This window comes from Eleutherodactylus coqui, chromosome 1 (genome assembly GCF_035609145.1).
Source record: "Eleutherodactylus coqui strain aEleCoq1 chromosome 1, aEleCoq1.hap1, whole genome shotgun sequence".
Lineage (NCBI taxonomy): Eukaryota > Metazoa > Chordata > Amphibia > Anura > Eleutherodactylidae > Eleutherodactylus > Eleutherodactylus coqui.
This window is the reverse complement of record NC_089837.1, coordinates 335,807,073-335,879,161: the sequence shown is the minus strand read 5'-3', so window position 1 is coordinate 335,879,161 and position 72,089 is coordinate 335,807,073.

Sequence of the window (72,089 nt, the reverse complement as noted above, 5' to 3'; positions counted from 1 at the left end):
AGGTGCCTGATCTTGGATAGTCTCATGGGAGGTCAAGAGTTGCGTCTTATTAACATCTATGGACCCCAGTCAAAGGAGGGGCGCAAAGACCTCTTTATGAGAATTAAGCCTTTCCTTTTTACAAGCCGGCAAGTGGTCTTTGGAGGAGACTTTAATAATGTCACGAGGCTCTGTGATAGAGGAGGTTCCAATAACCAGCTAGGCTATGATAGCGTCGCGTTAAATAGAGTAGTTAGTGAGGCACGCCTTGTGGATGTCCACATTCGGCACACCCCAGGGCGCACGGGATTCACTTGGTTTAGAGGTAGTTATTGCAGGTCTAGGATAGATAGGTTTTATTTAAAGGAGGAAGCCGTCTCCTCACCGTTATCGGTGGTGAAGGTGGAGTTCTCCGACCACTGTATGATTCTTTTTTCTCTGAATGTCACAGAGACCCCTCGGATGGGCAAAGGTTTATGGAAGTTGACTTCGTCACTCCTGGAAGAAGCGGAAATAAGACGGTCCTTTGAGGATTTTCTTCAGAGCCAGGAACCACTACTGGGCCTATGCAGCAGTAAGTCAGAGTGGTGGGAGATGTTCAAACATCGGGTAAGAAGGTTCTTCCGACAGATCTCCAACCTCCGAAGCCTGAACAGAAAGCGTATGTATCAGAGCCTGAGGAGGAAACTCGAGCGTTTGGTCTCGACTGGAGGTAGCCGCGAGGAGATCTCCAGAGAGAAATCCTTGCTCAAGAGATGTCAGTATGATAGGCACGCATCTTTGGTTCTTGAGAGGGACTTTGGGAAGTACCGCTCGCCTGACCCCTACAAGAACTGTAAGATGTCAGTGAGTTGTAAATTGGTTACGGGTCTGCTAGACAGTACAGGCTCCCTGAAAAGGTCCAGATCAGGGATCCTGGAGGTCGTCAGATCCTTCTACTCACATCTCTTGGGCGGGAAAGAACTTAATCGGGACGGAATCTCGACTTTCCTGGCAGAAACCGTTCCCGAACCAGGAGTAGACCCCTCTCTTGGCGTTTTGACAGAAGCAATTACGGAAGATGAAGTCGGACTGGCGATTGATGGGCTCCGGTCCAAAAAGTCGCCAGGCCCAGACGGCTTAACATCTGAGTTTTATAAAGCCTTTAAGGAAATTTTAGTTCCCCTCTTGACCGAGGTTTTTAATGAATGTCTATCCTTGGGCGTTCTGCCGGAGTCAATGAGGAAGTCGGCCCTAATTATTCTGTCAAAGGGTAAAGATCCGCTCCGTATTGAGAATTGGCGTCCCATAGCGCTCCTCAATACGGACAGAAAGATTCTGGCAAAAGTGCTGTTCAGTAGGTTGGTGAAATTTGCACCCCAGCTCCTTTCTGGGGCTCAGCACTGCTCTGTTCCCGGTCGAAGCACGTTTAGCGCCGTGCTGAGTGTCCGGGAGGCTGTGGAACGGGGCAGGGCGGGTCTCTGGAAGGGGTTTTTACTTTCCCTGGATCAGGCTAAAGCTTTTGATCGAGTAAACCACGAGTACCTTTGGTCTGTCCTTTTGAGATACGGTCTGCCGGTGGGGTTCGTAAAATGGTTACAAACATTGTATTCAGGGGCTGAGAGTTTCCCGCTCGTGAACGGTTGGGTTGGCCGTCCTTTTGTAGTCGGGTCTGGAGTTCGTCAGGGATGCCCTCTGAGCCCCTTGCTTTACGCGTTCGCTGTCGATCCCTTCCTCAGAAGGGTAGATGGGGGACCGTTGGCGGGGGTGAGGATGGACCCGGGGGTCCCGGACCTGGCCTTGAGGACAGTGGCGTACGCTGATGACGTTACTATCTTTGTCTCCTCTCAAAGATCAATCGGGAAAAGTGTGAGAGTCTCTGGCTGGGAGGGGGAGATCCTGCTTTTGATCTTCCGGACGCTCTCCCAGAACCCCAAGATTCCGCTAAAATTTTAGGCATCGATTTCGACCAAGGGAATTATCCCGAGAAAAACTGGGAAGGCAGATTGAGGAATGCCGCTCAAAAGGTGGATCAATGGAAAGGGTGGTCTTTAACCCTGAGAGAAAGGGTTTGCTTGATCAAGACTTACCTGCTCCCTTTGTTAATGTACCTGGGAAGTGTTTGCATTTTGCCAGAACCTCTTTGGTTACGGGTCTACAGCCTGTTCTTCCAGCTGTTATGGGGGAATAGGCTGAACCCAGTCAAGAGGGAGGTTACTTACCGTACGAGGAGACTAGGTGGGTTGGGTATGGTCAACCCAGTGGTATTCCTCGTGAATACCTTTTTGAAAGCTAATATCGCAAACCTCTGGAAAGAGAGGGATCCTCCGTGGGTATCCTCCTGTAAGGGATGGTTTCGGCCATTCTTCCAGGAGTGGGAGACAGGAGGGCGTGTGAAGGACTTTCGTACACCGCACGGACATCTTCCGGCTTACGTTGCACCGGTTCTGAAGGTTTTACGCCAATGGGGGCTGACCATGGGGGAAGTCAGGACGCTGGCCAGGCGTGTGCTGGACCAGAGGGTCTTGGCAACCCACTTTCAGAATCCATTGGCCCTCAGAGACTGCCCAGGTGGGGATTTGAGGGTGGGTTTGTCTCTTTTAAATTCGGTAAGAATCCCCTCAAAGTATTGAGACTTGACCTGGCGCTGCTTCCATGGTAAGCTATATGTGGGGGACAACTTGAAGCACAAGAACACCGAGGACAGAGGTTGTCCCCGGGAGGCATGTGGCAACACTCTGGAGAGCATGGACCACTTCCTGCTTCATTGTCCCTTCAATATAGAGGTATACAAGAGGGTAGGGGCTTCCATCGGTTGGCCTCGGCTGGCTGACCTTACCTACGCTGAGTGGTGTTATGGAGCATTAAGAGATCTGGGTGGCAGGGACCGCTGTACTTTATTTTTAGTAAGTCTAGTGGTTAGGTATCACACGTGGAGCGCACGGTGTGTAGTATCGACGCAGCATAAAATCCTCCTCGAGGACGAGGTAAGTAGGAATATTCTCGGTGACCTGGTGAAGGTGCGTTCTCTGGAGTTTGAAAGGTTGGGTAGGCCTCGAGCAGCCTTCCTTTGGAGGGGTTTTTGCTTTGGGGTTCCCTAGCCTGGAGAACTGTTTCCCGGTGGGGGGCTCGATTCTTTCACCCTAGCTTTTTGTTTTGTTTTAAGTTAAAAGTTGAATAAAAATTACGGGACCCGAACCAGGGCTGGAGGTAATGGTTATATTTTTGTTATTTATATATTTTTCTGTATATTTAGGCTGCGGATTATTATGCATTATATGGGTTTGTGGGTGGTATTATGTTTGTTTTTGTTTCATGGGTGGTATTATGTGTTTTCATGGGTGGTATTATGAGTTTTTGTGGGGGGTTAGTATTACGTTCTGTGTATTTACAAAAAATAAATAAATACATTTAAAAAAAAATAAAAAATTAAAAACAAATGTATATATGTTCATAAGCATGATTGGCAGGTATTGGCAGCGGACCAGGGGATGGGTAGAGGGTAATGTGTGTGTAGTTTAGAGGGGAGGGGGGATTTTAAATAATATAAAAAAAAAAAAATGTATAAAAAAAACAAACAAACAAAAAACATTTATATATATTCTTGCTTTACTAATGTGTGTTTTTTCTCTGTTTAGTAGGTTGGAATATGCAGCACCGCGGGATTATGGAATAGGTTGTCTTGTTTTTGTTGTGATATGTTTTCTTATGTCAATTTTGTAGTGTAAATGGGACGCGTGAGATTGGGGATGCGGCCAGACCGGTTTTTCACTCCTGTACAGCTTCTGTAAAATTTTGTAAATATGAATGTTTGGCTATTATTTCTTGCAAATATTTCTGTTATTTTCGCAAATATTTCTGTTTTGTAAATGTGTGTGTATATATATGCTTCTTGCGAATGTATTTGGCAAACTTTTCTGTTTTGTTATTTTTGTTATTACGCCCTGTAATGTTTTTTACTTTTATAATAAAAAGATTATCACTGTGTTATCTGTGCTTTGACATAGGACTGCAGTATTTATTTGCAAACATTTCTTTACTGTACTCATCTGTACAGTACTTACATTTTGCAGTACAGTGGGGATCAGGAGGCAGGCAGCGCTCAGCCGGCACTTTGGGAATTCAGCTGCTGTACTGCGTCAGGATGCAGGCAGACACAGCAACGTTCAGCCGGCACTGTGGAGAGGGGAGGGGGAGGAGTAGGCGCACGCTGATGCAGGAGAAGCAGGAAGTGACTGGCATCAGCTGCGCGCCGGCTCACTGAGCGGCACCCGGGGTCATGGAGAAGTCAGCGCCCTTATCTGAGGAATGCAAGTATATTTGAGGGACCGCAGCTGCCCTGACACATCGACTTTAATTGAAAACAGATTTACTAAAAAGCAACGTTACTCAATGGTTTACTGTAACATTAAAAAAAGGAAAGATGTGGGTACAATAATTATAGTGGATAAAAAGTAAGTAAAAGAACAAAAAGAAAAAGAAAACACAGAGGAAAAATATGTCAGTCATACAATAAAGCATTATGCACTGTTCTAGGACACAGTAATACAATAAATATAAAATAATGTAATATAATAACAACTATGGTGGTGATTTTTTGTATGGCTTCCTGCAGACGGCCGGGTCGAATGCTGCTGCGAGATTCCCTTCAGTGAACCGCCGATCACCTCCTCCCGGTGACTCGCTCTGCTCTGAGCTGGTTGTTGCACAACCGCGCTTGCGTAGACCAGAGCCGGCGCGTCACCGGTGACTGTCCTCGCACAGAAAAAGGACATGCTGTGATTTGCTTACCGTGCGAGTCTTCACGCAGTCAGATCGCAGCTGTCTGCATAGGATTGCATTATCTAATGCAATCCTATGGCAGCGAGCATGGGCGGAAATTCTGCGGGAAATCTCTGTGCGGAATTTCCATCCATGTGTATTTGGCCTATGGTGGAGAAATATATTGCGACACAGAAAAACGGAAACTAACTTTAATAAGCAGCCATTAACCCCTTAGTGACTGAGCTTTTTTCCATTTCCGTTTTTTCCTTCCCCCTTTTCAAAAATTTTAACTCCTTTATTTATCCATCGACGTCGCTGTGTGAGGGCTTGTTTTTTGCGGGATAAGTTGCCTTTTTCAATGGTGCTATTTAATATACCATATAATGTACTGAAAAAATTCAAAATAGAGAGATGGAAAAATATAAAATGCCACCATCTTTCAGTGCGTCTTGTTTCTACGGCGCACAAACTGCAACAAAAATGATATGATATCTTTATTCTATGGGTCAGTACGATTACTACAATACCGAACTTACATAGTTTTTTTTTTGCTGTACTACTTTTTTTTCTTTTTTTTAAAGAAAACTATTTTCTGACACCATCTTCTGCGTGCAACACCTTTTTATTTTTCCGTTGACTTAGTTGTGTGAAGGCTCATTTTTTGCGGAACGTTTTGTAGTTTGCGTAGGTACCATTGTTGAATACATACGACTTTTTAATCACTTTTTATTGCATTTTTTCTTGGAGACAAGGTGACCAAAAAAGCACATTTCTGGCATTCATCGTGCGGGCGGTAATGCATTACTTTAATAGATCAGGCTTTTACGGATGTAGCGATACCAAATATGTATTTTTGTTTTATGATTTAGATTCTTTTATTACAAATATGGTAAAAGTTTTTTTTTTACTTTTATTATTTATTTTAATAATTAGTAAAACTTTATTGTTCTCATTTTTATCTTTTTTAAAGTCCCCGCAGGAGACAACAACTTGCAATACCCTGATCACTCCTGCAGTATGATGTAATGCCATAGCAATACATCATACTGCTATCGCGCAGGCAGTCTATCAAGCCACTCCAGGGGGGTGGCTTAATAGGCATTCTGCCATGATAGCCCAGGGGCCTTTCAGAAGGCCCCCAGCTTCCATGACACTTGCATGGCTCCCTGCGATCTCATCGTGAGGGACCGAACGGGACACCCAAACATTGTTTGGGAGATTTGACAGCGGCATTTAAAAGGTTAACACCTCCAATGAGCCACTTGGCTGAGTGGTGCTGTTGCTGCTGGTTGTCGGCTGTAACAAACAGCCGACATCCAGGATGTACGAAGAGAGATCGTCCTGCGATCTCTCTTCATACATAGACCGACGATACAAGCCGTCAAAAGGCGTATTGGCGGTCACTAAGTGGTTAAAAGACAAAATGTGTGTATGTTAAAATGACTTTTAACCCCTTAGTGACCACACTTCTTTGCTTTTTTCCATTTTTGTTTTTTTCTCCCCCCCTTTTAAAAAATCATAACTGCTTTATTTATCCATCAACGTCGCTGTATGAGGGCTTGTTTTTTGCGGGCAGAGTTGTATTTTTCAATGGTGCTATTTAATGTACCATATAATGTCCTTAAAAAATACTAAGTGGAGAGAAATGGAAAAAAAACGACATTCTGCCATCTTTCAGTGTGTCTTGTTTCTACGGCGCACAAACTGCAACAAAAATGACATAATAACTTTATTCTATGGGTCAGTACGATTACTACGATACTAAGGCTGCATTCACACGAACGTATATCGGCTCGGTTTTCACGCCGAGCCGATATACGTCGTCCTCATCTGCAGGGGGGGGGGGGGGGGGATGGAAGAGCCAGGAGCAGGAACTGAGCTCCCGCCCCCTCTTTATCTCCTCTCTGCCCCTCTGCACTATTTGCGCAAAATAACTCTTATTTTTCCGTCAATATAGTTGTGCGACGGTCATTTTGTTTGGTACGTCCTGCAGTTTCCGTTGGTACCAGTTTGGAATACATAGGACTTTTTGATCGCTTTTTATTAGATTTTTTCTTGGCAACAATGTGACCGAAAAAAGGCATTTTTGGCGGGGGGGTTTTCGGACGACATTTACCGTGCGCCATAAATAATGCATTACTTTGATAGAACGGACTTTTACGAACGCAGCGATACCAAATATGTATTTTTGTTTTATTATTCAGATTTTTTCATTGTAAATACGGCAAAAGGTTTTTGTTTTAAACTGTTATTTTATTTTTTAAATAATTAATACACCTTTATTGTTCTTATTTTTATTTCAGTCCTCCTGGGGGACAACAACTAGTGATGCTTAGATCGCTTATGCAGTATGATGTAATGCCATAGTATTACATCATACTGCATTCTGAAAGGCAGCCTATCAAGCCACCCCACGAGGATTGCTTGATAGGCATTCTGCCATGACAGTCCTGAGGTCTTTCAGAAGGACCCCGGCTGCCATGACACCTGCATGGCTCCCCCAATCTCATCGCAGGGGGCCGTATAGGACGATGTTCGGGGGATTTAAATGCCACTGTCAGATTTGACAGCGGCATTTAAAGGGTTAACAGTCCCTATCGGCCGGGCAGCTGAACGATCTGTTGCCTGCAGGTGTCAGCTGTAATAAATAGCTGACACCTACAATGTATGGAAGGAGATAGCAGCGCTGTCTCCCTCCATACACGTCCTGCAACGGCAGGATATAAAAACACTATAGCGTGGTCACTAAGGGGTTAAAAGTACTGTGATGCGATAAGCAATATTAAAGGTTATGGTAAAATGATTTTCTGAGGGAAACTTCTTTTTTCTGGCCTTTATTACTTTATAAACCAGGGAAGAAGGCGCACACACATCTCTGCCACGTACCAATAGCCAACACAAGGGTAAGTTCTCTACACCTAAAAATTATGCTAGAGTCTATCTATTGGTGTTTCATTTGAAATCCACAACTAGTCTTTTAGTGTAGTATTACTATCTCCCCATTTGTCCCATCATTCTACCATACCTTTTAACCCCTTAGTGACCAGCCCATAGTGTTTTTACGTCCTAGCCAAGAAGGGTTTAATCCCCGAGGACGTAAAAACATGCTTCCTGTGGGAATTGAAGATACGTGGGCTGAGGATGTGACAGCTCCATGCTGTCGGTGCCCAGAGGTAGCCGACAACATGGAGCTGTCATGGGGGCCACGGGGAGCTTTCCCCGGCAATGCGATTGACGCTATCCAATGAATAGCACCGATCGCAATAAAGTGCAAAAAAGTAAAAGAAAAATAAAGATTCAGCTGCCCTGATGGATGGGCTGTCTGGTGGTGATCTAGTCCTCCAGGACCTGATGCCGGCCATCTGCACAAGTGCCCCAGGCATCATTATGTCAGCCCCATGCGCAGAAGACCGGGAGCTCCGGCAATTTGAAATCCACTTGCTCCCGGTTCCTGAAGATAGCTGGGAGGCAGGAGATGTCACGGTGAGCAGTCCCTGGGCCCGTAATTGCTGTTATCCAATGGATAACTTTCATCTCCCCTCATGAATCCATTAGGGGAGGTGAAAATACTCACTCCGGTCTGCCGAGATGTCCCCCGGCTATCGGGACTTGCAGTGGGCTTCTACGCATGCGCCGATCTGGCACGCATGCGCAGAAGTTCGAAGAGCCTGGCAAACTTAAAATGTCAAAGATAGCCGAGTGCAGGGAGATGTCACTGGGGACTGCTGTATGCGGTTCCCGGTTACATGATCACTGTTATCTATAGGATAACAGTGATCATGGAAAGTTAAAAAGTGTAAAAAAAATTTAAAAAAAGTTTAAAAAGTTAAAGTTTCATCTCCCCGTACGGATCGTATCTGTGAGGGGAGATGAAATGACATACCCAAGGTCCCAGATTTGTCCCTAGATGCGATCTTTATCCGTGGACCTTACTGTAGCTTCGGCGCAGGCGCACGTCAGCATAATGGTGGAAGCAGGCGCAAAAGTCAAGGATTGCCAAGGAAATTTAAAATCTCCCTGCTCCTGGCTACCATAGGTAGCCAAGAGCCTGGAGATGTACTGGGGGACTGCGGTGGATAACGGCGATCACGTAAACATTTTTAATAAAAGTTTAAGTTTCATTTCCCCTCACCGATGAGATCAGTTAGAGGAGATTAAACTTCTTACAGGAGGCCTCCACATTTGAACCCCGACGCAATCATCCTACACGGACCTTTCCCCAACTCCTGCGCATGTCCCCGCCAGAAAAATGCTGGACACATGCGCAGGAGCCGGGATGGGCCTGGGAAATTTAAAATCTCCTACCTCCTGGCTACCAAAGGTACCTGAGAGCCTGGAGCAGTGATTGGTGGCCTCGTTGAGCGGTCCCCGGTCACTTGATAAAAAGGTCTACCATTAGGCCGGTCTCACACGACCGAAAAGAAATAGAGGATTCTGCATGTGTTGCGTCCGTGGTAATAAACTGATCAAATGCACAGATTACACAGTTCCGCTCACATTAGCGGATCGGAATTACGTAATCCACTTGCAGAAAACAAAACGCAGCAGGTTCTATTTTACAGCGGATATCAGCAACATAGAGACCATTGCGCTTCATGGTCGTGGATATACCCGCAGCCCAAACATAACTACATTGTGTACGGGCTGCGGGTATCCGTGTCATCGCTGAGCAACGGCGGGTGAAATATGAATAAGAAAAGGTGTACTGCGCATGACCGCCTGTGTGAGAAGGCAGTTATGTGCAGTACATTACGCGGCCGTATGCAGCGCCACGGCCGAGCTTACAGCTAAGATCCGCTGTGGCCTCCACCTGTAATACGTAATTTAAAGGAAGCCCCGAGACCGCTCGCCTTCCTGCAGTTCCAAGAGCAGCTTGTTGAGAGTCTTCTGTGTGAGACCGCCGCACCTCGGCAAGCTTACGAAACCTCACAGAGTGCCACTTTTAACACCCCATCCCTGCTGCTGAAGTCAAGAAATACCCCCCAAAAAGCATGAGAGGAGGGGGGATACCTGATTTTATTGCCCTATGTGCCCATCCCAACCAGACCCCCGTAATTACCCCTGTCTTTGGAAATACCACACAGTTAACATTATTACTTTTATCTAAGATTTGGGGAACGCCAAAAAAGTGTGGAGGGGTTGGGGGGATTATTTTTAGGGAGTCCATTTTTATTCTGTACAAGTAAGCAATGGGGCCTGGAATTTATTCAGTTGTACCCTGAAATCCAGTGGGTGTTCCTTTCATTATAGGCATAGCCATGTGTCCTGTAAGTAGATTGGGGCCACAAGGGGTATGTTTCTGTACACAAGACAAACAGGGGTATCAATTTTGGGGTGAACGTCTTCATTCCTATGTACACTGTACAAAAAACCTGTTTTTAAATTGACACAATTACCAAAAAAATGAAAATCGTAATTTTTTTCTTACTGCTTTGCTTAGATTTATTCAAAAATTGTAGGGTAAAAATACGCAGTGTAACCCTAGATGAATTTGTTAAGGGGTCTAGTTTTCAAAATGAGATCATTTGTGGGGGTTCTTTGTCGTTTTGGCTGCTCAAGGGCTCTACAAGTGGGCAATGGGGCCTGAATCACCTTCATGCAAAATCTCAGCTGCTCCTTTCATTTTGGGCCCCGTTGTGCATACAGACTGAAGATTAGGGACACGATAGTATGTTTCTGAACACAGGACAAAAAGGGGGTATCCATTTTGGGGTGTAAATTCTCATTTTCATGTGCACTACAAAATCTGCCTTCAAAATGAGATATTTGCAAAAATAAGACATTTTATTTTTTCTCTTCTAAATTGCATTAACTCCTGAAAACAAATGATGGTGCAAAATACTCCTGACCCCTCAGTGAATATATCAAAGGGGTTGTCCCGCGCCGAAACGGGTTTTTTTTTTTTCAACCCCCCCCCCCCCCCACCCCCGTTCGGCGCGAGACAACCCCGATGCAGGGACCTAAAGAAAGCTTACCGGAGCGCTTACCTTAATCCCCGCGCTCCGGTGACTTCTATACTTACCGGTGAAGATGGCCGCCGGCATCCTCTTCCTCCGTGGACCGCAGCTCTTCTGTGCGGTCCATTGCCGATTCCAGCCTCCTGATTGGCTGGAATCGGCACGTGACGGGGCGGAGCTACACGGAGCCCCATAGAGAACAGGAGAAGACCCGGACTGCGCAAGCGCGGCTAATTTGGCCATCGGAGGGCGAAAATTAGTCGGCACCATGGAGACGAGGACGCCAGCAACGGAGCAGGTAAGTATAAAACTTTTTATAACTTCTGTATGGCTCATAATTAATGCACAATGTATATTACAAAGTGCATTAATATGGCCATACAGAAGTGTATAGACCCACTTGCTGCCGCGGGACAACCCCTTTAAGGGGTGTAGTTTTTAAAATGTGGTCATTTGTGGGGGCATCTATCATTCTAACACCTATGAGCCTTTGCAATCTTGGCTTGGTGTAGGAAAACAAAGTGTTCCTCAAAATGTTGATAAACAATGTCAAATAGAAATTTGAAAAATGTCTACTAAATGGTTAAAAAAACACGAAAGTTTTTTAAATGTGCGTCCAGATTAAAGTGAACAGATGGAAATATATCAAAAATTTGAACAGTATGATTGCACATATTTGAGATAATGTAATTGAAAATGTGAAAAAAAATGATAATTATTTCCCCCCCCCAATTTTAGCACTTTTAATAAATATTCACAAAATTCTATCGGACTATTTTTACCACCTAAATGAAGTACAACATGTGGCGAAAAATAACAATGTCAGAATCACTTGGATATGAAAACCTTTACAGAGTCATTCTATGTTAAAGTGACACATGTCAGATTACCAACATTTGGCTTGGTCATTAAGGCGCAAACAAAATTTCTGTTCTAAAAACCAGCGACTACTCCTTTCATTTTGGGCCCCGTTGTGCATCCAGACATAAGATTAGGGCCATAATGGGTATATTTCTGAAAACAGGACAAACAGGGGTATCCATTTTGGGGTGCAAGTCTTCATTCATATGTGTGCTATACAAAAAAAGCTGTTTTTAAATTAACAGAATTTTTGCTTTGCTTGAATTCATTCAAAAACAGTGGGGTCAAAATGGGCAGGACCCCCCTCAGTGAATACACAAAGGGGGGTAGTTTTTAAAATGGGGTCATTTGTGGGGGTATCTATCATTCTGACACCCATGAGTCTTTGCCATCTTGGTATAGGAAAACAAAGTGTTCCTCAAAATGCTGAAAAATAATGTTAAATTTGTACAGCTGCTAAATGGTTAAAAAAAGCGAGAGTTTTTCAAATGTGCGCCAGAATAAAGTAAACAGATGGAAATACATATCTTAGCAAAAATTTGTACAGTATGTTTGCCCATATTTGAGATACAACAGTTGAAAATGTGAAAAAAATGACAATTTTTTCAACATTTTCCCAATATTGGCACTTTTAATAAATATACACAAGTTATATCGGTCTATTTTTACAACCTAAATGAAGTACAACTTTGACGAAAAAACAATGTCAGAATCACTTTTTTGTAATTTCCCGATAGTTGGAACTCCAGCAATCATATATTTACTGCCTATCTGGGGGATAGATGATAAAATGATTTTCGTGGAAAAGCCCCATTAAGATGAGCTACAGCCAGCAGCCATGAAGAGAAGTTACAGAACAGGGAAGCCCAAGTTGAACGTCTGCACCAGAGCCCATAAACCTCCAGCTACAGCCCGGGGTATAAAGTATGTATACTGTAGCTACACACGTTTTAATGTGGTTTAGTGATTCACAATTTTAAATTATATGTTCTTGTTCCTCAATTAACCCCTTAAAGACTTGGCCTATTTGGGTGTTGACGAAGTGGAGATTTTTGGGTTGATTTTCATCTACACTTTTCAAAAGCCATAGCTTGTTTTTGCGTGGCAAACTGTAATTTAATGGTGCCATTTTTGGGTGCATATAACGTATTGTAAAACTTTCATTCATTTTTTTGATAGCAGGGAGAGAAAACAGATTAATTCCGCCATTATTTTTTGTGTGTTTTTACAGCGTTTATTATGAAGCAAAAATTACATAATACATTATTTCTGCGGGTCGGTACGATTACAACAATGCAAAAATTTATTTTTTTTATGTTTTTCTACTTTCCAACAATAAAAACCCTTACTTTTTGGAAACGATTTGTTTTTATAATATTTATATTGCAAGTCCAATAACTTTTATTTTTCCATGGATGGAGCTTTGTGAGGGCTTATTTTTTTGTGTAACAAGCTGTAGTTTTTATGGGTACCATTTTGGGGTAGATATGGCTTTTTTGATCACTTTTATAGCTTTTTTGGGGGGAGGGGGCAAAATGAAAGAAAATAAGCATTTTGACTGTTTTTTAGAGGGTTTATTCATGCTTTTTGCCGTGCAGGACAAAACTAGTGTTCAATTTGTTGTGCGAGTTGTTATGGATATGACGATACCAAATATGTCAGATTTTAAATTCTTTTACATTTTTTATACTAATAGAGAAAAAAGCACAAAAAAGGGTTTCTTTAACCTTTTTTTTCACACTATTTGTTTCCCTGTGGGGAACCTGTACCATAGCTGTTATAACCGCTGTGATAAAGCATTGCTGGACTTCTGTCCTACAATGCCTTATCGCTTGTTATAGCGATCACAGGCACTGGCAATGCAGGACAGCTGTATTTGGCGTCTTGTTGCCATGGTAACTTGACGGCCCTCCACAATTACATAGCAGAGGGTCCGATGATGTCACAGAGGAGTGCACTCCCTCTGTGAACCCTTTACATGCCGCGATCTACATAGATCGCGGCAGGGAAGGGGTTACAAGTGGGGGTCGCTGTCCTGATGCATCGGGAGGCCAGCTATCAGTGACAGCCGGAGAGTGTGGGATCTCTCCTGATCTCGCACTATCCCTAGGGCGTAACTGTACATCGTGTTGTGTTAAGTACCACCTTCTTAGCACGTACAGTTACGCCCTGTGGCGTTAAGGGTTTGAAACCACTTTAAATATGGGAAGAAATCAAGATTAGTGATGAGCGAGCATACTCGCTAAGGACAATTGCTCGATCGAGCATTGTCCTTAGCGAGTATCTCCCCACTTGGAAAAAAAGGTTCGGCTGCCGGCGTGGGTAACAGGCGAGTTGCGGTCATGAGCAGAGTGAGCGGGGAAGGGGGGGCGATGGGGGAAGGGAGAGAGAGATCTCCCCTCCGTTCCTCCCCGCTATCCTCCGCCGCTCCCCGCCCGCCGCCGAATCTTTGCTCCCGAGCGGGCAGGTACTCGCTAAGGGCAATGCTTGATCAAGTAATTGCCCTTAGCGAGTATGCTCGCTCATCTCTAATCAAGATCAATACAATTTTGCAAACTCTTAATAGCAAGTAGAAGACAGTAACAGAAGGCTGATAGCAATCAGATGATGGCACAAACTGATGATGAAGATGGTTGTCAGATAACAGAGTAGATAGGTGATGGAACAAATAATAACAAACTGAAAATTACTGAGCCTTAGGATACTATTACATGGCTGATAGTTGCCAGAATGATCACTCAAAAAAGTCATTACAGGCAACTGTAACCGCATGTAAACACGGGACCTAACAAAGCAAGTGAGTGAGATTCCCTCACTTGTCAGGGGTGATTGATCTCTGTCTCACCTAAAAACCAAGCAACTGTTGGCCCGTATAAACAGGCAGTCGGTTATCTATATATTACTGCCTGTTCAAGGTAAATGAAGGCGGGCAGCTGGAACAGATCTCTGACACACTAGGCTTTCATTCAGTGAGCGATTATTGCATTATTAAAGCATAGGGGGCAAATTGTTGGGACGGCTGTCCGATGCTTAGCTGTCCCGTGTAGAAGTACCCTAACGCTAATCTATCCCAGATGTTGACCCTAACCAGACACTACTGTCACTGAATATCCTTATATCTCTAATGGAAACTAACTGAAACACTGACACTGACAAACAATGAGAGAGCACAAAGACCCAGAGATAAGAGAAGCCAACTAAGCAGAGCTGAATATAAGAAGCAAGGCAGATACAAACCGAAAAGAAGGGGCTCTGGTGAGTGCGGCATCTCCATCACTGTTTACAATACACAGCTTTGTACTTTTGGTAGGGGTCGTGACTTCTATTACAGCTCAGTCCCATTAACTTGAATGGGACAAAGCTGCAGTGATCTGTAATAAGGCACAGCCGCTACTAAAGCTACAGCTGGTAAACACTGAAGGGGAAGCAGAACTTGTCAGAGCGCTCAAAGAGCTGATTTAATACTGACATCCTATCCTAAGCATGCAGATTTACTTTACTACTACTACCCCAAAAATAACACACTGTCAGGGGCGTGGCCTGACTTCAGCCGGGAGGGCAGCAAAACTTTAAGCTCCGTCCAGCAACTACCTACAAAGCGACATTAAAGGTGTCCCAGAGGTTAGAAAAAGCACCTACCGCAAGAAGAACCTCCAATGCTGAGAGCAATGTCGAAGAGGAAGCCTCCAAAGCCACAACCGCAGTGGGTGAAGGATTTCTTCTCGGCGCACGGCGCCGACAGAGAGCATGCTGAGATGAGCCGCGGGTCTCCCTCTCCTACAGCCTCGCATGACAAGACTCCGGAGCGTCCCGACTCCCTTCACCTCTCAAAGGGAGCCGCAAACACGGCAGACGGCACAGATGACCTGCACAGCCGAACATCTCTTCAGGAAGGGGTAAGTCACTTCAGTGCAGAAGCGCGCCCCAGCCCCGACACTCCTAACAAAATGGCGCCGACCCCTGATCACCCTCCTTCAGCCACTACAACTCCTTCTGCAAGCCCAGCTAAACAGAAACTAAGGATGTCGCCTAAGTCCCCAACTACTAAGCAAGCACAATTAAAGCTACCCCAACATACATTAACAGAAGAAGACCCCATTTTAAGTGTCCCTACTTCTAAGCAACCTGCTTCAGAAGAATTTATAAAAAACATGATCCTTGCCTTGAGGGGGTCATTACACACTGATATATCTACCATGTCTGCAGCATTCAACTCCTCACTACAAGAACTAGGAGATCGTACTGACCACATGGAAAACAAAATGAAAGAGCTAACCGCATCACATAATTCTCTGATAGATGCACATTACTCACTGACAGAGGAAGTTGTGGCTATAAAAAACAAGATGGCTGACCTAGAAGACAGAAGCAGGCGTAACAACATAAAAATGAGAGGAGTCCCTGAAAGTGTTACCCAGAGCGAATTAAAAGAATTCCTGTCGAAATTTATTTCTGTTCTGCTTCCTAATATTCCTCAGCAGGAACTTATAATTGACAGAATCCATAGACTCCCCAAACCTAGCCACATCTCAGAAAAGTTACCAAGAGACATTATTGCGAGAATTCATTTCTTCCACGTGAAAGAGGCCTTGATGCATGCTTCACGTAAGGCGAACCCGCTACCTTCGCCTTACTCCAACATTCATCTCTTTGCAGACCTATCCCCTGCAACCATGCAGGCAAAAAGAGCCTTACTACCCATTACGCTCTCCCTGCGTGCAGCAAAAATCCTTTATAAGTGGGGATTTCCTACAAAGCTCTTGATACACAGAGACGGCATCTTGCGTGTAATAACCTCACTTGAAGAAGGAAAAAAACTCATAACAAAATGGGGATTACCAATCGTCAACAATCAGAATCTTGCACCTCCGCAGAGGTCAAAGAGGATCATCAACGAGTGGTCTTAATTTAATCCCATGTGAAAGAGATTATATCTAACCTCGCTGATATAAGCCAGACAAATTATCAACCCTAAACAGCTGGGACACATAAAATGAGAACACCTACTTAAAAAGGTGGACGCTGTCAGGTGGACTATTACTATCGCCTTCCACGAAATGCAGGCAATAATTCCTGCTTTAAAGGGGTTGTCCCGCGCTGAAACTGGGTTTTTTTTTTTCAACAGCCCCCCCGTTCGGCACGAGACAACCCCGATGCAGGGGTTAAACAAGAAAACCGGACAGTGCTTACCTGAATCCCCGCGCTCCGGTGACTTCTTACTTACCTGCTGAAGATGGCCGCCGGGATCTTCTCCCTCGGTGGACCGCAGGGCTTCTGTGCGGTCCATTGCCGATTCCAGCCTCCTGATTGGCTGGAATCGGCACGTGACGGGGCGGAGCTACAAGGAGCCGCTCTCCGGCACGAGCGGCCCCATTCAGCAAAGAAGAAGACCCGGACTGCGCAAGCGCGTCTAATCTGGCGATTAGACGCTGAAAATTAGACGGCACCATGGAGACGAGGACGCTAGCAACGGAACAGGTAAGTGAATAACTTCTGATAACTTCTGTATGGCTCATAATTAATGCACAATGTACATTACAAAGTGCATTAATATGGCCATACAGAAGTGTATAGACCCACTTGCTTTCGCGGGACAACCCCTTTAACATTTGTTATGTTGAACTGTTTCTTTTTTCAGCTCGCCGTCCAGAGTCATTGCAGGATGTTGAAGATACTACTCATCGACGGCGGATCTGCTCTTTTTCTTGACAATCTTGTTCCTTTTGTTGATGTTCTTGTCACGACAACTCCTATACCTTATCCAGGCGCAGTAAGTTTTCAATCTTCCACAACTTCACACCTATTTTTTATTCACCATGTCAGTTAAAATACTTTCACAGAACGCTAGAGGGCTAAACTCTCCATTTAAAAGGTCACTTAGATGGAGGGATGCTAACCGCATTAAAGCGGATATATTATGTGTCCAAGAAACACATTTTCTCCACAAAGCGAAAACAAAATTTTCCAACAAACAATACCCCCAGATCTACATGGCCAGCGCCTTGAAAAAACATGCTGGAGTGCTGATAGCATTCAGAGCAAATATAAATTTTGTAGCAACAAAACAAATCGCAGATACAATGGGGAGATTTCTTATTCTGGTGGGCACACTCAACGAAAAAGATATCACCTTGGTAAACATATACGCCCCCAACAACGGTCAGATCTCATTTCTAAACAAAATTATTAGAAAAATTAGAAGAGTACAGAACGGAGATCTGATCTTAATTTCTGACAAAACAATTGACACTACAGCTAAACACAGATCAGCCCCTATACTACTCCCATGGCTACACAAAGAATCGATGTACGACTCCTTCAGATGTTTAAACTCTTCCTCAAGGGAATTTACATTCTTCTCACCAAGACATAACTCATTCTCGCGAATTGATGATATGTTCCTAGTTGATAGGTGGGTGCTTTCTAAAATTATCTCCTCTGAGATAGGATTGACCACTTGGTCGGACCACGCCCCGATAACGTATCTATCAATCTGGGTGAAAGTCAAGGAAATGCTAAAATATGGAGAAATAACGTAGCACTTCTTAAACTCCCCCATAACACATCTGTAATCAACAACCACTTGAAAGAATATTTCGAGCTAAACACTAATTCAGAAGCCAGCGTTTTTTCAATTTGGAACGCACACAAGGCCTTTATTAGAGGAATCTTAATAAAAATAAGCACCCAACATAAAAAATACAAACGGTCACAAATCAATAACCTTCTGACCCAAATACTAAACCAAGAAAAAGTACTACAAAATCAAGCGACAGATGACGGACAGAGAACTCTAATGTCCCTGACTACTGTACTTGCAGAACATAACAAAAATACAGACTTCATGCGGGCAAATTATTATTCCTCATTTGACAAACCCTCTAAACTGATGGCCAATCTAGCAAAGAAGAGACAAATCAAATCCAAAATTCCATTCGTAATAAAAGCTGAAGATCACAAAACAAAACTATCCCACCCACAAGATATTGCAGAAGAATTTGCTAAATTCTACACCAAACTCTACAATTTGAAAGATGACACATCTATATCCCAACCAAACTCGGCGATAATCGATAATTTCCTAAACAAAATGAACCTCCCCAAAATAGACAACCAAACACTAAATGAACCCATCTCCATAGAGGAAATTCAAAAAATCACTAAAACTTTGAAAAATTTCAAATCACCCCGCCCTGACGGCTTCTCTAACAAATACTATAAGTTATTTTTACCCACATTATCCCCACACCTAGCAACGACATTAAACGAAGCCATCTCCAAAAGAGAATTCCCGAAAGAGATGCTACAAGCAACTATAGTTACTATCCTTAAACCAGGAAAATCAACAGACTCTACGGCAAACTTTAGGCCAATTTCGCTATTGAATGCAGACATAAAAATCTACGCCAAAATTCTAGCCACAAGACTTTCTCGTGTCCTGCCTGACATTGTACACAGTGACCAGGTAGGATTTGTTGGAGGTAGACAGGCGGCGGACGGCACTAGAAGAGCGCTGAACTTGATTGCGGAGATGGGGACGAGTCGGACGCCTTCTCTCCTCCTTGCCCTGGATGCAGAGAAGGCGTTCGATAGACTCCATTGGGAGTACGCATTTAGTCCTCTCAGAAAGTTCGGAATTAACAAAGAATTTCTCGGTGCAGTCGAGGCGATGTATTCTGCCCCCTCTGCCAGAGTCTTGATCGACGGTGCCCTGTCGGCTTCCTTCAACATTACAAATGGGACCAGGCAGGGCTGCTCCTTGTCCCCCGTACTATTTATATTAACAATGGAACCCATGGGTGAACTAATTAGAACCTCTCCTGAAATTAGAGGAATTCCCTTGGGAAACAGATCTCATAAAATAGGTCTTTTTTGCAGACAATATCCTTTTAACTTTGTCAAACCCCTTGGGTTCCCTGAGAGAAGTGTCAAGAATCATTGAAACGTTTGGAAATGCTTCACTCTACAGCCCCAACATAAGTAAATCTCAAATATTAGGGATAAATATTAACTCGAACCTAAGAATGGACATACAAAAAGAATTTTCTTATCAGTGGCTCCCTTCGATACCTTACCTAGGCATAAAAATATGCTACCTACTAAAAGATATCCTCCCCTTAAATTTTGATCCTCTCCATGCATCCATTCAAGCAGACCTGGATTTGCTAAAAAAGAAAGATCCATCTTGGTTTGGCAAAATTATATGGTGCAAAATGCTCATATTACCAAAAATACTATACCTGTTCCGAACCCTATCATATCCAATCCCATATAAAACTATAGACAGCTTCCAAAAACAATTATTAAATTTTATTTGGGGAGAGAGACGACCTAGAGTAGCAGCTAATATTTTATACCTCAATCGCAGACAGGGTGGCCTGGGGGTACCCAATTTATGGTCTTACTATCAAGCAATCAGTATAAAACACTCGACCCTATGGCTTGAAGACACCCAGAAGCTGCCTTGGCCTCACATAGAAAAACATATTAACCGACACAGATCTCTGGCAACCCTTCTACAAGCCTCAATTCTTAGGCCTCCTTCCCACGAGCGTGACGGGCTCCGCAGCGTAATATTCCGCTGTGAAGCCCGTCACGGCGCCCCCCAGAGCCCCTATACTTACCTGCGGGAGATAGCGTGAAATCGCTTCCCAGCCCACCGCCGCGCGTCACCGCCCGTCACCGCCCTCGCGTCACCAGCCGTGTCACGTGCACGGCCGGCCGTGTCACGTGACGCGGCCGGACCGCGTCATTTGGCGTCATATGACGCTCGGCGGTGGGCGGGAAAGCGTTTTTTCACGCTATCTCCCGCTGGTTACAGCGGGAGATAGCGTGAATGGACGGCTTCCATTGACTGCAATGGAAGCCGTCAGTGCGTACAGCCCGTCCTCACCCGCAGAAAATAGAGCATGCTGCGGGTGAGGACGGGAGAAATCGCGGTGCGTAATTCCGCGGTGGAATTACGCATCGTGAGCATTGTGCTATTAGGTTCAATAGAACCTAATAGCTGCGGGCAACGCAGCGGATTTTCGCCGCGAATTACGCGGCGGAAATCCGTTCGTGGGAAGGAGGCCTTAGTGTCAGCAACCCAAACCTCCATCTGTCCCTAGACGTGCAGTCCTTTTCTCCTCCTATGCTGATATCTCTACAGGCCTGGAACTTATACACCTACAAACTTATAAAATCTCCGAAAAAGATATTTACCAAAACCCCACTAGAGATACTCACCTACTTTATCCCCGACATCTTCATCAGGGGTTGGTCTGCTAGAGGCATTAAGTTTATTTTGGACCTTATGGAAGATCAAAAGATAATACCATTCCAAACACTTAAAGAAAAATATAACCTTTCAACTAATGACATCTACACGTACTACCAGATACGATCATTTATAGATAAAAACCACTTGGAAAGGTGTATGGTTCCGTCCGAACTATCCTCAATTTTCTCCAACCCGCTACCTACCCGAGAGAAGGCTACGGGGAAATGGTATAACACTTTATCAGGTAATATGGGCGAAACAAAAAAAGGCCATCTGCTCAATTGGGAAATAGACATAAAAGAAAGCCTCACAATACCACAATGGCTGCTTTCCTTCGAGTGGGTAAATAAAGCCACCCTAAACGCAAACGTTATCCAGGTACACTACAAATTACTTACAAGGTGGTATTACACTCCATCTAAACTGGCCAGAAGAATTCCTGGAATAAGCAACCAATGCTGGAGGGACTGTGGTGGAGAGGGAACCGTATTTCACATTTTTTGGGAGTGCCCCCTGGTCCAACCCTACTGGAAAGAGGTTTTCCTAATGATCCAAGTAGTAACTGGTATCAAGATCCCTCACAACCCAGGTTTGGGACTATTACTACTGAATTGTAACCTTATTCCCTACGAACATAGAAAATGGGTATGCCACTGTTTACTCACAGCTAAATTAATATTAACTAGAAAATGGAAGTCCACTAGTCCCCCTAGCTCTACTGAATTAAAGGGGTTGTCCCGCGAAACAAAGTTGGGGTATACACTTCTGTATGGCCATATTAATGCACTTTGTAATGTACATTGTGCATTAATTATGAGCCATACAGAAGTTATTCACTTACCTGTTCCGTTGCTAGCGTCCTCGTCTCCATGGTGCCGTCTAATTTTCAGCGTCTAATCGCCCGATTAGACGCGCTTGCGCAGTCCGGTCTTCTCCGTGTTGAATGGGGCTGCTCGTGCTGGAGAGCTGCTCCTCGTAGCTCCACCCCGTCACGTGTGCCGATTCCAGCCAATCAGGAGGCTGGAATCGGCAATGGACCGCACAGAAGACCTGCGGTCCACCGAGGGTGAAGATCCCGGCGGCCATCTTCGCAAGGTAAGTAAGAAGTCACCAGAGCGCGGGGATTCGGGTAAGTACTATCCGGTTTTTTTTTTTCAACACATGCATCGGGTTTGTCTCGCGCCGAACGGGGGGCTATTGAAAAAAAAACAAACCCGTTTCGGCGCAGGACAACCCCTTTAATTGAAACTATCAATAACCACTATATATATGAGAAAATTTTTGCAAACAACAATGACAGACACAATTTTGACTCTAGATGGAAGTTGTGGATGCGCTTTTTGACAAAACGACAGATGTTGTAGTTTATTAGTTCAAGTGTTTTGATGCTTTAAATATAAAAAAAAAAATTCCATATTTGCAAAGTTTCATGAGATAACCATTAAATCTACAACTTTCATGATAAAGATATTGTAATGTATCATCATATACTGATTGCTTAATGTTATATACTTGTAACTGTGGAATCAAACTAATAAAAATTATTTGGAAAAAAAAAATAGCACACTGTCTTAATTTTTGCCCCAAAAGAGGCACAGTGTCTTATTTTCAGAGGGTGTCTTATGCTCACCTAGCCGCCGACGTCCCGGTGCCTCGCGCTGGTCTCCGGCGCTGCGGCAGGCTGCCGTGTCCTCAGTGCTGACAGCATTCTCTTCCTGGCAACTAACGGGGCTATGAATACCCCGTCTCCAGCAAGAGAGTGCTGTGATTGGATCACGAGTGCCGCTGGCTCAGCCAATCAGAGCCGGGGCCAGGGTAGGGCTTATTATCGGGGGAGGTTTTATTTTGGGGGAAACACGGTAGGTGAATAAGTTTTTACCTAATAAAAATATAAGTTCTGTATATAAAATGCCCTATTTTTTGGTCTGTAAGATGCACTTTTCCCTCCAAAGTGTGTGTTGGGGAAAGTCAGTGTCTTATAGAGTGAACATGCCGAAATTCTTACCTGGCCGGTCCACTCCATAACAGGGGAGGAGAGCCACCCGTATGTACAGCTGATTGGTCAGTGTTGGCAGGAACGACTGCTGCTCCTCCGCCTCCACCAATCAGCTGTAAGTACGGGCAGCTCTCCTCCCCTCCCCTGCTATCGAGCAGACCCTGTGTGATAGCAAACTCTAGTGTTAATATTATTCATAGTACACACGTTGTATGATATACTCTCATTGGTATAAAATGCATATGTACATGAACCTTCATAGCTACAGTTTACTGCAAATCCAACAGCGGAAACATGGATAACTGCAATCTGAAAGTTGGCCCAGACATGTGCAATCATTAAAGGAAAGACATAACTTCTAAAGCCTCCAGCATGACATTGAATGTTAAAGATTAGAGATGAGCGAGCACCAAAATGCTCGGGTGCTCGTTACTCGGAACGAACTTTTCGCGATGCTCGAGGGTTCGTTTCGAATAACGAACCCCATTGAAGTCAATGGGCGACCCGAGCATTTTTGTATTTCGCCGATGCTCGCTAAGGTTTTCATGTGTGAAAATCTGGGCAATTCAAGAAAGTGATGGGAACGACACAGCAACGGATAGGGCAGGCGAGGGGCTACGTGTTGGGCTGCATCTCAAGTTCACAGGTCCCACTATTAAGCCACAATAGCGGCAAGAGTGGGCCCCCCCCCCTCCCAACAACTTTTACTTCTGAAAAGCCCTCATTAGCAATGCATACCTTTGCTAAGCACCACACTACCTCCAACAAAGCACAATCACTGCCTGCATGACACTCCACTGCCACTTCTCCTGGGTTACATGCTGCCCAACCGCCCCCCCCCCCTCCCCCCCACAGCGCACACCAAAGTGTCCCTGCGCAGTCTTCAGCTGCCCTCATGCCACACCACCCTCATGTCTATTTAGAAGTGCGTCTGCCATGAGGAGGAACCGCAGGCACACACTGCAGAGGGGTTGGCACGGCTAGGCAGCGACCCTCTTTAAAAGTGGTGGGGCGATAGCCCACAATGCTGTACAGAAGCAATGAGAAATAGAATCCTGTGCCACCGCCATCAGGAGCTGCACACGTGGGCATAGCAATGGGGAACCTATGTGCCACACACTATTCATTCTGTCAAGGTGTCTCTGCATGCCCCAGTCAGACTGGTAATATGTACCTTAACAGTAACCGCGTTGGTGGTAATGTGGTGGTGACTGCGGACCTAGGAGCGCGGTTTTATTTTGTTGGTTTTCGGAATGTGGCCAGGATTAAGTGGGCCGTGGCGGGGGGATGGTGGGGGGGCTCTCTTGTAGTGTCGGTAAAGGTGAAATTCTTGGACTGCCACCAGACGAACCAATGCAAAGGCATTTGCCAAGAATGTTTGTTTTCCCTGTTGGAGGAGGAGGGGGATGTTTTTGAGGCACTACGTGTCCTCTACACGTGTCCGTGGTTATATGCACCTTAACATTAACCGCGTTGGTGGGAAATGGCCTCGCCGCCATCATGTCTTTGGGAAGCCTCTGTTTCCACACCCCAGAGACATACCATTAGCAGCGGTATAGGCAGAGCCCAGAATTCGTAACATTTCAGCCGTAGCATTAGGACAGGCCCCACTAACATATCACTAGCAGCATTATAGCGGGAGCGCAGTCTTCGTTCCATGTCAGCAATAGTAGCACTCAAGACAGGCCCCAGTAACAATTCCGAAGCAGCATTATAGCGGGAGCGCAGTCTTCGTTCCATGTCAGCAATAGTAGCACTCAAGACAGGCCCCAGTAACAATTCCGAAGCAGCATTATAGCAGTAGCGCAGTCTTCGTTCCATGTCAGCAATAGTAGCACTCAAGACAGGCCCCAGTAACAATTCCGAAGCAGCAGTATAGCGGGAGCGCAGTCTTCGTTCCATGTCAGCAATAGTAGCACTCAAGACAGGCCCCAGTAACAATTCCGAAGCAGCAGTATAGTGGGAGCGCAGTCTTAGTTCCATTTCAGTAGCTGCAGTATAGTCAAGGCCCAAGTTACATTTATGTAGCTAAAGTGTAGGCCAACCCCACACACACTTCTGTACCATGAGTGCAGGTGAAGAACATACAAATTGCTATGATTACACTGTAGGTGAGGGCCCCAAAAAATTGGTGTACCAACAGTACTAATGTACCTCAGTAAAAATTGGCCATGCCCAACCAAGATGGCAGGTGAAACCCATTAATCGCTTTGGTTAATGTGGCTTAAGTGGTAACTAGGCCTGGAGGCAGCCCAGTTTAACGAAAAATTGGTTCAAGTTAAAGTTTCACCGCTTTTAAGAGGATTGAAACATATAAAAATTGTTTCGAAAAATTAGATGAGTGAGCCTGGTGGCCCTAAGAAAAATTGCCCGTTCAGCGTGATTACGTGAGGTTTCAGGAGGAGGAGGAGGAGGAGGAGGAGGAATATTAGACACAGATTGATGAAGCAGAAATGTCCCCGTTTTGGATGGTGAGAGAGAACGTAGCTTCCATCCGCGGGTGCAGCCTACGTATTGCTTAGGTATCGCTGCTGTCCACTGGTGGAGAAGAGAAGTCTGGGGAAATCCAGGCTTTGTTCATCTTGATGAGTGTTAGCCTGTCGGCACTGTCGGTTGACAGGCGGGTACGCTTATCTGTGATGATTCCCCCAGCCGCACTAAACACCCTTTCCGACAAGACGCTAGCCGCAGGACAAGCAAGCACCTCCAGGGCATACAGCGCTAGTTCAGGCCACGTGTCCAGCTTCGACACCCAGTAGTTGTAGGGGGCAGAGGCGTCACCGAGGATGGTCGTGCGATCGGCTAAGTACTCCCTCACCATCCTTTTACAGTGCTCCCGCCGACTCAGCCTTGACTGGGGAGCGGTGACACAGTCTTGCTGGGGAGCCATAAAGCTGGCCAGGCCCTTAAAGACTGTTGCACTGTCTGGGCTGTACATGCTGCTCGATCTACGCACCTCCCCTGCTACCTGGCCCTCGGAACTGCGCCTTCTGCCACTAGCGCTGTCGGATGGGAATTTTACCATCAGCTTGTCCGCCAGGGTCCTGTGGTATAGCAACACTCTCGAACCCCTTTCCTCTTCGGGAATGAGACTGGGAAGGTTCTCCTTATAGCGTGGGTCGAGCAGTGTGTACACCCAGTAATCCGTAGTGGCCAGAATGCGTTGAATGCGAGGGTCACGAGAAAGGCATCCTAACATGAAGTCAGCCATGTGTGCCAGGGTACCTGTACGCAACACATGGCTGTCCGCACTAGGAAGATCACTTTCAGGATCCTCCTCCTCCTCCTCCTCCTCAGGCCATACACGCTGAAATGATGACAGGCAAGCAGCATGGGTACCGTCAGCAGTGGGCCAAGCTGTCTCTTCCCCCTCCTCCTCATCCTCCTCCTCCTCCTCCTGAACGCGCTGAGATATAGACAGGAGGGAGCTCTGACTATCCAGCGACATACTGTCTTCCCCCAGCTCTGTTTCCGAGCGCAAAGCGTCTGCCTTTATGGTTTGCAGGGAACTTCTCAAGATGCATAGCAGAGGAATGGTGACGCTAATGATTGCAGCATCGCCGCTCACCACCTGGGTAGACTGATCAAAGTTTCGGAGGACCTGGCAGACGTCTGCCAACCAGGGCCACTCTTCTGAAAAGAATTGAGGAGGCTGACTCCCACTGCGCCGCCCATGTTGGAGTTGGTATTCCACTATAGCTCTACGCTGCTCATAGAGCCTAGCCAACATGTGGAGCGTAGAGTTCCACCGTGTGGGCACGTCGCACAGCAGTCGGTGCACTGGCAGATTAAAGCGATGTTGCAGGGTGCGCAGGGTGGCAGCGTCCGTGTGTGACTTGCGGAAATGTGCGCAGAGCCGGCGCACCTTTACGAGCAGGTCTGACAAGCGTGGGTAGCTTTTCAGAAAGCGCTGAACCACCAAATTAAAGACGTGGGCCAGGCATGGCACGTGCGTGAGGCTGCCGAGCTGCAGAGCCGCCACCAGGTTACGGCCGTTGTCACACACGACCATGCCCGGTTGGAGGCTCAGCGGCGCAAGCCAACGGTCCGTCTACTCTGTCAGACCCTGCAGCAATTTGTGGGCCGTGTGCCTCCTATCTCCTAAGCTGAGTAGTTTCAGCACGGCCTGCTGACGCTTGCCCACCGCTGTGCTGCCACGCCGCGCGACACCGACTGCTGGCGACGTCCTGCTGCTGCTGACACATCTAGATTGGAGACAGAGGTTGAGGAGGAGGGTGCTTTAGTGGAGGAAGCATACACCGCCGCAGATACCACCACCGAGCTGGGGCCCGCAATTCTGGGGGTGGGTAGGACGTGAGCGGTCCCAGGCTCTGACTCTGTCCCAGCCTCCACTAAATTCACCCAATGTGCCGTCAGGGAGATGTGGTGGCCCTGCCCGCCTGTGCTTGTCCACGTGTCCGTAGTTAAGTGGACCTTGCCACTAACCGCATTGGTGAGGGCGCGTACAATGTTGCGGGAGACGTGGTCGTGCAGGGCTGGGACGGCACATCGGGAAAAGTAGTGGCGACTGGGAACTGAGTAGCGCGGGGCCGCCGCCATCATAGCTTTGAAGGAGTCCGTTTCCACAACCCTATACGGCAGCATCTCAAGGCTGATAAATTTGGCTATGTGGACGGTTAACGATTGAGCGTGCGGGTGCGTGGTGGCGTACTTGCGCTTGCGCTCCAACACTTGCGCTAGCGACGGCTGGACTGTGTGGTGCGTGACATTGCTGGATGGGGCCGAGGACAGCGGAGGTGAGGGTGTGGGTGCAGGCCATGAGACGGTTGTGCCTGTGTCCTGAGAGGGAGGTTGGATCTCAGTGGCAGGTTGGGGCACAGGGGGAAAGGCAGCGGTGCAAACCGGAGGCGGTGAACGGCCTTCGTCCCACCTTGTGGGGTGCTTGGCCATCATATGTCTGCGCATGCTGGTGGTGGTGAGGCTGTTGGTGGTGGCTCCCCGGCTGATCTTGGCGCGACAAAGGTTGCACACCACTGTTCGTCGGTCGTCAGGCGTCTCTGTGAAAAACTGCCAGACCTTAGAGCACCTCGGCCTCTGCAGGGTGGCATGGCGCGAGGGTGTGCTTTGGGAAACACTTGGTGGATTATTCGGTCTGGCCCTGCCTCTACCTCTGGCCACCGCACTGCCTCTTGCAACCTGCCCTGCTAATGCCCTTGCCTCCCCCTCTGAAGACCTGTCCTGAGTAGGCGTTGCACACCAGGTGGGGACAGTCACCTCATCGTCCTGCTGCTCTTCCTCCGAATCCTCTGTGCGCTGCTCCCTTGGACTTACTGCCCTTACTACTACCTCACTGCAAGACAACTGTGTCTCATCGTCATCGTCCTCCTCACCCACAGAAAGTTCTTGAGACAGTTGGCGGAAGTCCCCAGCCTCTTCCCCCGGACCCCGGGAACTTTCGAATGGTTGGGCATCAGTGACGATAAACTCCTCTGGTGGGAGAGGAACCACTGCTGCCCAATCTGAGCAGGGGCCCGAGAACAGTTCCTGGGAGTGTTCCCGCTCCTGAGCAGGTGTCATTGTAGTGGAGTGAGGAGGCTGGGAGGAAGGAGGAGCAGCAGACAGAGGATTCGGATTTGCAGCAGTGGACGGCGCAGAACTGTGGCTGGACGATAGGTTGCTCGAAGCACTTTCTGCCATCCAGGACAGGACCTGCTCACACTGCTCATTTTCTAATAAAGGTCTCCCGCGTGGACCCATTAATTGGGCGATGAATGTGGGGACGCCAGAAACGTGTCTCTCTCCTAATCGCACAGCAGTCGGCTGCGACACACCTGGATCAGGAGCTCGGCCTGTGCCCACACCCTCACTTGGGCCTACGCGTCCTCGGCCACGTCCACGTCCTCTAGGCTTACCCCTACCCCTCAGCATGCTGTATTACCAGTGATTTGATTTCCCAGGCAGGAAATAAATTGGCGCAAGCCTGCAGGCCAAATATAATGTTTTCGCTTTTTTGCAAAGGGAAGGACCCACTGCGTATATTCAATGAACAATAACTTTTAGAACTGTAGGGTGGCCCTGAAAAAGTGACACACAACTTTAGTGTAGCAGAGTTATTAACTCTAGCAGAGCAGGTATTTGCCAGTCAGGAAAGACAATGGCGCAAGCCTGCAGTAAACCGTAGCTGGTTGCGTCTGATTTGTGTACGTTGTCCACGCAGCACACACGTACACGGAGACCTTAGGACTGACACAGGCAGGCCAAATATAATTTCTTTTCCTTTTTTGCAAAGGGAAGGACCCACTGCGTATATTCAATGAACAATAACTCTTAGAACTGTAGTGTGGCCCTGAAAAAGTGACACACTTTAGTGTAGCAGAGTTATTAACTCTAGCAGAGCAGGTATTTGCCAGTCAGGAAAGACAATGGCGCAAGCCTGCAGTAAACCGTAGCTGGTTGCGTCTGATTTTTGTACGTTGTCCACGCAGCACACACGTACACGGAGACCTTAGGACTGACACAGGCAGGCCAAATATAATTTCTTTTCCTTTTTTGCAAAGGGAAGGACCCACTGCGTATATTCAATGAACAATAACTGTGTTGTGGCCCTGCCTACACAATTCTGTCCCTGTAGTATCAATGGAGGGTGCAATGCTCTGCACAGACGATTTTTAGAAAAAAAAAAATGCAACACTGCTAACAGCAGCCAGCACAGTACTGCACACGCTTAAATTTGGCCCTAGAAAGGACCGTTGAGGTTCTTGAAGGCTACACTCACTCCTAACACTCTCCCTGCCTATGCACCACTTCTGTCCCTAATGCCGGGTGCAATGCTCTGCACTGCCGATTTTGAGAAAAAAAAAAACACTGCTAGCAGCAGCCTGCACACAGGTAGATGTGGCCCTAAGAAGGATCTTTGGGGTTCTTGAAGCCTACACTGACTCCTAACGCTCTCCCTACAGCAGCACCAGCACGATAGTACTTTCCCTCAGCTAAGTCACAAGTCATGTGTGGCGAGCCGCGGGAGGGGCCGACTTTTATACTCGGGTGACATCTGATCGCCCCAGCCACTCACAGCAGGGGGGTGGTATAGGGCTTGAACGTCACAGGGGGAAGTTGTAATGCCTTCCCTGTCTTTCAATTGGCCAGAAAAGCGCGCTAATGTCTCAGAGAGGAAACTGAAAGTAACCAGAACACCGCGTGGTGCTCGTTACGAGTAACGAGCATCCCGAACACCCTAATATTCGCACGAATATCAAGCTCGGACGAGTACGTTCGCTCATCTCTATTAAAGATGTATAACGAGATCTCTGCAGGCAGCTCTATTACCACCACTTATGTTTTCCTTTAACGGGTCTTCTCCTACATGGAAATGACATCTAGACAACGAATGCTACTTTTAATAAGAGTCATTATCAGACAACAGTGTACACTACGAGAGTTGGAACAATGTTACGCATACAATGTCTAAGGTCCGATGTCCATGGGCGGATTTTAATTATAAAATCTGAGCGTGTCTCCTGTGCGGGAGATCCGCAACTTTTGCTGCTCATAGGGATGCATTAGCATCCACATGACAGGTAAAAACATGCGGATATGATTTTTCCCGGCGTACGGATCACATGCACAGGAAAAAAAAAAATCGCAACATGCTCCATTTTACTGCGGATCCCGCAGAGACGGCTTCCATTGAAGTCAATGGAAGCCGTCCCCGCCATGGCACACCCGCCGCTGTCACTGTGGCTGTGCCACGGATCCGCGAGAAAGCAAGACATTCAAGAACAAAAAAGAAAACACTGTGCATGCGCATCACCAGACGCTCCCGGACGCATCTGCCGTGCTGAAGAAAGAAGATCAGGCCGTCTCAGAGGAGACCCATGCTGGATCAGGAGAGGTAAGAAACTGTCTTTCCCTCTCCATGTCCGCAGGTACGCACGGATTCTGCTGCGGGATTCAGCAGTGGTATCCGTGTGTGCAAGTGGGCAAAAGGCCTAAGATGCACTAAATATCTGTGTGTGTTATTCCTCCTGTAATACCTCCCTCACGGCCTGGTCTGGGGGAGTTCAAAATATATATTTTTCCTATTTTCCTTCTCTTTAACCTATGTGCATCTTATAGAGCTAAAAATATGGTATATCTTTTCCAATAATCACATTCCTACTATACTGATTTATTGAACAGTTAGAGAGCGACACCCTGTGGATAATTTCAGAACTTCTAGTAGCTTATAAATGTCTCCATATCCTGGCAATAGAAAAGATCTAGGACTAGATGAACTGCTTAATATTAGGAATATAGTTTAAAGGGGTTGTCTGATATAATTTTTTATTTATTTTTTTTAAACGGGTTCCCCGTACTGGAAGATAATATAGAAGTGTATGCTCGCCCCCTGCGTATTCAGCAAAGCAACTCCATCCTCAACACGGGGTCTGCGTTTACAGGCTTCAGTCAGCCTGTGTATGGGACATCACAGACTACTGCAGCCAATCGCAGAGCTCATCACTTGAGTGCTTAGGTCTGTGATCAACTGCAGCTGCTGTCTGTGACATCCCATACACGGGCTGCTGCAGCCTGTAAACATTATGTCACAAGCGTGACCAGAGCTGTTAGGGCGGGAGATGCTGGGAGCCAGGAGAAGCGAGTATATACTTCATTATTTTCCAGGACAGAAAACCATATTTTTTTGTCAGACAACCCCTTAAAAAAATTTACATGCCTGGAAAAGCATTATATGAGATGTCATGTAAGTTCCAGGGAGTATTAGCATGGCCCACAGTGTCCTATATTAGACATTCTAGAATAGGAGGAATGAGTCCGTGAAACATTGGGGCATTGTTGAAATGAGGAAATAAACATCTTGCCGATGCAGAGTACAGATTTAGCAGATATAACAAGATTTTATAGAGTAGCACAATGGTTAGCACTGTTGTCTTACAGACCTGGCGTCCTGGGTTCAAATCCAACTAAGACAATATCTGTATGGAGTTTGTATGTTCCCCCTGTGTTTGTATGAGTTTCCTCCCACACTCCAAAACATACACATAGGTGAATGTAGATTGTGAGCCCCAGTGTGGACAGAACCCAAAATCAAGTGATGTGCTATGCATAGGCAATACAAATAAAGGTGATTAGGAGTACTTATGATTACCCGTGTTTTATCTATATGGTCTTGGTATACAAGTATTGCAGTTGCTTTAAATTTCTGCCGCATTTATATTGGAAAATATAAAGCAAAAACTTACACGAAGAAGGATGCAGCATTTCTCCTTCCAATATCTTTGATGGCCCATCTGGTGCAAAACTTGAACTTGGATATCTGTCCAATAAGAATAATACATCTTAATATATGTTGATGGTTTTGCCATTGTGGTAAAGTGACCCTCTAGGCCTGTAGAAACAAAGATGGCCGCACCAGCTATTCTGACTACCTGAGGCACACTGTGTATTAGTATGCATCATTAGTATAAGACACTGCACCTGCTTTGATTAACTTCTTAGTGACCACTGATCCTTCACAGATAGATATTAAAATTACTGACTTTTATTGGATAATTCTAAAAACATGGGCTCACAAGTGACACTTACAAACATAGATCAAACAATAAAAAGAAGAAAGAGGCAAGGAAGTTGACCCTGGTTCAAGATTGAATGGGGGAACTCAACTCCTATAAAGTTCGCGGAGTTGGTTATAATTTTGATAGTCACTCGCGATATATCTGAAGACGTCGCATATGGATGAGTGTGAGTCTTCAGAGCACTCCTGGTGGAGATGGAAATTGAGAAGCAGGTTTGCTATATAGCTAAATCCCGCCTTTTCCCGCTAATCGGGGTATATATCCACCTCTAGGTGATTGGTGAAAAATCACTTAGATATATATGCGGTCTTAGGGTGAGTCCCCAGTTATGCCACGATAGTAATTTGCATATAAGTGATAAAGAGCAAAACAGGATTCAGTTTTGGTACCTTGTTGTTGTGCGTTTAAGTATCTAGGTCCCTAACATAAGGGCTCTTGCACATCCGTGGTGCTAGATAGAGGTGTAGATAGAGCAGCTCAAGAAAAAGCTTGCAATAGCACTCAGCAGAAGGGAGTCCGTGGGCTCCTATCTTACGGTATATCGCGAGTGACTATCAAAATTATAACCAACTCCGCGAACTTTATAGCAGTTGAGTTCCCCCATTCAATCTTGAACCAGGGTCAACTTCCTTGCCTCTTTCTTCTTTTTATTGTTTCATCTATGTTTGTAAGTGTCACTTGTGAGCCCATGTTTTTAGAATTATCCAATAAAAGTCAGTAATTTTAATATCTATATCTGTGAAGGGTCTCGAATATAAAACATATAGATTTCTATACCACTGTGATTTCTTAGTGACCACTGATACGCCTTTTGACGGCCTGTATCGGCGGTCTGTGCATGAAGAGAGATCGTGCAGTGATCTCTCTTCATACATCCCAGGTGCCGGCTGTTTCTTACAGCAGACACCCGGCGGCAACAGCTCCGATGAGCCGCGCAGCTGATAGGAACTGTTAACCTTTTAAATGCCCAGAACAATGTTCAGGGGGCCCGTACAGCTCCCCTTGTGATGAGATTGCAGGGAGCCATGAGGCCCCAGGGCTGTCATGGCAGAATGCCAATCAAGCCATGCCGTGGGGTGGCTTGATAGACTACCTGCCTGATAGCAGTATGATGTAATGATGTATGATGTAATACATCATACTGCAGGAGCAATCAAAGCATTGCAAGTTGCTGTCCCCTTTGGGGACTTAAAAAAAGTAAAAATACGAATAAAGTTTTACTAATTATTAAAAAAAAAAAAGTAATAAAAAAGTTTAAAAAAACTTTTGGTATTTGGTATTGCTGCTTCTGTAAAAGTCTGATCTATCAAAGTAACGCATTATTTACCCTGTACGATGAACCTCATCAGGAAAAAACATAAAGAACACCAGAAATGCGCTTTTTTGGTCACCCAATAAAAAGCAATCAAAAAGTCGTATGTATTCCAAAATGGTACCAACGCAAACTACAGGATATCCCGCAAAAAAATGAGCCATTGCACAACTATGTCAACGGAAAAATTAAAAAATAATTGTGCGCAGAAGGTGGTGTTAGAAAAAAAGAAATATATATCTATATATATATATATATATAGATATATCTTTGAAAAAAAACTCAAGTAGTACAGCAAAAAAAAGCTATATGTTTGGTATCGTAGTAATCATCCTGACCCATAGAATAAAGTTATCATGTTATTTTTTCTGTAGTTTGTGCGCCGTAGAAACGAGACGCACCGAAAGAAATTTTTACATTTTTAAAAAGTTTTTCAGTACATTATACGGTACATTAAATAGTACCAGTGAAAAATACAACTCGTCCCGCAAAAGGCAAAACTCATACAGCTACGTGGAAGGGTAAATAAGGGGAGTTACGATTTTTTAAAAGGGGGGGAGGAAAAAACGAAAATGGGAAAACTGAAAAAAGCTTGGTTACGAAGGGGTTAACCAGTGCTGCCCATGTGAGCAGTGCGGGTCAGTCACCATGTAGTGTCTTGGACTACTGATGCATACTAATACACATTGTGCATCAGGTAGTAAGAGAAGCATTCGGTCATCTTTGCTGAAAAGCAAGAAAATCTATATGTATAAACAGCTGATTTGCACAATTGTGTAACATTGACCACAAAGAACATATGTACTGGGCAACTGGCTTGTCTATCAACGTTCTGATTGGCTACACTTTTCTCAGTCTTCCTTAAAGTGAATAATTGGAACAGATCATTTGACTGAATGTGGGTCATGCTTCAGTCCTGAAATATGGACTGCACTTTAATTCCCTAACACTGATCACAGGTAAGTAGCAGCAGGAAAGCTTCATGTTCACAGACCGTGCTGTAGACAAGACTGTGCATATTCCACGTGCCGTCTACTAATCCTCACTAATGAATGTGTCTAGGATAAACAGAAGATGATAAATGTGCCAATGCTTATTGAGCTTTTTAGTGAAGAATGACTTGTTCTGCTTATGAAACACTGTTTGTGTGGAACTCACTGATGTCTCATCATATCATCAGAATCTGCTTGACTATTCTTGGAGCTTCTCTTGGTTATCTGCAAGACATTCTGTGGGGATGAGAAGAAACATTTTATTGGTAGTGGTTTTGTTATTACACTACATTACATACCTTTCATGTATTCACAATATTCCACGTAACAATCAAATAACACACATTATTATTAATGCTTTAATAATCTATGTGCAAATAAGAAAGATGGAACCACCTATTAGATGGCAGCATTCCTTCAAATCAATGCTTGACCCTTTATAGAGGTCTGTAGAGCAATGATTAGAAATTAAAAGCCAATCCAGAATCCATACACAGACAGCTGTTTCGGGGTGATTGCCCCTCATTAGTGTGCAGTAGGATCCTAGCTTGGCTAGTGAGAGGCCTATGACATGAGTCGGGAGGAGTAACATCTTTGGCAGAGCACAAAGAAAGTGAGTGAGGAGACATATAAGGCCATGTATGCTACCATTGATTTCCGCTCGTGGACATAAGGAAGTGTTTTTGCATAGCATGTCTATGGGCAGTATTTGCTGTGGAATCCAGAGGCGGACGCCCGCTCTGGATTAAGCAATGCAAATACACCTGTGTGCACTGGGCCTTAAAAAGCAACATATCTTTGAAGCAGAATTACCTGCAGAAAATCCACATTGTTTTACAGAGTAACAAAAAATCCACAGCGTACATTGACTGGAGGTGTGGATTTTACATCTGCGTGTCTCTTTATCCTGCAGATTTTTAACACTGATTTCATCCTTTGCAAATGCAAAAAGTGCAACATGCAAAAAACACATAATTTATTGTGGTTTTTGCGGTTGTGGATTTTCTGCGGATTTGCTGCACATTTTTTGATTTACAACGTGTGGCTTTTCCCTAAATGTTATTCAGAGTTTGACAAATGGGTTGATTTTAATTAAAACTGAATTTTGCAAGTTAATTTGGAGGCCTGGGGTCAAAGAGAAGAACCTGTTAGTGTAGGGTCCTATTTGAAGAAATCCCCTTGCCAGGGCAGATGGGCTCTCACAATTTGATCAACATTTCTATCTCCAATGTTTATACAGTTGCTCAGGAAAGTCTCCAGATCCTTTCAATTTTTTTAAACTTTCTTATGCTTTTCCCTATCATTCTGCTCTCAATACCCCATAATGACAAAGTAACAACAGAATATTAAAAATCTTTGTAATTTTTTAAAAAATGAAAAACTAACCTTTTGCATTAATATAAGTATTCAGATCCTGTACTCAGTTGAATCACCTTTGGTAGTGATTCCCGCCTCTAGTCTTCTTGATGCCACAAGGTTTTCACACCTGGATTTGGGGATTTTCACCTCTCTCAAGCACTGTCAGATTGGATGGGGACTATTTGTGGACAGCTATTTGCAGGTCTCTCCAGAGATGTTCAATTGAGTTCAGGTCAGGGCTCGGGCTGGGCCACTCAAGGATATTCAGTGTTGTCCCTAAGCCATTCCTGTGTTTTGGCTGTGTTTAGGGCCATTGTCTGCCCTGTCTGAGGTCCCTTGTGCTCTGGATCAGATTTTTATTAGGAATATCTCTGTACTTTGCCCCAATCAGCTTTCCATCAACCTTAACTAGTCTTCCTGTTCCAGCCACTAAAAAACACCCCCCACAACATGATGTTGCCACCAACATGCTTCACTGTGGTATTGGGCAGGTGGTGAGCAGAGCCTGGTTTCCTTCAGGCATAACGCATGAAAATGAGGCTGAAAAGTTCAATCTTGGTTTCATCAGAACAGAGAATGTTTTTCCTCACAATCTTAGAATTTTTAGGTGCTTTTTGGCCAACTACAGGCAGCCTATCCAGTGTATTTTACTGAGGAGAGGCTTCTTTCTGGCCACTCAGCTGTAAAGCCCACATTGGTGGAGTGCTGCAGTGATGGTTGACCTTCTGGAAGTTTCTCCCATCTGCACCCAGGATCTTTAGAAATCAAGCAGAGTGACAATTAGGTTCTTGGTCACCTCTCTTATTAAGGCCCTTCTCCCCCTGATTACTTAGCTTGGTGTGTTGGCCAATTGTAGAAAGAGTCCTGGTTGTTTCAAACTTCTTCTATTTATGGAGGCCATTGTGCTCTTGAGAACCTTTAGTGCAAACATAATATTTGTTGCCTTCTTGATCTTTGCCTCCACACTATCCTGTCTTGTGAGCTCTATTTCCCCCACATGGTTTAGTATTCTGATATGTATTGTGAGCTATGAAACCATATATAGACAGGGGTGTTTTTTTTTTAATTAACTGAATTTACCACACGTGACTCCAATCAAGGTGTAGAAACCTCTCAAAGATGATCAAGAGAAGTTGGAGGCCCCCAGAGCAAAATTTCAAGTGTCATACCAAAAAGCAGCTGAATACTTGTGTCAATACAAAATGTTACAAATCTTTTTGTAAAAATTAAAAACTAACATCATGTTTCCACTTTGCCATTATGGTGTATTGTGTGCAGAATTTATTTATTTATTTTTTGTAGTTTGCTCAAGGATACAGCATAACAAAATGTAAAAAATGTAAAGGGTCTGAGCCCTTTCCAAACCCACTGTTCAAGTAAATATAGCAACAATTGCCAAAATTAAAAGTACGAATTCATTTTTCTTGGTACTTCCAGAATGCTCTTGCATATTCTGTAAATCCCAGGATCCTCTCCCCCCCCTCCCCCCTCCCCTGACGTCTCTTCTTAGGTTCCGCAAAACCAGGGGAGGAGGCGTCCGGCAGCATACTGACATCACAGTGTGCACCTGGGATCAGCACCAGCAGTAGCGACAAGCAGAAGAGCAGCGGCGCTTTGGCGAGGAGGAAGGGGTAACTATATGGGCCTCAATGGGGTGCTATTACTACTGGTGCCACTGTGGGATGTCACTATTACTACTGGGGCCGCTGTGGGATGTCACTATTACTACTGGGACCACTGTGGGATGTCACTATTACTACTGGGACCACTGTGGGATGTCACTATTACTACTGGGGGCCAAAGTAGGATGTCATTATTATTACTGGGGGCCGCTGTGGGATGTCACTATTACTACTGGGGCCACTGTGAGAGTCACTATTACTACTGGGGCCATTGTGGGATGTCACTATTACTACCGGGGGCCGCTGTGGGATGCCACTATTACTAATGGGGCCACTGTGGGATGTCACTATTAGTACTGGGGCCACTGTGGGATTTTACTATTACTACTGGAGGCCGCTGTGGGATGTCACTATTACTACTGGGGGCCGCTGTGGGATGTCACTATTACCGCTGGGGCCACTGTGAGATGTCCCTATTACTGCTGGGGGCCACTATGGGATGTAACGATTATTACTGGGGGCCACTGTGGGATGTCACTATTACCGCTGGGGGCCACTGTGGGCATGTCACTATTACCGCTGGGGCAGTTGTGGGATGTCACTATTACTGCTGAGGCCGCTGTGGGATGTCACTATTACTACTGGGACCACTATAGGATGTCACTAGTACTACTGGGACCACTATGGGATGTCACTATTACTACTAGGGGCCATTGTGGGATGTCACTATTACTACTAGGGGCCTCTGTGGGATGTCACTATTACTACTGGGGGCCACTGTGGGATGTCACTTTTACCGCTGGGGCCGCTGTGAGATGTCCCTATTACCGCCAGGGCCGCTGTGGGATGTCACTATTACCTCTGGGGGCCACTGTAGGATGTCAGTATTACCGCTTGGGCCACTGTGGGATGTCACTATTACCTCTGGGGCCACTGTAGGATGTCACAATTACTGCTGGGGCCGCTGTGGAATGTCAATATTACTGCAGGGACCGCTGCGGAATATCACTATTACTACTGAGGGCCACTGTAGGATGTCACTATTACCGCTGGGGGCCACTGTGGGGATGTCACTATTACCACTGGGGCCACTGTGGGATGTCACTTTTACCGCTGGGGCCGCTGTGAGATGTCCCTATTACCGCCAGGGCCGCTGTGGAATGTCACTATTACCGCTAGGGCCGCTGTGGGATGTCACTATTACTGCTGGGGGCCACTATGGGATGTAATTATTACTGGGGGACCACTGTGGGATGTCACTATTACCGCTGGGGGCCACTGTGGGTATGTCACTATTATCGCTGGGGCAGCTGTGGGATGTCACTATTACTGCTGGGGCCACTGTGGGATGTAACTATTACTACTGTGGGCCACTGTGGGATGTCACTATTACTACTGGGACCACTGTGGGATATCACTATTACTACTGGGGGCCGAAGTAGGATGTCATTATTACTACTGGGAGCCGCTGTGGGATGTCACTATTTCTACTGGGGCCACTGTGAGAGTCACTATTACTACTGGGGCCATTGTGGGATGTCACTATTACTACCGGGGGCCGCTGTGGGATGTCACTATTTGTACTGGAACCACTGTGGGATGTTACTATTACTACTGGGGGCCGCTGTGGGATGTCACTATTACTACTGGGGGCCGCTGTGGGATGTCACTATTACTACTGGGGGTCAATGTGGGATGTCACTAATATTAATTGGGCTGCTGTGGGATGTCACTAGTACTACTGGGACCACAATGGGATGTCACTATTACTACGGGGGGTCACTGTGGGTTGTCACTATTACTACTGGGGGCCTCTGTGGGATATCACTATTACTACTACTAGGGGCTGCTGTGGGATGTCACTATTACCTCTGGGGGCCACTGTAGGATGTCACTATTACCGCTGAGGCCACTGTGGGATGTCACTATTGCCTCTGGGGCCAATGTAGGATGTCACAATTACTGCTGGAGCCGCTGTGGAATGTCAATATTACTGCTGGGACCGCTGTGGAATGTCACTATTACTACTGAGGGCCACTGTAGGATGTGACTATTACCGCTGGGGGCCACTGTGGGGATGTCACTATTACCACTGGGGCCATTGTGGGATGTCACTATTACCGCTGGGGCCGCTGTAAGTTGTCCCTATTACCGCCAGAGCCGCTGTGGGATGTCACTATTACCGCCAGGGCCGCTGTGGGATGTCACAAATACTGCTGGGGGCCACTATGGGATTTAACTATTATTACTAGGGGCCACTGTGGGATGTCACTATTACCACTTGGGGCCACTTTGGGTATGTCACTATTACCACTCGGGCAGCTGTAGGATGTCACTATTACTGCATGGGGCCACTGTGGGATGTCACTATTACTACTGTGGGCCACTCTGGGATGTCACTAGTACCGCTGGGGCCACTGTGGGGATGTCACTATTACCGCTGGGGCAGCTGTGGGAAGTCACTATTACCTCTGGGGCCGCTGTGGGGATGTCACCATTAACGCTAGGGCCGCTGTGGGATCTCACTATTACTGCTGGGGGCCACTATGGGATGTAACTATTATTACTGGGGGCCACTGTGGGATGTCACTATTACCGCTGGGGGCCACTGTGGGTATGTCACTATTACCGCTGGGGCAGCTGTGGGATGTCACTATTACCGCTGGGGCAGCTGTGGGATGTCACTATTACCGCTGGGGCAGCTGTGGGAAGTCACTATTACCTCTGGGGCCGCTGTGGGGATGTCACCATTAACGCTAGGGCCGCTGTGGGATCTCACTATTACTGCTGGGGGCCACTATGGGATGTAACTATTATTACTGGGGGCCACTGTGGGATGTCACTATTACCGCTGGGGGCCACTGTGGGTATGTCACTATTACCGCTGGGGCAGCTGTGGGATGTCACTATTACCGCTGGGGCAGCTGTGGGATGTCACTATTACCGCTGGGGCAGCTGTGGGATGTCACTATTACTACTGGGACCGCTGTGGGATGTCACTATTACTACTGGGACCACTGTGGGATGTCACTATTACTACTGGGGGCCGAAGTAGGATGTCATTATTACTACTGGGGGCCGCTGTGGGATGTCACTATTACTACTGGGGCCACTGTGAGAGTCACTATTACTACTGGGGCCATTGTGGGATGTCACTATTACTACCGGGGGCCGCTGTCGGATGCCACTAATACTAATGGGGCCACTGTGGGATGTTACTATTTGTACTGGGGCCACTGTGGGATGTCACTATTACTACTGGGGGTCACTGTGGGATGTCACTAATATTAATTGGGCTGCTGTGGGATGTCACTAGTACTACTGGGACCACTATGGGATGTCACTATTACTACGGGGGGCCATTGTGGGTTGTCACTATTACTACTAGGGGCCTCTGCGGGATGTCACTACTACTAGGGGCTGCTGTGGGATGTCACTATTACCTCTGGGGGCCACTGTAGGATGTCACTATTACCGCTGGGGCCACTGTGGGATGTCACTATTGCCTCTGGGGCCACTGTGGGATGTCACAATTACTGCTGGGGCCGCTGCGGAATGTCAATATTACTGCTGGGACCGCTGTGGAATGTCACTATTACTACTGAGGGCCACTGTAGGATGTGACTATTACCGCTGGGGGCCACTGTGGGGATGTCACTATTACCACTGGGGCCACTGTGGGATGTCACTATTACCGCCAGAGCCGCTGTGGGATGTCACTATTACTGCCAGGGCCGCTGTGGGATGTCACTATTACTGCTGGGGGCCGCTATGGGATGTAACTATTATTACGGGGGGCCACTGTGGGATGTCACTATTACCGCTGGGGGCCACTGTGGGTATGTCACTATTACCGCTGGGGCAGCTGTGGGATGTCACTATTACTGCATGGAGCCACTGTGGGATGTCACTATTACTACTGTGGGCCACTGTGGGATGTCACTAGTACCGCTGGGGCCACTGTGGGGATGTCACTATTAACGCTGGGGCAGCTATGGGAAGTCACTATTACCTCTGGGGCCGCTGTGGGATGTCACTATTACCGCTGACGCCCCTGTTGTATGTCACTATTACCGCTAGGGCCATTGTGGGATGTCACTATTACCACTGGAGAAGCTGTGGGATGTCACTATTACCGCTGGGGCCGCCGTGGGAGTCACTATTACCGCTACGGTATGTTTACATGTGGCGGAAATGGGCAGAGCTGTTTCAGCCGGCTTCTGCCGGCTTTGCCATCCTCTGTGGATGAGATTTCTGAGAAATCTCGTCCACATGGCTGGCCAACTACGGGATTAGCGTCCGCAGGCGGATTTGCTGGGCGGAATTTCCGCGGCAAATCCGCCCTGTGTGAACCCAGACAAAGGAGAAAAGATAGCGTTTCTGACCCCACATCATAGGCCTCTCTCTAGCAAAGCCAGAATCCTAGTGCACACTGATGAGGGGCAAACACTCCTGTCTGTGCATGGAGTCCGGCTTTGCTTTCAATTCCAGGTCATTGTTAAAAGGCTTATATAAAGAGTCTAACATTGACTTAAAGGAATGCTGCCATCCAATAGGTGGCACTGTGGAGGTACTGTTCCATCTCCCTTATTAATAGAATTTATAAATGCCTTATTTTAGGTAGTTTAACAAGTAAATTTAAAAAGCTTGTGTCAAGTTTTAAACTGGTACCCAATTGATAAGATAGGGAATAAGTGTCTGATCAGTGGGGGTCCCAGCTATACTCATCTATCAGGCAGTTTCGTACAGATTAATGGAGCGGCAGTGTCACTCATATGAGGGGTGCAGGGCCTGCATTCTTGTTATTAATGGGAGTCGCCAGTGGTCAGACCCCTACCAACCAGACACTTATCACCCATCTTGCGGATAGAGGATAAGCGTAAAGCTTGGCACAACCCCTTTAGTGGTAAACTAATATGGTAACAGGCATAATGTAGGTAGAGTTGTTATAATTTAATAATAAATGCATTAAACGAGATTGTTTATCTTTAGCGAATAGTGAGGAAATAAATTAGAAAAATAAACTTTAATTCCTCATTGGTTTATATATACTTATATATAATATTATGCAAGTATTACCTGACCAGTAGACAATGTTTCAAGAGTCTTCCCTTTAAATGAGCCAAGGCTGGTGCACAAGTCCCCCTTCTTTGAGCCCTTTTGCACTATGTCTACAGCACTCTCACGCTCTATTCTCTTTGTAGGTGATGTGTTGTTGGTTCCGGAGTAGGACACACATTCAGGAGGTACATAGCAAGGTGGGGGGCCTACAGCAGACCATCCAGCATAAGTTTTACTCTTGAATAGTGGAAGCTCCTGATCAACCTCATCATCATTGTGAGGTTTGTTTTCGGCCTGCTTTTGTTCCTCTTCGCCATCAAGTATAGTGTAGTGCTCCTGAAAATACTGCTGTATGTAGAGAAGATTATCAAGCGTGGATTTGTGATGCATCTGGATTGAATTTAATCTATTAGTTAGTATTTGCAATTCATCTTGCCAGTTTCCATTTGTTTCTACGCTTCTGCAATCAATATCTTCTTCCTCTGAATTAGAACTTGTATCTGTCTCACAATTACTGACTGATGATAATGAAATGGATGGGCTGCTAATACTTTGTGGACAGAAGTCCCCCGCCTTGTTTTGACCCTCTTTCTCTAGTGAGTGTAGGTGGGCAATCATTTCATCAGTGTGTTCTACCGAGTCACACAGGGTTTCAGACTGACTCAGTGGAGGAAACAACTTTGCTTGAACAGTAACTAGAAATACTTGTTCCTTTATAAAATAGGTCTGTAACAAAGCAAAACATAGTAGTTGACATGTTTAGTGCCATTGGGGGAGTTCACCATTCATGTTATTCAATAATCCTATTTCAAAACCACCTCTACTCGGTTGGTTAGTAAATCGGATAAGTCATTCTATCTAGGTAAGCATCAATAAGCCTAATCAATCAAAACTTTCCTATAAAAAGTACGTACCTGGTGGAATTTCCTCTTCTATATGCTGCATTTTCATATCCCTTCCTGCCTCTTCAACCATAGGTGCATCTTCTGTACATGGAACATTGTCCATGAAGTGCTGTACGTAAATCAAACATAAAGTTGTTACAGGGCGATAGAAAACACAAGTGCATGCTGAAGGAAATACCGCCAACGTATTGTATGATAAGTGAGAACAGGATATAATAAATGAAGGCTTTATTAGGGCTATGGCCCCTTTTTTCTTCGTAGGTAAACCTTGAGAGCGCTCACAAGTAATAGCACAATTTCACCCCGACTCATAGGTGACAGTGACAGGTTCTCTGGAGTCCTAGTTTAAGCTGTATGTTAGTGGGGATCAGCAGTTAAAGGGGTTGGCCAATTTACAATTATAGTAAAAATGCTTTGGAAATGTGGTTATTAACTTTCTAGTGTAATTTTTCTCCATACGGACGTCCATTGTGCTGAATTCATGAACCCCCGCTCTCCTTTGCCGACTGTTCTCTCTTCCATATGATAGCTGGATGCTAATTGCAGAGACGCATGTGACCAACGACATCACTCATCTTTCTTCCATGCGTCTCTGCGCCATGTTTTACAATAGAGGTGGCTGAATGAGGTCGATGTTTCATCATATTCAGCCATCTAATGGACGGAGGAGCAGTTAGGAAGTGACAAAGGGAAGTGACATAGGAAACTGGTACAAAGGACCTCTGTATAAATAAAAAGTATATCAGTGAAATAATAAGCATATTTCCAAATAATTTTTAATATTAATTGTAAACTGGCCAACCCTTTTTGTATCTGCTACTTGGCTAACTTCCTGCTGGGATCTACCTACTATCAGGGTAACCTTAATATAGAATAACAGGAAACAATGAATGGATCATCACTATCACTATGCATTATAGCCAATAACCAGACACTATATGGCAGTACTGCATCGTGTCAAAAAGCATATCATGCAGAGGCGTGGCTAGCAGATGAGCGAGTGAGACGTGCGCTCGCCTCGCTCCTGGCCCCGACAGCAATCCCAGACCTAAAAAGAACCCCAGGACATCACTCACCGGCCCGATGGTGAAGGGAAAATCAAAGGAGCACTCCAGGAAGACGCCGACCCGGCAGGGGAGCGGACTGTCGGCTTTCCTCAGAGCCGCGGGGAGCGCGATGCGTCGGGCAAGATGGCGCCGCCGGCAATGAAGAGGGCAGCGCACGTGGAGGAAGTGCCGGCGGGTGCCGGCTCTGCTGGAAGCACAGAGCCGGAGAAACAAGTCTCAGCAGCTCAGCACACAGGAGCAGCCGAGAGGAAGATGCAGGCGGACCGGGCGGCAGCAGGGGCAGAGAAGCCGGCAGCAGACTGGGGTAAGGACAACTCTCCCACACCACACAGCCCCAAGACCCAAAGGGGACAGTCCCACACCCCAGTCCAGGGCACAAGAGACAGGGAGACAGAAGAGACCCTGCTAGCTGACCACAGGGGAGAGAGAGCCGCACAAAACATGGCAGCAGGAGGCAGTGGCCCCCATGTCCAGCAGCCCCCCAGCCTCAGAGACCCACACAGAGAAGGGGCGAAGTAAGCGGCCCTGGGAGAAGAGAGCCCGCAAGCGCGACCAGCGCGTCAGAAGGGTCGAGCGCAGAAGACTCCGCACCCCCCTCTCTGTTGCCCGCCACAAGCACCACACCACACACGAGCACGAAGCAGAAGAGTGCGAGCAGAGTAATGTGCCTAGTGCCCCCGAGACATGACCCCCCGGGGGAATGGGACTGGAAGGAACACCTGCGAGCCCTCCCCACTAAAAGCGAAATCAACGGCCTCTTCCAGAAGATGGAAACATCCCACAAGAACGACATCGCTGCCTTACAACAAGATATACGGCATCTAGGTCAGAGATTAGAAGAGATTGAGGGGGAGCAAGAGATAGTTACTAATACCATGAACGACCACGCCCAAGAGCTCACCCAGCACTCCTACCAGATATCCGAACTATACAACATGATTGACGACTTAGAAAACTGTCACCGGAGGAATACCCTAAGAATCAGAGGCCTCCCAGAGGAAATTGAAAACGCCCAGTTAGACAAATCGGCAAGAGAATTCTTTAACAACCTGCTACAGAGACCACCGGACACAGAAATAGAGATAGACAGAATTCACCGCTCGCTGGGACCCAAACCCACTGATCCGACCAGACCAAGAGACGTCCTTTGCAGGGTGCATTTCTACAAGCTGAAGGAACAAATCCTCCACCAAGCTAGAAAAAAGAGCAACCTGTCCTACAAAGGAACTCCACTAATGATCCTGACAGATCTATCACGGCGGACCCTCCAGCTAAGAAAAGCATTGAAGCCCCTACTCACTTTATTGCGGGATAAAGAAATCATTTATCACTGGGGATTCCCATTCCAGCTGCACGCCAGCAAGGGAGGTAAAACAGCCACATTCCGAAGCCTGGGAGACCTACCCAATTTCCTGGGGACCTTCGAGCTGCCACTTGTGTCCCTACCGGACTGGCCCAAATCAGCCTCCCTGCCGACACCACCTCCAAGAACTGAATGGCAGACGGAGGAACGCAGATCGCGCTGACGAAGAGAGAGACCCCAGGAGACTGGGGAACCTCAGAAATCCAAGTCGGGAAAACCAACCTGAAAAGAACACTTAACCACCACTTCGCTTGTTTGGCAGAGCGAGGCAAAGTTGCAAAGGGGAAGGCGAGTTTCTTGGGGTCCAAGGGGTTCTGGGAATCAGACTCACTACAACAAGGTAAAAAAGTCATAGGGGTAGGGAGCGAAAGCTCGTAAATTTGTTAGTTTCTGCTACTATAGCACAAGCGATGGCAAAGTTAGCCCTCGCAAACTATCGGAATATGATAGAACACCAGTTTACCACCAGCTATTTGTTTTTATTGCTGTTTTTGTTTTTTCTTGATTTACCCCATGTGTCTCCCCCCCCCCCTCTTTTCCCAACTCCCTCCCCCCCCCCCTCTTTTCCCAACTCCCTCCCCAAACCTGGGGGCGGTGGGGGCTCTACGAGAAGGCGGTTCTCCACTGAAGACAACCATGGCTGAGCTGACATGTAGCACATACAACGCCAGGGGCCTAAACTCCCCCCAGAAAAGAGGTCAGATAATCTACCATCTCCACAAGAAAAAAATTCAGGTAGCTATGTTCCAGGAAACCCACTTTAGAGCAGACAATGTTCCAGCATGCAACTCCAAACTATATCCCATCTGGTACCACAGCCCACATCCCACAAAGAAAGCGGGAAGGGTGTCTATAGCCTTACACAGAAACCTTAGATACAATGTAATGGACACCGCAACAGACCAAGAGGGCCGATTTGTCTTCCTAAAAATAGAAATGTCTGATATGTTGTATACTTTGGCTAATATTTATCTTCCCAACCAGGAACAAGTACCAACGGCTACCAAGATCCTAAAGCACTTGGCCGAATTCGCCAGCGGATCCAAAATTATCCTTGGAGGGGACTGGAACCTGGTACTGAACCCAGAAATAGACTCTTCATCAGGTAGGACCTCTGTACCCCGATCAGCACTACAGCGACTCAAAAAAACACTACACGCCCTACACTTGGTGGATCTGTGGAGGATCCTTCACCCGGGGAACAGGGACTACACATTCCACTCGGCAGTACACAACACGTACTCACGGATAGACATGCTCCTAGTCTCACAGAGTCTGTTGGATTGCTCCCCGAGGTGCTCCCTGGGCGACTTCATCTGGTCAGACCACACCCCAGTGTACGGTGGGTTCTCAGTACGCCCAGGCCGCGCGGGAATCACCTCGTGGAGACTCAACGACAACCTGCTCCGTGATTCCCTCTGTGTCTCAGACATTAAGGATGCAATCACTGGATTCATAACGAACCACCAGAACGGCCAAACACCAGCCCCAGTCCAGTGGGAAGCATTAAAGTGCGTTGTCCGGGGAATCCAAATATTGCACGGTTCCAGACTTAAAAAAGAAAACTCAGCGAAACTACGCACACTTATTTTAAATTTACAAACCAAAGAAGAAGACAACAAAAAATCCCAAAGCGACGTACTTAAAGCCGAAATCTCCTCTATACGGCAGCAAATACTTAAAATCCTCGACCAACGTTCATGAGCTCAGAGAGACAAACTACGTAGAGGGACATTCGGATATGCAGATAAATGTGGAAGCTGGTTAGCCAGAGCCCTCCACCCTAGATCGTCCCCCACCCATGTCACCAAAATAAGGATAGAGGGCGGAAGACACGTGCACGCCACAACAGACATATTGGAAGAATTTAAAAAATACTATTCTAAACTATACAACATCAGAGACCAAACACAGACTGACACCCAGGGACTAGATGGCGAAATTGAGGCCTACTTGACCCAAAACGCCTCCAAAAGAGTGACAACTGAGGAGGCAGCGAGTCTAGACAAAGACTTCAGTGAAGAGGAGCTCACTACAATCATTAAAGATCTAAAAGTGGGCAAATGCCCCGGCCCAGATGGCTTTACAGCCAGATTTTACAAAACCTTCAGAGGAGAAATCCTCCCCTAATTCTCAGAGCCTTTAATGCGGTAGAACGAGGGTGCCCATTCCCGACACAATCCTTAATGGCCCACATTTCAGTTATTCCAAAGCCAGGGAAGGATGCTTCGGTCTGCGGCAACTACAGACCCATATCACTTCTCAATATAGATATAAAACTATTCGCTAAACTGATAGCCACACGATTACAATACTCCATACCACGGTTGATACATGGAGAACAAGTAGGATTTGTCCCCGGCAGAGAAGCCAGGGACAACACGGTTAGATCCCTATCGTTGATGGCCAGAGCAGGGGTCATGGGCGACCCGTTATGTCTCCTGGCGGTCGACGCTGAGAAGGCGTTCGACAGGGTTGGCTGGCCCTTCCTCTCGGCCACATTGGACAAAATAGTGGTGGGACCGAAAACAAAAGACCGAATCATGTCCCTATATCGAAATCCCTCAGCTAGAATTAGGGTAAACGGCTCCCTGTCGGACGACTTCCAAATAACAAACGGGACGAGACAGGGTTGCCCACTCTCCCCGTTTCTTTATGTGTTAACCATGGAAACGCTAGCTAACGCAATCCGTCAAAATGATTCAATTAGAGGGATCTTGACCGGGAACATTGAACACAAGATGGCTCTGTTCGTGGACGACCTGCTAATTTATCTGTCCAATCCACAAGTGGGACTCCCCGTAATCCTACAAGAGTTTAAACGCTTCGGCGGAGTTAGCAACTACAAAGTAAACACCCAAAAATCAGAGATCCTGAACGTAACGTTGCCGCAGACCGAAGTATCACAACTAGAGGCACAATTCCCATTCAAATGGAAACGGTCCTCGATAAAATACCTGGGCATTCAACTCCCGGCAGACACCACACAGATCTTTAAACTCAACTTCCTCCCATTTCTGTTAGAACTTGAAAAGGACCTTAACAAATGGAACTCATTGTTCTTGTCCTGGAATGGCAGGGTCAACGTAATTAAAATGGACTAGCTACCGAAATTCCTCTACATATGTCAGGCGGTCCCGGTGAAACTTCTAAACTACTACCTAAAACGGCTTTGAACCCTCATTACAGCGTTCGTTTGGAGAGGAAGGAAGCCACGAATGCGCTTCTCGCTCCTCACCAGACAAAAGGAAAAAGGGGGCCTGAGCTTGCCTAATTTCAGCCTCTATCATAAAGCCTGTCTCTCAAACTGTGTGCTAGACCTAATTAAAGACAACAGTCATAAGCTCTGGGTTGCTGCGGAACATGCACTGGTCCCGGGAACCCTACGAGGAGCAGCATAGATCCCACCTAAACTCATAAAAGAGATCCCCAACATCTCCCCGTTTGTAGGTCAGTTACTCAAGACATGGACAGAGTTCGGGCAAAAAAAAGGCATGGTTTCAGTCCCTGGCCCCCTAACCCCTCTCATAACAACCCCACAATTCAAGACAACGCTAGAGGGCACGTCCATACTAGGCTTACACACGTCGCCACAACCAAGAATTAGAGACGTAATGTCCAACACGAATTTAAAACCGTTTACTGAGCTCATAGATGAGAGAGGATCCCGTCCCGGCTATTGGCTACAATATTTTCAGCTGAGGGGGTTTGTGGGGTCCCTGGCTCCCCGGGCGAACCTAACGGGCGCGCTAACGCCCTTTGAGCAAATGGCCATGTCGTCAAACACACAGAGGCACATGATTTCATCCATATATAGGCTGATGCTGAATCGAGAGACAGAGGACCAAAACCCTGCATACATAGAGGCCTGGGAAAAGGAACTAGGTCACAGCCTACCAAGAGAGGACTGGGAGAGAGCCTGGACACTATGTCACAAAATGTCCTCTGCTGGTAAAGCACAAGAGTTAAATTTCAAAATTTTGTCTAGATGGTACAAAACTCCCGACCACCTACATAAAATTTTCCCCCAGACACCACCAACTTGTTGGAGATGTAACACTGACATAGGGAGCATGTCCCACATTTGGTGGAGTTGCCCGGGAGTGTCTGATCTGTGGAAGGAAACTATTGACCTATATAATCATATCTGTAAGTCACATCTCAGACTCACGCAGGAGATGGCCCTCCTCTCAATCATCCCAGGAACTATCAAAAGTATTAAACACAATGTCCTTAGATTCTTCATACTCGCAACCAGAAGGGTCATCCCCAGACTCTGGAAATCCACGACCCCCCCTCAAGAGGGATGTAGGTAGAAGAAATAAACGACCTCATGCGCTTCGACGAGCTGGGGGCGGAGGACGGCGAAACTCAGGAAAGAATCTACCATACCTGGCAGATGTGGACCACATTCAGGTCCACTGAACGATTTAAGGTCTGGGTAGCTACGGGCCGTCCGTAGAAAACATTGGTAGACCCCAGAAAGCTCCCGGAGGTTGAGAGTGGCTCTTCCCGGGGATGGGCTCTACCACCTCAAACCGTGCCCCAGAGATCCACCACCCCCAGCTCCCCATATAAGCCTAACCCCTCCCCTCCCCCCCCCCCCCCACCTATCCCATACCACCCTGTCTGTCAATTATGTTTTCGTTACAGTTTAAGTTTTGATAAGTTAGGGCAGTATTCAACTGCCTGATTAGGAAGGAAGGAAAAGAAAAGACGCATAGCCAAAGTCTTGTAATGTAAAGAATTGATTTACTTTTGTCTGTGATATTGCAAGTCAATACAAATCCATAAGCAAATGACGAATGTATGTTAATTAGAGATGAGCGAACACCAAAATGTTCGGGTGTTCGTTATTCGGAACGAACTTCCCGCGATGCTCAAGGGTTCGTTTCGAACAACGAACCCCATTGAAGTCAATGGGCGACCAGAGCATTTTTGTATTTCGCCGATGCTCTCTAAGGTTTTCATGTGTGAAAATCTGGGCAATTCAAGAAAGTGATGGGAATGACACAGAAACGGATAGGGCAGGCGAGGGGCTACATGTTGGGCTGCATCTCAAGTTCACAGGTCGCACTATTAAGCCACAATACCGGCAAGAGTGGGCCCCCCCCCCCTCCCAACAACTTTTACTTCTGAAAAGCCCTCATTAGCATGGCATACCTTTGCTAAGCACCACACTAGCTACAACAAAGCCCAATCACTGCCTGGATGACACTCCGCTGCCACTTCTCCTGGGTTACATGCTGACCAACCGCCCCCCCCTCCCCCCCACAGCGCACACCAAAGTGTCCCTGCGCAGCCTTCAGCTGCCCTCATGCCACGCCACACTCATGTCTATTTAGAAGTGCGTCTGCCATGAGGAGGAACCGCAGGCACACACTGCAGAGGGTTGGCATGGCTAGGCAGCGGCCCTCTTTAAAAGGGGCGGGGCGATAGCCCACAATGCTGTACAGAAGCAATGAGAAATAGAATCCTGTGCCACCGCCATCAGGAGCTGCACACGTGGGCATAGCAATGGGGAACCTATGTGCCACACACTATTCATTCTGTCAAGGTGTCTCTGCATGCCCCAGTCAGACTGGTAATATGTACCTTAACAGTAACCGCGTTGGTGGTGACTGCGGACCTAGTAGCACGGTTGTATTTTGTTGGTTTTCGGAATGCGGCCAGGATTAAGTGGGCCGTGGCGGGGGGATGGTGTGGGGGCTCTCGTGTCGGTAAAGGTGAAATTCTTGGACTGCCACCAGATGAACCAATGCAAAGACATTTGCCAAGAATGTTTTCCCTGTTGGAGGAGGAGGGGGATGTTTTTGAGGCACTACGTGTCCTCTCCACGTGTCCGTGGTTATATGCACCTTTACAGTAACCGCGTTGGTGGGAAATGGCCTCGCCGCCATCATGTCTTTGGGAAGCCTCTGTTTCCACACCCCAGAGACATACCATTAGCAGCGGTATAGGCAGAGGCCAGAATTCGTAACATTTCAGCCGTAGCATTAGGACAGGCCCCACTAACATATCACTAGCAGCAGTATAGCGGGAGCGCAGTCTTCGTTCCATGTCAGCAATAGTAGCACTCAAGACAGGCCCCAGTAACAATTCCGAAGCAGCAGTATAGCGGGAGCGCAGTCTTCGTTCCATGTCAGCAATAGTAGCACTCAAGACAGGCCCCAGTAACAATTCCGAAGCAGCAGTATAGCGGGAGCGCAGTCTTCGTTCCATGTCAGCAATAGTAGCACTCAAGACAGGCCCCAGTAACAATTCCGAAGCAGCAGTATAGCGGGAGCGCAGTCTTAGTTCCATTTCAGTAGCCTTAGTATAGCCAAGGCCCAAGTTACATTTATGTAGCTAAAGTGTAGGCCAACCCCACACACCTTTCTGTACCATGAGTGCAGGCGAAGAACATACAAATTGCTATGATTACACTGTAGGTGAGGGCCCCAAAAATTTGGTGTACCAACAGTACTAATGTACCTCAGTAAAAATTGGCCATGCCCAACCAAGATGGCAGGTGAATCGCTTTGGTTAATGTGGCTTAAGTGGTAACTAGGCCTGGAGGCAGCCCAGTGTAACGAAAAATTGGTTCAAGTTAAAGTTCCAACGCTTTTAAGCGCATTGAAACTTATAAAAATTGTTCAGAAAAATTATTTGAGTGAGCCTTGTGGCCCTAAGAAAAATTGCCCGTTCAGCGTGATTACGTGAGGTTTCAGGAGGAGGAGCAGGAGGAGGAGGAGGAATATTAGACACAGATTGATGAAGCAGAAATGTCCCCGTTTTGGATGGTGAGAGAGAACGTAGCTTCCATCTGCGGGTGCAGCCTACGTATTGCTTACGTATTGCTGCTGTCCGCTGGTGGAGAACAGAAGTCTGGGGAAATCCAGCCTTTGTTCATCTTGATGAGTGTTAGCCTGTCGGCACTGTCGGTTGACAAGCGGCTACGCTTATCTGTGATGATTCCCCCAGCCGCACTAAACACCCTCTCCGACAAGACGCTAGCCGCAGGACAAGCAAGCACCTCCAGGGCATACAGCGCTAGTTCAGGCCACGTGTCCAGCTTCGACACCCAGTAGTTGTAGGGGGCAGAGGCGTCACCAAGGACGGTCGTGCGATCCGCTACGTACTCCCTCACCATCCTTTTACAGTGCTCCCGCCGACTCAGCCGTGACTGGGGAGCGGTGACACAGTCTTGGTGGGGAGCCATAAAGCTGGCCAGGCCCTTAAAGACTGTTGCACTGCCTGGGATGTACATGCTGCTCGATCTACGCACATCCCCTGCTACCTTGCCCTCGGTACTGCGCCTTCTGCCACTAGCGCTGTCGGCTGGGAATTTTACCATCAGCTTGTCCGCAAGGGTCCTGTGGTATAGCAACACTCTCGAACCCCTTTCCTCTTCGGGAATCAGAGTGGGCAGGTTCTCTTTATACCGTGGATCGAGCAGTGTGTACACCCAGTAATCCGTCGTGGCCAGAATGCGTGCAACGCGAGGGTCACGAGAAAGGCATCCTAACATGAAGTCAGCCATGTGTGCCAGGGTACCTGTACGCAACACATGGCTGTCTTCACTAGGAAGATCACTTTCAGGATCCTCCTCCTCCTCAGGCCATACACGCTGAAAGGATGACAGGCAATCAGCCGGTGTACCGTCAGCAGCGGCCCAAGCTGTCTCTTCCCCCTCCTCCTCATGCTCCTCCTCCTCCTCCTGTACGCGCTGAGAAATAGACAGGAGGGTGCCCTGACTATCCAGCGGCATACTGTCTTCCCCCGCCCCCGTTTCCGAGCGCAAAGCAGCTGCCTTTATGGTTTGCAGGGAATTTCTCAAGATGCATAGCAGAGGAATGGTGACGCTAATGATTGTAGCATCGCCGCTCACCACCTGGGTAGACTCCTCAAAATTACCAAGGACATGGCAGATGTCTGCCAACCAGGCCCACTCTTCTGAAAGGAATTGAGGAGGCTGACTCCCACTGCGCCGCCCATGTTGGAGTTGGTATTCGACTATAGCTCTACGTTGTTCATAGAGCCTGGCCAACATGTGGAGCGTAGAGTTCCACCGTGTGGGCACGTCGCACAGCAGTCGGTGCACTGGCAGCTTAAAGTGATGTTGCAGGGTGCGCAGGGTGGCAGCGTCCGTGTGGGACTTGCGAAAATGTGCGCAGAGGCGGCGCGCCTTTACGAGCAGGTCTGACAAGCGTGGGTAGCTTTTCAGAAAGCGCTGAACCACCAAATTAAAGACATGGGCCAGGCATGGCACGTGCGTGAGGCTGCCGAGCTGCAGAGCCGCCACCAGGTTACGGCCGTTGCCACACACGACCATGCCCGGTTGGAGGCTCAGCGGCGCAAGCCAGCGGTCGGTCTGCTGTGTCAGACCCTGCAGCAGTTCGTGGGCCGTGTGCCTCTTATCGCCTAAGCTGAGTAGTTTCAGCACGGCCTGCTGACGCTTGCCCACCGCTGTGCTGCCACACCGCGCGACACCGACTGCTGGCGACATGCTGCTGCTAACACATCTTGATTGCGAGACAGAGGAGGAAGAGGAGGAGGAGGAGGAGGAGGAGGAGGGTGCTTTAGTGGAGGAAGCATACACCTCCGCAGATACCACCACAGAGCTGGGGCCCGCAATTCTGGGGGTGGGTAGGACGTGAGCGGTCCCGGGCTCTGACTCTGTCCCAGCCTCCACTAAATTCACCCAATGTGCCGTCAGGGAGATGTAGTGGCCCTGCCCGCCTGTGCTTGTCCACGTGTCCGTAGTTAAGTGGACCGTGGCAGTAACCGCATTGGTGAGGGCGCGTACAATGTTGCGGGAGACGTGGTCGTGCAGGGCTGGGACGGCACATCGGGAAAAGTAGTGGCGACTGGGAACTGAGTAGCGCGGGGCCGCCGCCTCCATGATACTTTTGAAGAACTCCGTTTCCACAACCCTATACGGCAGCATCTCAAGGCTGATGAATTTTGCTATGCGGACGGTTAACGTTTGAGCGTGCGGGTGCGTGGCGGCGTACTTGCGCTTGCGCTCCAACAGTTGCGCAAGCGACGGCTGGACGGTGCGCTGAGCTACACTGCTGGATGGGGCCGAAGACAGCGGAGGTGAGGGTGTGAGTGCAGGCCAGGAGACGGTAGTGCCTGTGTCCTGAGAGGGGGGTTGCATCTCAGTGGCAGGTTGGGGCACAGGGGGAGAGGCAGGGGTGCAAACCAAAGGCGCTGAACGGCCTTCGTCCCACCTTGCAGGGTGCTTGGCCATCATATGTCTGCGCATGGTGGTGGTGGTGAGGCTGGTGGTGGTGGCTCCCCGGCTGATCTTGGCGCGACAAAGGTTGCACATCACTGTTCGTCGGTCGTCTGCACTCTCAGTGAAAAACTGCCACACCTTTGAGCACCTCGGCCTCTGCAGGGTGGCATGGCGCAAGGGGGCGCTTTGGGAAACAGTTGGTGGATTATTCGGTCTGGCCCTGCCTCTACCCCTGGCCACCGCACTGCCTCTTGCAACCTGCCCTGCTGATGCCCTTGACTCCCCCTCTGAAGACCTGTCCTCCTGAGTAAGCGTTGCACACCAGGTGGGGTCAGTCACCTCATCGTCCTGCTGCTCTTCCTCCGAATCCTCTGTGCGCTGCTCCCTCGGACTTACTGCCCTTACTACTACCTCACTGCAAGACAACTGTGTCTGATCGTCATCGTCCTCCTCACCCACAGAAAGTTGTTGAGACAGTTGGCGGAAGTCCCCAGCCTCTTCCCCCGGACCCCGGGAACTTTCGAATGGTTGGGCATCAGTGACGATAAACTCCTCTGGTGGGAGAGGAACCGCTGCTGCCCAATCTAAGCAGGGGCCCGAGAACAGTTCCTGGGAGTGCTCCCGCTCCTGAGCAGGTGTTATTGTAGTGGAGTGAGGAGGCTGGGAGGAAGGAGGAGCAGCAGACAGAGGATTCGGATTGGCAGCAGTGGACGGCGCAGAACTGACGATAGGTTGCTCGAAGCACTTTCTGCCATCCAGGACAGGACCTGCTCACACTGCTCATTTTCTAATAACCGTCTCCCGCGTGGACCCATTAATTGGGCGATGAATGTGGGGACGCCAGAAACGTGCCTCTCTCCTAATCGCGCAGCAGTCGGCTGCGACACACCTGGATCAGGAGCTTGGCCTGTGCCCACACCCTGACTTGGCCCTCCGCGTCCTCGGCCGCGTCCACGTCCTCTAGGCCTACCCCTACCCCTCAGCAGGCTGTATTACCAGTGATTTGATTTCACAGGCAGGAAATAAATTGGCGCAAGACTGCAGGCCAAATATAATTTTTTCCCTTTTTTGAAAACGAAAGGCCCCACTGCCTCTAGTGAATGAATAATCTAAGTTTAATAACTGTGCTGTGTCCCTGCTAATGTGTCACAGAACGTGAGGGTAGCAGAGTTATTAACTGTGGCAGAGCAGGTATTTTTTTTTTTTTCCCAATTAAGGAAAGCAAATGGCGAAGCCAGGAGTAAAACGTAGCTGGGTGCGTATGATTTTTAAAGGTGTCACACGCAGCCGACACGTGTCCACCGCCCTTAGGACAGACAGAGGCCGGACAAATAGAATTATTTTCACTTGTTTTACAAGCAAAAGGCAGCACTGCGTATATTCTATGAATAATAACTGTGTTGTGGCCCTGCCTATACAATTCTTTCCCTGCAGTATCAATGGAGGGTGCAATGCTCTGCAGAAGCGATTTTGAGAAGCAAAAAAAAATGCAGCACAGCTAACAGCAGCCTGGACAGTACTGCACACGGATAAATATGGCCCTAGAAAGGACCGTTGAGGTTCTTGAAGGCTACCCTCACTCCTAACACTCTCCCTGCCTATGCAGCACTTCTGTCCCTAATGCCAGGTGCAACGGTCTGCAGAGGCGATTTTGAGAAAAAAAAAATTGCCACTGCTAACAGCAGCCAACACACAGCTATCAGTGGCACTAATAAGGACCTTTGGGGGGTCTTGAAGCCTACACTAACTACCAATTCTTTCCCTACAGCAGCTCCGGTACAAACAGCACTGTCCCTCAGCTAACTCACCAGGCATCTGAGCCGAACCGCGGGAGGGGCCGACTTATGTTCGGGTGACACCCGATCTTCCCAGCCACTCACAGCAGGGGGGTGGTATAGGGCTTGAACGTCACAGGGGGAAGTTGTAATGCCTTCCCTGTCTTTCAATTGGCCAGAAAAGCGCGCTAACGTCTCAGGGAAGGAAGTGAAAATAACCAGAACACCGCATGGTGTTCGTTACGAATAACGAACATCCCGAACACCCTAATATTCGCACGAATATCAAGCTCGGAAGAACACGTTCGCTCATCTTTAATGTTAATGCCAGTAAAAATATGCGCATAAAAATATTTTGAACGGAAAAAGCATATCATGCCATGCAGCGCTGGCCTTAGTGTGGCTGGGAAGATATGGGTTTGGCACTGAGCAAAAAGCATTTCACTTCTAAAATTTTAGTAGTAAACAGAATCATCTTTTACAGCTGTCTTTCAATACAGCGAGTGTAAAATCCCAATATAGGCTACAAATGCAGCCTATCTGCTTAGTGTTAGACTGTATAATAATTATTTACTATCTCCTTAACATTACACCAGATGATTCTACATATATTTTGTCTCCATCCTATTCAGAAAATATTGAAGACAGATTAGCTCAGCCGCAGTGCAAAATAATGAATATTGACATGAGAGATCAACCACGCTTACAGAAGGCAGTGCAGACAGTTGCTAGAGCTAAAATGCTGCAATTTTACTGCTATTGGGATTTTTTTTTTAAATATATCTTGTATTTGATTAAAGCCCTAGAAAGTCCCACAGAGACAGCCTGAGCAGGATTAAAAGGGTTATTGGAGAGATTTAAAAACTAACCCGGCAGCAGGAAATGTAATAAAAAAAACAAAAACATTCTTCACCTGTAAAATGCCCTGCGGCTCCAGCGGTCTGTATTAATTCTCCTGGAGAGATGACAGTGGCCAAGCTCCTCCGATCTAGACTTGAGTCCGTCTACATGAGCGGTCAGCTCTGTATTACACCCTGCAGCTGGATGTAGCCAGAACACCTAGTGGAAGGAGGATCAGGGGACCCTCCATCTGATAAGGTGGTGGTCTGCCTATGAGACATTTACTTCATATCTTGAGAAACTATATCTTGCATTACTATGACTATAGTCCACGGCTCCATTCACAGGCTTCAGAGCACAAAATACCCAGCACTTTTTACATCAGCAATTGTCCAACCCTCTCTGCAAAATACACCGTCAGCTCCCAGACGTGTATCCTAGCAAGTACTGAGGAAGAGGTTCATTAACCTCAAAACTGGTTTTAATACATAGAGAAGTTTGGCAATAACTAATCTCATGTAATTAGATTACACCTGGAGGTTGCATCACATACCCTAAGAATTGTCTTTAATAATAATAATCTTTATTTGTATAGCGCCAACGTATTCCGCAGTGCTTATTAGATGGAAACGTTCACTCAGTTGGGCACAACAGGATTTGGGGTGAGCTGCCCGTTCCATTCATGGAAAATCCCTCCCGGGGTTCTTAAAATATGGAAAACAAATCCCTAACTCATCTTTCTCCAAAAAGAGGACATTGTCTCCTACTTCATACTTGCATAATCTACTTGGGTTGCTCCACCAATTCGTTTCTACTATTCTATACCAGCATTTTCTACAGGCTCGGTATAATAGCAGTTAAAGGGGTTGTCTGGGATTAAGTGCGTTTTCTATTTATTAAAATTGGCCATGCTACTAGAACTCAAATTCAATTTGGCAATTTAATTTTATACAAAAAAAAAATCTTCACCTTTAATTTGTTTTGATGTGGCCGTTCTATCGTTATCCAGTAAATCTGGTGTCGTATTTGTGCAGCACAATTTTTATGACTACTAATGGCCATGTGACCGCTGTCTGGGAGAGTGAAGACTATATGCACAGGTCAAAGATTTTTCAATAAGCGTCAATTGAAAAGTTATTTGATCGCACTACAAAAAAGTTAAGACTGTGCCGTCTTAAGGTCCCTCAATATAAAATATGGGCAACAAGGCTATTGAATATATTCTATAATCCAACTACCTTCACATCATTCTTCAGCATATATGCAATATCCTGAAGCTGTGTTGTCCGTTCCTTAGGTCTAGCCTGAATCCCAGTGCTGACTAAAGAATAATATGGTTCCGAAAGAGCTGGATCAGCAGTCAAGTAATGTCCAGAATCCATGGCATCCCTAACTGCTTCGCCATCTACCCCATTCCATGGCAGAGAGTCTAAAATGTAAAGATAATCCGTAAGTTAGGAACTGCGAGAACAAAAGGTCCAGAAAGAATTTTTTACCATTTGGGTTTATTCATACCAAAATTGTGAGTAAACTGCCCCATTACTGCAATGGGTGAATAAACCCATAATATATATGGCTTGTGTCATGTAGCATTGTATGGGAGATTTCAAGTTAAACATTTTAAATCTTAAATCTTTAAAGAATGCCAGAAGGGTTGGCATCACTGATGGCCGAAGTTCCCATACCCACTGTAGTTATAATACATGGCCAAAAGTTTGAAGACAGAAAAACTTCACTTACATGCATTCCTGTGTAAGGCTCCCTGTCCACGGGCGTTGCAGTATCCCTACTGCCGCCCGGGAGCAGCAGCCGCAGACGAATTTCCGCCAGTCAGCCTAATCTGATAGGCTAACCGCGGAGAATCGGGGCAATTCACAACATGCTGCGAATTGCCGGCCGCGAGCGGAGAATTGCAACGATTCTCCGCTCATGGACATGGGGCCGGCGCTTTCCATAGCAAAGCTATGGAAAGCTTCAGACGGCGTGATTCGCCAGCGATTTACCGTCGGCGAAATTACTGCCGTGGACAGGGGGCCTTACACATCATTCCAAAAATGCAGAAAAATATGTATTTATAGGCAATAATAAGTGTGTTTGCTAAATCTTTTCCTTTGTTTTTAGCTCTAATCTTTTGCTACATCCTGTCACATAAAACTAAAAATGAGGTTTCTTGTAAATGCTCTCAGTATGAAACAAACACAAATCAATGTACCTGTTAAACTTTCTTGCATCACTACACAGAAACTGTAAAGATCAGACTTTACAGTACCAGTTTTTCCCGCAACTATTTCAGGAGATGCCCAGCAATACAACTGTTTAGGTATTGGGAAATGAATGATTCCATCACACGGCACCATAACTTTGCTGGAAGACAAACAAAAATGTTAAAAAATACCTTAAAGCGTACCGGTCATTTCAGTTGACTTTTCAGAATAAACGGTCATGTGTACAGTTTGCAGACATCCTGCTCCTTAAATTAAGCTTCAACACTGCGTGCTGTATGGCATGGTGTCGGTCATGTTGGTAGAGACACGGAGCTGAACCAAGGTATTGACACAGGGTAGGTAATACCACACTGTCACAATACCCTTCGACATTGAGGATGGACTTCACTATAATCAATGGCCCTGGTCCTTCCCAGCAGAAAGTCCTCCACTCTATAACAGAATCCCTGCCAGACTTCACTGTTGTGACGATCCAGTCATGTCGAAATCGCTCTCCAGGCAACCGCCACACTGACAATCTGATCCAGGCAAATGCGATCACCTGGTCAGAAGATAGCGTACTACGATTCAACAGTTCACAACAAGCTCCATTACAGACGCCTCTGTGCATTCATGCTGTGATGTTGGGCTTGTGTGCAGTCGCTCATCCATGGTTACCCTTCACATGCAGTTCCCTACGGATGGTTCTGGTGCTAATGTGTGTGGGACTTCCAATAGTCTGAGACCACCTGAGTGAGTGCTTTGGCAAATGATTTGCATGATGCCTTCCAGCTCGTACAAGGCTTCGTTGTCCACTTTCTATCAGTTTAGAGAGCTCCCCGAATGTTACTGCACCGCAGACACCAGATATATTCTATATCCGAATAACATTGCCAACAGTGGGCTTTGGACGGTACAAAAGCGCTGCGATGTCCCGTACTGATTGGTTGCTCAGGTGACAACATACTTACATACGCTGTTCAAAGTCTTCTTTCCTCCCTGTCTCCCTGCCACATACAGGACCTGTGGTACATCCAAAAACATTGGAAATGTGTCACCCCCAGGCATCCTGTCGTGTTTAATACAGCTGAACTGACGAAGGGTCTCGTCCCCGAAATGCGTTTTCACTTGCTGTTTTTTTATTTTGTTAAATAATAAAAAAGAAGTGCTTTCACTATCGCATATTGGACCTTAATCTTCTACTAGCTTGGAGCGTTGCGCCTTCACACCAGTATTTTCCACACTCTCTTCTCCCCGTTCAAAGTCTGTTAACTCTACACCTTGTGGTATTCTGATGGTTCCTGGGATATGCCTGTGTGATGCTCTCCTTTATACCTTATGCTCGCACAACCAATCTGCATATCCCTTTTGCCTGATAGCACAGAATTAGTGGGTGCCCCAATACTTTTGTCATCATAGTGTAGTAAATGTGGCACAAAGAATGTTTCCCAGTTTTCCGGCATAATTTGCACCAGAAAATTGCTGAATTTCCAATAGTGAATTAGCCTCACTGTCTTGTACAATTCCTATATAGTTTTAGATTTCAATAAAATCTTTCCTGCATTAAATAATTCTACTTAGTATAGTACTCTTACAGGAGTTCTCAGTTTTGGACAGTCCATACTTGTTAGAGCAATTCACATGCGGATTAAGTTCATACCACAATCTGTCTGCAGCTAATCTGCCCCAAAATCCACAACACAGAAATCTCTATAAGAGAAGAAGAATTAGATTTTCTAAACAGGGCAACTACTGGAAATAGGACATCAAAAAGATGTTGTTATAGTCGCCCAGCAACACTGATATTAGACAAACTTCTAGTAAAACTTGTAGGCAATCATGAAATCTGTGTAAAGTAGATGATTGAATATAGGACTGCATTTTGTTGTAAGTGTTCTTCATTGTGACAATCAATATCAAAGAGGCACATGGGAGGTCACACAGCAGATTTGTTATAGAGAGGTCTGTGATTGTTCTTTATTAAGGATGAGCGAGTATACTCGCTAAGGCACTACTCGTCCGAGTAATGTGCCTTAGACGAGTATCTCCCTGCTCGTCCTTAAAGATTCGGGAGCCGCCGCAGAGCGGAGAGCTGCGGGAGAGAGCGGGGAGGAACGGAGGGGAGATCTCTCCCCTGCTCCCCGCCACGACTCACCTGTCAGCCGCAGCGGTCCCGGAATCTTTATGGACGAGCAGGGAGATACTCGGCTAAGGCACATTACTCGAGCGAGTAGTGCTTTAGCGAGTATACTCGCTCATCCTTATTCTTTATTCATACTCTTAGATTTGGTTATTTCTGCAGGTGGTGCATGGATTCCTGGAAGCCTCATTTAGATGAACAGGATAGTCACATACATTTCTGAGCAAACGCGGAAATCTACCCTAAGGCCGGGTAAGTACATTTTCCCTGCATATTTGCACAATGGGTGTTGCATATCTACATGGACATCCGCGTGTTTTAATGTACTTATTGCAGATGCTTTAAAGCACACAACCATGCTCTCATTCACTGAAGTGGCAATTAAGTTAAGGAGTTCAATATGTACTATTTTTGTGAGCCAATGCGCAGGATAATAGAGCATACTGTATATTTGTTGTGAAAACAAAATGCATTGAATGCACCAACAAAACTCAATGGGTTCTATTCACTGCATATTTTGCATGTAAAACGCTGCACAAATACATTTGTGTGACACAGGCCCTAAAAGGGTAGCTCTACAAACACAATTTAGCACCTGTCCATGGGAAAGGGGATAAATCTATGATCAATGGTGCACACATTACCAATGATCCATTCAAAACAGGCACGTAGAAGCCCCCATTCTCATAATTGGATTCCGAGCAGTGAGACCCCAGCGATCATACATTGATCACATATTCTGTAAATGAATATGTATATTAAGAGAAACAAAGAACTCACTTTATGCGCTCCATCGAAAATTGGCAAGGTGTAGAAGTCTTACTTGTTGTGGGGTGCCTGGATTCCTGGCACCCCAAAATCCCCAGAGGCAGAGAAGTTTCAACGATGCAGGAATATTCTTTAAGAGGATTTATTAAATAAAAGAACAAATGAGTGGGCGTTGCAACGCGTTTCGGCTTGTGTCAAGCCTTTATCAAGCATGGGCAACAGTAGGGAGATGGTCTCCATTTATAGCAAAAGCATACACTGAGGGTAAGGGGAAGGGGAGGGACAGGAAAGGGATTTACCACACTGCACATATTCCATATAGTAACCATAGTGTTATAAATGGTTTCCCATCTTCTCATTAAGTGGCACATTATTACAATCATTATTGTTTTATATATATATTAAAATGTATCCTACGTTACTTCCCGATATCGCAATGTGACCCGGTCACATGACCGGGAGTCCAACTAGGAGGGGAAGTACTTGGTTGCTACACCAAGAGGCGGAGCGTCCCCCAAGGGCCAGCCAGACGTGTATCGGGTATCTAAGGACGCAGGGGGGCGGAATCCCACTGTCTCTTCCTGGAACTTCTCCGCCACGTCATCCCAGATCACGTGGTTGTTGATCCAGGAAGCGGAGCGTCTCCAAGGGTGGGCTAGACGCATATCGGGTATCTAGGGACACAGGGGGGCGGTATCCCGCTGTGTCTCTTCATGTGACTCCTCCAACCACGTCATCATAGATCACTCATTCTGTAAATGAGTTATAAATGTTCCTCACGGGACAACCCTTTTTCATATTTTAGGAATAGACAAAAAGAAAAACAAAGACAGACTCTATATCTATACATGCCAAAACTAATAACCTTTACTATAACAGAACATGTACACATAAGAAATGTTCTTTACCTTTCTACCATATACTCAAAGTTGCTTATCTTGGCTCTGTCTGCTGTTACCAGCTGAATAGCATGTGAAGAAAAGGAGCGATGGATGAATCCACGCCAGTGCAGAAATACGAGCGCCTCAATCATCTGGAGGAGTATGTGAACTATTGTTCCTAAGTGCAATATTGGGTATTCTGAGCGCTGAAAATGTCAGAAGATATCAAGATTAACAGTACAGAAAAGCTAGCAGCTAATTTCATTGTACGAAAAAGTGTTGCAAAATTACACATTTCTGCCAATAGCTAATACACTGCACTGGTGTAGCTGCCATACTATTGATTACAAGCTAGGGTAACACAACGACATGTGTAGTGCGACATAAAGATCACAGTTTTGAATGCGATGTTGAATCGAATGATTGTCAAGGGGATTGTGTTTTGACCTGATGCGATTGCGACACAATAGTTGCACAAAATCCAAACCAGAAATCAATGTAAAAAGTATGCAACCGTGGCTTGCCTGCGACCTGTCTTTTTTAATTGCAGTTCTAACACAGTCAAATAACAGTAAAGGCCCATTTATACAGAGCGATGACCACTCAAAACTCGCTAAAAAGCAATCGTTTGAGCGATAATCATTGCGTCTAAACGCGCGCCCATCATGCACTTTTCATGCACTGCAAGCTGATCGTTAAATTCAGGCCAACCTAAAAATCGTTGTTCGGCCTTATCAGCAGTTCTCCGCGGGTAGTGCTGATAGCATTGTTTCCCATCGGAGAACAAAAAAACTGAAAGCAGATAAGAGCTCTTGGGCTATTAAATGCTTTCAGCTAAAGGCTTCATTTGCACAATAAATAGATATTAGTAGCTGAGTAGCTACTTAATAGTTTATGCAAAATGATCGCTCAAAGCTGTTACTCAAACTGTCATTTGAGTGATCTTTGAGCGATCATCGCTCCGAGTAAATGGGCCTTAAGTTGCAGACAAGCTCCATAAAGTTTTTTTGGCATATAACTTTTGTGAGACTTGATTTTGTGTGACACACGTCATCGCTTAGCCCTAGCCTTAGAAGAAGGATGTTGGATTAAGCTAAACTGCTTAAATCTACCCTACCAAGGTTGTTCTTGGCTCTGGAGCACACCAGGTGTTCACTGAAAAGGCCAAAGATATCAGTGGTCATCCTATATGCATGATATTATACGAACACTCACAGCTGCTGCTAGCACTCGCATTTTCCCGACAACTGTCAGGCTGAACCTGCAAGTGCAGCACAGCAATTTGCACTATTACATGAGCGCTAACAGCCTTATATAATAGCAGTCCCATGCTTCACTTTCCATGTAGAGTCATTGGAGGCCAGATAAACATTTACACTACGATTCTCCGAAATCAGCAAAAGTCGTGGTTTCCAGCAGTGATGAACTGCAGACAGCGGGACCTACATTGCCCAAACTGGGCTGTCCTTTTAAATCTTATCCAAGAGCTCTGCAGAGTTGAGAAGAAGACATATCTAGGAGACAAGGCTGAGGCATGATGGAGACAGCAGCTGTGGAGGTTGCAACGTTAATCACTTCATCTGAAAATCTATATTTACACATATTTTGCATTCAAACCATAAAAGCTGCTTTAACAGTAATAAAAAACATCATGCTCCACACTGACTTAGGCCTCATGCACACGACAGGTTCGGATTCCGCCTGCAGAATCTTCCACAGAATCCAGCCCTGACCATGGCGGGTGACCCTGCATACCTGTGTGTGCAGGCGGCCCTCTTCACCAGCGTCCGCGCATACCCGTCTTCTTCTGGCTTCTCTGTACGGCAGATGGTCCGCACTGCTTGCCGCAGTACAGATTAATTTATTTTTTAAACTCCTGCTTTTCCCGCGGTATCTGCAGCCCATCCACAATGTCGATTGTGAACAGGCCGCGGGTCGGAAGGCTTCCATAGACTTCAATGTAGCATGCTGCAATTTTTAATCTGCAAGCGGAAACCGCAACTGGTTTCCGCTCTGTGCATGAAGAATCACTTTTCCATAGCATGCTGCAGAGGGTTATTGCTGCAGATGCCCACTCCGGATTCCACAGCAAAAATCCGTCCCTTGTGCATGAGGCCTTAGAGCCATTTCTGGAAATTACCTTTTCATGTAAAATGCTGTAAAAGGACCCAAATGTGACTCGCTCAAACACCAGTTGTGTTCTCTCCAGAGAAGGCGATGTAGACAGTGCTAACAGCTGAAGGATAAGAGGATGCTGCAGGTAACTGTGAAGCAGAAGAATGCAGGAACTACATGAACACTGCAGTATTTCTCTAAGCATTAGAACAGTTTTACAGCAACTTAGAATATTGAAGAAAAGTCAATAGAAATAACCCCCAAAAGAAATGATATTGTTCTATCAATCAGGCTGTGTGAGGGCTGTTTGCTGCAGGATGACCTGTAATTCCTACTGGTTCCATTATTGTTCATATATGGCTTTTTGATTGCTTTCTGTTGAATTCAAGCATTGTGTAATTTTTTCTGACAGCATTCACTGTGCAGGATAAATAACGCTAATTTAATTAACTGGACATTTATAGACGACATAATACCAAATATGCTTTTTTTTAGCTTTTACAATAAAAATGGGAAAAGGGAGGGTTTAAACTTTTAATATTTTTTTAAAGTAATTAAAAAAAATCTTTAAGCTACTTTTACATTTCTTTTATTCCCTACGTAGGGCCACAAGTTGCAGACGTTTGATCATTTATATTGTATACTATACTAATGTGCTTCTAAGGGCATCTTACTAACTCATACCACAGGGGAATCAAACAGCATGACACAATCTCCTCACTGAGGTGCTCTCCGGGAGATAGAGGTAGCCCCCCCTCCCTCTGTCAAGCTATTTAAATGCTGCAGCAAGTAAGGGGTTAATGGCCAGGGTCTCTATTATCTCCAATTCTGGCCGATGAGGCTGGATGTTGGCAGTTTTTGACACGAGGTATCTATACCCTGTGTATCGTGCAGGTTTGACTCCTAAGCCCACTCCATATAAACCCCATGCGCATCTGACATACATGCATATTGAATGTCACCAAAGGTGTTAATGTGAAAAATTTTTAAAATTCTACTCCAAAGGATTTAAAAAAAATTTTCTTACAACCATCCCTTACTGGTACTTTTTTAAACTTTGTTAGGAGCTTCCCTGGAGAGACCCTTTTTGTTCATATTATCAGTTTTCCCAGAACCTTTAACATATAGTTGTATTCATATTACAATGATTTTAACTACTTAGGGGAAGAAGTTATTAAGACTGGAATTTCATATCCCTGTCTCAATATGAACTCCACTGGAGTAAGATGCATCCAACATGTTAAGAAGCGTATGGCTCTTATACTATATATAGCAAATCTGTTGGGCTGGATAGCCACATCCGCCCCTGTTAATGCTCACCTATTTTGTTACAAGGTGCCTTTAGTGGCGTAATTCTGAACAGTTTACAATATTTTAATCCAAAAAAGGCTTCTACCAAAATTTCCACCTTTTTTTTAGGCTGGTTTCACCTCTGATGTGCTCCCTTCTCAGGCTACACATATATAATCTATATTTCTGCAATTGTTTGACTTCTGGGCTGTTCCCCCACAAATTAATAGTGCCCAGATGCCCCCTGTAATAATGCCTCCTTAGTAGCCCAATGTAGAAACAGTGCCCCTTTAGAGAGTCCCGATGATGTAATATTGCTCACTTATTGTGCCTTCTGTGCTGCCAGGAGATAATAGAGCTCTCTGTACCCTGTGTAATAAATGATCCCTTATTGCTCTCCAGAAATGTAATAACTCCCCCCCCCCCCCCCCTTTATGGCCCTCCACCATGTATTAAATATCCTTTATTGCCCTCCATAAGTTCCTCTGCCTCTCCCTGGTTGTGCTGTTAATCATTTAACACTAATTTGGTTCCTTACTTCAGAGCCGTGTGGGCATAAATCATCTTCGGAAATCATCTTCTCCTGTCTGCACTCTCCTCTACTCCAATGAGTAGTGCAGATAAGACACGATGACTGACAATTCACACACTGGTGAATGCACAGCTCACAGTAGATTTAGGCAGTGGAATCAAATCATTGTAAAATGACTAACAGGGCAGGAAGTGTCAGTTTGGTAAGATGGCTTGTGTGCCCCAATAGCGTAAGGCCCCAGTTGGAAGTGCAACCACTGCGACCCCTACAACTACACGATTGGCGGTACATCAGGCTGACCTCCGGTTCCCCTTTCCAATTGGTCAGTGCCCTGATTAGTTGCACTCTGGGCCCAGAGGTAGAGATGGCCATGCCTACGCTTCTGTACCCACTGGAAGTCTCTACTAATAGCTAAGGAGCAAGAAGACTCAAAGTAGGTATGAAAGCTTAGAAGTTGGATCTTGCCCAGTAAGTCTTATTCCTTCTTGAAATTGTAGCCATACAGTGGAGTGACTAGTGATGAATGAAGGAACAGACCTGTAACACACTATATAGCACCGAAACTTGTCTTAGTGAGTGCCATAACACAAGGAAAGTTACTGTAAATCAAGGAGAGGAAGAAGAAAAAGAAAAATAGAAAGGCTCACGTACCTCATATTCTCCTCTTCGGCTATAAGAAGATCAGCAAAGCACTTGTTCTGAACATTGTCCCCTAACCCCTTTACTGTAACTTCTGTACTTCCCCACAGCAAGCTAGGAGAATTGACAAGGATTTTCAGGAATTTTATAAAAGTGTAGACAATATAACAATCTAAAGTTTAATTAACAAAACCAGACAGCATTTGGAATAGGTTAAAGGAGTTGTCCAGCCACACAGGGTAAAAAATTTTTATAATGCTGCTGCTTTCCTTTCAGTAAGGATAGTAACAGACAGCATACAGGGGCTCAAACCGGCCGGCAGATCAGCTGCAATGTCAGTTTCTTACCTTAGAATCTGATCTTCACTGCAGCTTTCAAAGATGGCGCCTCTGTGCTGCCTTCTCACATGCTCTGCGCTCTCCCTCCTCTGTGTGCGCGCTCCCGATGGTAGTAAGAGACATGAAAAGGCAGGATTTCCCTCAGCTCACGTCCTAGCCCCGCCCACAACACGCCCACCTCTATTGAACTGCTCTACAGTCTCTCCCTGCCCAGGCCCCGCCCCCTGCTGCATACTATAATCAGAGGGGGGTGTGGCCAGGGGAGACTGCGTTATACACTCATGTCAGGATGAAATCCTGGTATGAGTGTAAATAGCAGCACAGTGTAGATAGTGAATGGAGAGGGGCAGGGGAGAGCCCAGAGACAACTCTCCTGCAGCCCCCCACTGCAAGGCTACCTACTGCCCCCCCACCCTGCTAAAGTGAAACAAAACATTTCCCCACACACACATGCCCCCATAGTGCCCCTCCCACAGCGACCCCCCCCTCACAATGACCCCCCCCCCCACAGTGCACTCTCCCACAGTGCCCCCCTAATGATCCCCCACAGTGCCACAAACAGTGCCCTCTACAGTACCCCCTACACATGCCCCCCAGTGTCACCCCTACAGTGCCCTCCAAAGTAACCCCCCTCATTCCCCCAACCACAGCATTCTCCACAGTCCCCCCTCAACAGTGCCCCCCCCAGTATTCCCCCCCACAGTGCCCTCCGCAGTACCCCCCCTACACATGCCACCCCCCAGAGTCCCCCCCACTGCACTCCAAAGTAGCCCCCCTCCACATGCCCCCCCCATCCACAGCGTCCCTATACAATGCCCCCCCTGTGACCTCCCCCACAGAGTCCCCCTTTACAGTGCCCACACACAAGTACACTAACAGCACCCCCCCCCCTCCCCCCTCCCCCCGGGATTTCTGACAGCCGGGTCTCCTGACATTGCACAAACACACACACACACACACACACACACATCACTGCAGCGCGCCCCCCCCCCCCCAACTTCTGACAGCCACTTGCACACATCCATCCATCCTCCCCCCTCCTCCCCCCCGCCCCCCACGAGAGCCCGCCCCTCCTCTCATTCTTACCTTGGAGTTGAAGAGCCAGCAGCCACGCCTCCCCTGCAGAGCTGAGCTTCCCAGGCTGAAGTTCTTCTGCACATGCACAGAGCTGTGCTGGAGAGGCGCGTCCCCGGTCGTCCCGACAAGAAGAGGAGAAGAGACTTGTCGGAACCAGGAACCATGGCAACCGAGGAGCAACACAGGGGGGGGGGCAGCCAAGAGGTAAGTGAATAACTTCTGTTTGCCTAATTTACAATGCACAATGTATATTACAAAGTGCATTGTATTGGGCAAACAGAAGTAATGAGACCTAATGTTTATGGCCGGACAACCCCTTTAAGGCTGGCTGTCCACGGGCGATACTTCATAGCGTGATCCACGGTGATAAATCGCACGCAGATCACGCTTGAAACGCTTTACATAGGATAACTATGGGAAGCGGAGCCCGATGTACACGAGCGGGAAGTCCATAGCGATTATCTGCTCTCGCCTAAAAATCGTGGCATGCAGCGATGAACCAATCATTAGGATAGGCTCATCGCGGTGACCTTTAGTGCTCCCCCGCAGCAGAAAATCACTTGCGATATTCTGTTGCAGCCGTGGACAGGCGGCCTAAGGCAGATTACTGTGGACATACACATAAACATATGTTTGGGATAGAAACACATTTTTGATCGGGTGTATATATAAAACAAAACATGAGCTCAAAGGCTGTGAACACCTTTGGGGGCATTTGTTTCCACTTAAATGCATGTATTTTGTGCTATCATTTTGCAGCGTTTTCTTGCGCAGCTTCTACATATGGCTGTATAGGACAGTGCACTATACGAGGGCCTTCACACAGGACAACTACTGTTTGAACAGTTTCTCCACAACTTGTTTGTGTCTTTTTAAAAAGAGCGATTATTGTTCACTTCTACAATTTCATGGCCACTGAAGTGCGCACCTTTTCACAATGCTATTGGCGAGTCGTCGACCGACAAACAATTATCTGTTTACACCAGATGATATCCACCCGCGACTATTTTTAGGTGAACTGAAACAAAGCAGCTAGCGGACGAATGCTTGGTCGTCACCCGGATGGTGGCCGTGTTTATAAGAAACAACTTTGGTTACATTCACTTTACCAAGTGACTGTTTGGAGCATAGCTGTCTGATGTAAAGCCACCTTTAACCCTTTGCAATCCAATTTTGGATTCAGAGTTTCCTACGGGACTTTCTCATTCTGCCATTATATAATGGCGCCATCTGCTGGTTAGAGTCAGTACTGCGGTATGGGACATGCTGGAGAGGCCCCCCGACAACAGAGCGGCCAGTAATATACAGTAAGAATACCCTGCCGGATGTCTTCCGACATCGGAGCTGTACAGCCTTCAATCAGAATGTCTTCAGACGTCAGACAATTGATTGGAAAGGGTTAAGCTGCTCTCAAACAGCCCGCTTTTTACAGCACTTAGCACTATATAACTCTCCTATTAATTTTAAATGGGGCCTCGCAGATTTGCGCTGTCTGCTCCATTTTCGTGTGTTTAAGAGCTTTTTAACACAACTCATCACAATGATAGGGTGCGTTAAAAAACGCTGTCAAATGCTGCAGAATGCATTTGAAAACGCTACGCAAAATCGCTGTAAAATGCCACAGTTCCGAACGCGGTATTTTGTGAACACAAGACGGGGAAACATCCACACCAAAATCTGCAGCCGCAGTGTGGATTTTGATGCAGAATTAAAAATTACTGCTGACTAGAGATGAGTGAACGTACTCGGTTCGGGTGTTTTTGGACTCGAGCACCGCTTTTCCCGAGTAACTGACTACTCGGACGAAAAGATTCGGGGGGCGCGGTGGGGGGGTTGCAGAGGAGGGGAGTGAGAGGGGGGAAGGGAGAGAGAGCTCCCCCCTGTTCCCCACTGCTATCCCCCCCCCCCCCGCTCTATTACGCCGCCCCCCGAATCTTTTCGTCCGAGTAGTCAGTAACTCGGAAAAAGCGGTGCTCGAGTCCAAAAACACCCGAACCGAGTACGTTCGCTCATCTCTACAGCTGACAAATCTGCATCAAAATCTGCATGTGACGTGTAAGTTTTGGAGTGGAATCCCGCAGCGGCAGTTGAACTGCAACTTGTGCAGAAATATTCCACTCATTTGAAAGCCCCCTTAGAGCTCATTTACATGGAACGATTATCATTCAGATTCTTGCTGGAACATACTAATCTGAATGATCGTTCAGTATAAGAGATACCAGCAACTGAATGGCGAACGATAATTCTATGGCATA